We start from the raw sequence: 72,089 nt of genomic DNA, 5'->3' as shown, positions 1-72,089 counted from the left end.
TCCCCCTCTTTCATTCAGCGGGAGAAAGGTGACAAGTGGAAAGCCAGTAAAATTTAAGATATGAGGGAAACTGTTTCATGGTGTGTAATTCTCACAAAAACACATTTTGCTGCGTCACACAAGTCTCTAGGTGCTTACTGTGAAATGAAGCTTGTGGTGGAAGCTTTTCTTGTCTCCAAAACATTTTTTAACTATTACAGCAACGTGGTGAGGTGGTTTACTTCAATCCTGGTGAAATCAAGCACACAAATCAATGTTAGCACTATGTTAGCACTATGTTAGCACAATGTGAGCTCTCTCTGGAAATATTTCGAACTCTCACAACAACATGGCGGGGTGTCAAAATGCTGCTCATAACATGCCGATCCGATTCTATCACATGAAACCAAACTGAACATCTAGTAGGATCGTTCATAATCACCACAAGAGACCCAGAAAAGTGACATTTGTCCATAACAAGGACTCCAGATGCATGGGAGGGCTTAGTACTAGGTCATCTTCAGACAGACAGAGCTGACCCCTTGAAGTGAAGCCCAAATTAAAAACATGTGTTGAAAGGAAAAATAAGCACATCTTAATCCAGCTGCAGCCCCTCTCAGGTCTCAGGTTCTGTCCCAAATGGCTGCCTTTTGCCTATATAGTGCACTGAGTTTAACCAGAGCCCTATGGGGACCAGTCGAAAGTGGTACAGTATGTAGGGAATAGGGTGCCATTTAGGATGCAGACTCAGTCAGTGATCTGGGCCACTCTGGCTGAGTTACTGGCACTTGACTAAGCTGCAGGTTGACCTCAGTGTCCAACTCTCTGTGCTACAGAGGAATCACCAACCAGGCCTTTATCTCTATGGGGAGTCTGGCCATCATGCTTTGGTTGGGTACCAAACTGCGCCCTATACCCCATACTACTTTTGATAAAAATATCCCTATGATCCCAATGGACCCTGGTCAAAAGTAGTGCACTATAAAGGGACGAAGCCTTTGACTTTACCTTCCAGTGAGAGACCTGAGAACACAGGGGCATTGAGGTGAGCCAGCAGTGCAGCCATACATCATCTGAATGGTGGACACTTCTCTAGTGGATCACTTCCCCATCTCAAAGCCAGGTCAAGTCAAGTGTATTATAGTGCTGAAGTGCACAAAAGTATCATTTCCCAGCAGAAGTAACTTGTTTCAACTGAAGATAGTGAAACAGGGTCATACACTGTGAGGTAGGCCTATCTCTCTGGCTCTACTATCTACAGTATTTACTGTATGCTGAACAGTCAGAGGAGAAAGAGGGTGATTGTGCTGCATTACTTAGCATGCATTCTGCCTTCAGTTTCTCCCTGCTATCTGTAAAGGGAACTACGGTAACTCAACATCAGCTATACATACAGTGAGGGAAAAAACGTATTTGATCCCCTGCTGATTTTGTACGTTTGCCCACTGACAAAGAAGTGATCAGTCTATAATATTAATGGTAGGTTTGTTTGAACAGTGAGAGACAGAATACCAACAACAAAATCCAGAAATGTTATAAATTGATTTGCATTTTAATGAGGGAAATAAGTATTTGACCTCCTCTCAATCAGAAAGATTTCTGGCTCCCAGGTATCTTTTATACAGGTAACGAGCTGAGATTAGGAGCACACTCTTAAAGGGAGTGCTCCTAATCTCAGTTTGTTACCTGTATAAAAGACACCAGTCCACAAAAGCAATCAATCAATCAGATTCCAAACTCTCCACCATGGCCAAGACCAAAGAGCTCCCCAAGGATGTCAGGGACAAGACCTACACAAAGCTGGAATGGGCTACAAGACCATCGCCAAGCAGCTTGGTGAGAAGGTGGCAACAGTTGGTGCGATTATTCGCAAATGGAAGAAACACAAAAGAACTGCCAATCTCCCTCGGCCTGGGGCTCCATGCAAGATCTCACCTCGTGGAGTTGCAATGATCATGAGAACAGTAAGGAATCAGCCCAGAACTACACGGGAAGATCTTGTCAATGATCTCAAGGCAGCTGGGACCATAGTCACCAAGAAAACAATTGGTAACACACTACGCCATGAAGGACTGAAATCCTGCAGTGCCCGCAAGGTCCCCCTGCTCAAGAAAGCACATATACATGCCTGTCTGAAGTTTGCCAATGAACATCTGAATGATTCAGAGGACAACTGGGTGAAAGTGTTGTGGTCAGATGAGAACAAAATGAAGCTCTTTGGCATCAACTCAACTCGCCGTGTTTGGAGGAGGAGGAATGCTGCCTATGACCCCAAGAACACCATCCCCACCGTCAAACATGGAGGTGGAAACATTATGCTTTGGGGGTGTTTTTCTACTAAGGGGACAGGACAACTTCACCGCATCAAAGGGACGATGGACGGGGCCATGTACCGTCAAATCTTGGATGAGAACCTCCTTCCCTCAGCCAGGGCATTGAAAATGGGTCGTGGATGGGTATTCCAGCATGACAATGACCCAAAACACACGGCCAAGGCAACAAAGGAGTGACTCAAGAAGAAGCACATTTAGGTCCTGGAGTAGCCTAGCCAGTCTCCAGACCTTAATCCCATAGAAAATCTGTGGAGGGAGCTGAAGGTTCCAGTTGCCAAACGTCAGCCTCGAAACCTTAATGAATAGGAGAAGATCTGCAAAGAGGAGTGGGACAAAATCCCTCCTGAGATGTGTGCAAACCTGGTGGCCAACTACAAGAAACGTCTGACCTCTGTGATTGCCAACAAGGGTTTTGCACACATCATGTTTTGCTGAGGGGTCAAATACTTATTTCCCTCATTAAAATGCAAATGAATTTATAAATATTTTGACATGTGCTTTTCTGGATTTTTGTTGTTGTTATTCTGTCTCTCACTGTTCAAATAAACCTACCATTAAAACTATAGACAGATCATTTCTTTGTCAGTGGGCAAACGTACAAAATCAGCAGGGGATCAAATACCCCCTCACTGTAGCTATAGCTATAGATGTAGATATTGCTTGAGCATTCAGCACAGAGAATATTGCATCATACCATTTTCTGTGCCTTTCCATATATAGGCCTCAAGTCAAGTCATTGCAGCCAAACAACTGATGTCATCATGCGATCCTCCCTTTGAAGAACCAACCACAGAGACAGATATGTAGAACAATAGCTCACTTTGTCGATGTGTGTGTGTGTGTGTGTGTGTGTGGCTGGGTGTGGCACTAGCCTGTTTTCTGGCATTCCTACCTTCCCTACTCCCCACCTCTCTCTTCCTATCCAGTCACTACATGCCTGCAACTCAGTGTTCCTGACAACAATGTAAAACATCTGACGGACAGTTGAATTCTTCAAATATGGTGGATCAAATAGATAACATTTCTCAGGATATTGTATTCCTGTTTGTATATTGCATGCTTTGTTACCTAATAATAATAATAATAATAATAAAAATAATGACGATTGAAAAGGAAAACACAACGTGCTCAGTGTGATGGTTCTGCTTTCGGTAGATGAATCTCAACACAGTAGGTTAAAGCTCAACAGACTCAGACGGCGTCTTGTCAGTAGTAGTGCACTATAAAGGGAATAGGGTTTAATTTGGGACGTAGACGTGGAGTAAGACTGCCGCTGTACAAAACATCCAGAAGTGGGCCACAGCTGAGGTATACACGAACTGTGCTATTAACAAGCACTGTAAACATATGTACTGACTAGCCTACATTAAACCAACACAGTCAGCAGACTGGGAACAGACTCTCTGTCTTCTCACAACAATTGTGAAATGTGTTTGGCTATTCATTCAAACCATTTCATTCAAACCTTCAACCTTGATAAGGGCAGAGTTAATGTCTTCACTGGAATGAGAAACCTTTAAACAGAAAACATATTCAGACGACGCCCTCTCTAAAAACAGGACAGAACTTTACATTGTTGAGTCAGTCGAACCTACAAAACGAGTGGAATAGCCACAGCCTTTGACAAGCTGCTGCTTCTAAGTCCCTTCTTTTGTGTGCTGAGGTGTAACTTATGAGCTGCAGGGCTCCCTGTCATTGAAACACACACACACACACACACACACACACACACACACACACACACACATTCCTAAAAACATGCAGTGGTGTGGCATAGTGGGGTCTTCAAACAGATGTTACCCATCCCAGACTCCACTGGGGTCACTCTCTGACAGAGGTGTCAGAAGAGGAACGTGAACACTGCTGAACCAGACTGCACGGTTCAAACCCCACTTCATCAACACGGTGATAAACTCAATACTGCTTGTTATTGAGTTTTGCTCTGACAAACGTTTTATTTCAAACAGATGATCTCTATAATATGTTTTGAGGTGAGGGGATGTGGTGGTTACTCAAGTTTTTCCTATATTTCTATGCTAAACAACAGAAATGAGGAAGCAGCTATTTTCTCTCTACAGGAAAGAGTTGGTTTCCCTTTCTTCTTCCCACTGGCTCAGCTTGTCAGTGTTTGTGAGTGAGATGTGAGATCAAGGGGAGACGTTCTTCTCCCCTGGGTTCCAATGCCTTTTATTGCAGTGGGAGAATAGGCATGCTTCCCAAGTGGCACCCTATTCCCTATATAGTGCACTACTTTCTGCAGAAAGCCATGCACCCTGGTCAAAAATAATGCAATATGTTGGAAATAGGGTGCCATTTTAAGCATAATCTGAGTGAAATGTTCTTATCTATCTCCTCAGTCTACGATACCACATGCAATGCAGTATTATTCACACCTTTTGCAATCTATACAACCTTTCTTAGGGAGAGGAGAATCGTTGAGGCACACAAAGGAAAATCACATTTTCAATCTCATGTTTTGTCCATAAATTTGTCATGTATCAAGTAGACAAGTCAACTAATTTCTCCCTGCTGGCGACTCATTTCTGGCCTTGGTATCTCCGTCATGACTCACAACATCACAATAGAAAATGAAAAGCATTCCCCTATACTGCTGTCAGTGCTGGAACTCATTTCCTCTGTGCAGAGTACTGCGCATCTGAGGAAACAACACAAGGGTCACGTCCCAAATGGCACCCTATTCCTTATATAGTGCACTACTTTTGAACAGATCCCATATGGCTTTGGTCAAAAGTAGTGCACTATATAGCGAATAGGGTTCCATTTGGGACGCGAGCCAAATATTGGACCCGTTAGCTAGCTGTAATGATTCAGAAGGGCTGGTCCCTGCATCCGCCCCCACCCCCTCACCCCTCCCTCAGACAAATAGTGTACATTTCTGAAGGAATTCCCTCGGTGTGGGAGTGGACCTTGTGCAGATGTTGGAAGTTGGAATGCAGCCCTTTTCCTCTACAGAATATTCCCCTCTTTTTCTCTCGCTCACTATCCAAGTCCTGCCTTGTGCACGCAGACACAACCTCTGTACTCTGAGTGGCAGGTAGCCTAACGGTTAGAGCGTTGTGCCAGTAACTGAAAGGTCGCTGACTCGAATTCCAGAGCCGAGGTGAAAAAGGTGAAAAATCTGGATGCCCCCTTGAGTAAAGCACTTAACTCTAATTTGCAGAGGTGTAAAGTACTTAAGTAAAAATACTTTAAAGTACTACTTATGTCATTTTTGGGGGGTATCTGTACTTTACTTTACTCTTTATATGTTTGACAACTTTTACATTTACTCCACTACATTCCTAAAGAAAATAATGTACTTTTTACTCCATACAATTCCCCTGACACCCAAAAGTACATGTTACTTTTTGAATGCTTAGCAGGACAGGAAAATGGTCCAATTCACGCACTTAAAGAGAAAATCCCTGGTCATCCCTACTGCATCTGATCTGGCGGACTCACTAAACACAAATGCATTGTAAGTTATGTCTGAGTGTGTGCCCCTGGCTATCCATTCATTTGTAAGGAATTTGAAATGATTTATACTTTTACTTTTCATGTACTTTTGATATTATATTTAAAATCAAATACTTTTTAAAAACTTGTACTCAAGTAGGATTTTACTGGGTGACTTTCACTTTTACTTGAGTCATTTTCTATTAAGGTATCTTTACTTTTACTCAAGTATGACAATTGGGTACTTTTTCCACTACTGCTAATTTGCTCCAGGGGGCTGTACTACTATGGCTGACCCTGTAAAACAACACATTTCACTGCACCTCTCTGATGTATGTGACAATACATATTTTTGTGAGATTTTTTTCTAACATTTAGTTGTACTTGCTTGTTCATTCACGCAGCGAAGCCCACACCCGTTTAACACCCTCTTTTTCTCATCAGACACAAATCCACTCTCTTGTTCTCTGACTTACTCACATCAACACACACAACAGTTCCATATCCAAACTCCTGGTCCTAAGTTTTTTCATTACCAGTTGTGGAAGCGAATTTGTTTGCTGTTAAAAGTGGAGCACTCGGAGCATTCGGAGAGTTGACGCTCGTCCCTGTACAAGGGCATCTCCATTGTGGCTGCAGCACTCATACATCTCTCTCTGAATTGATAGCCCGGTGGACTGGAGCCAAGGACCTATGGGTGGGATCAGGGGTTATACAACACCGAGAGATGTCTTTTCCTACATTGAATGCTAGGATGGAAACACAACACCACACAACACAAGTCCAACCAATATCAGGTCAAACATGAAAAAGGGAGAGAGGGAGAACGCATTGATTGATTTTTTTTTGTGGACATAACAGAGGTTGACATTTTGATTGGCTCATTTCATTGGAACGTCTCCATAGCCATGCTTTATGGCGGAGGGGTGGAGGCAGCGGTCCAAGAGCAGCCTGTGTCTGTTTCTCTAATCCGCTCTCTCTCTCAGCTGGTGGGGGGCTACTGGGGAGCCCTGCTGCACCATCCTACCCACATATCCATCTACACATGGAGTAGCGGAAGGGATTTATCTCAATACCTCAACCCAGTGCTGTAACAAGCTCTTTTCAACAGTACTGTTTCTTTCTTTTTATTGGATACCTATTAGCGGACGACAGCTAGGCTTCCTGGGGTCCGTACACAACAAAACAGACAATGAAATGAAGTACACATGTGCTCCCCCCCAATGAACTAATTTACAATTCCAGAAATGATTGACCGTGGTTAGTATGATAAAAAATCTATTGTAGCACATTCCTTTGAGGCAACCGGTGATAATGTGTAAGATAAGACATTTGCAACCATTTAAACAGTTGTTTTATTCCAAATGTGTCACATCATTCCATCACATATAAAGTCTATTTCCATGTGGTGGTTTCATGGCATCTACCTCTGTCTTTCCAGAGACTGTGTATCCATGGTGATTTCATTTAATGACTAAGCGTGCCACATTGCAATCAGGAGCTGGCTCATTAGGACATATTTATAAACCAGAGCAGTGGCAGCTAGCCTAGCGCTAGCTATTCTGAGTCCCAAATGGCACCATGTTCTCTGTTTAATGCACTATTTTTTGACCAGTATAGGGTGCCATTTGGGATGCATCCTACAGTATGAAACCTAGCCTAGAACTTCATTCCTATGGCTAAAATGAAATGTGTGTGTGTGTGTGTGTGTGTGTGTGTGTGTGTGTGTGTGTGTGTGTGTGTGTGTGTGTGTGTGTGTGTGTGTGTGTGTGTGTGTGTGTGTGTGTGTGTACGTGTGCGTGCAGTTACAGCCAGGGGAATCAAAACCACTGTCTCATAATGAACACCAGATTGCCATAGCAACAAGGTCAATGCAATTACTACTTCATTGGACAAACAGCGGTAAGCCATGGCTTTCAAAGGGATGGATCTACACACACACACACACACACACACACACACACACACACACACACACACACACACACACACACACACACACACACACACATGAAAGAAGATATAATCCATCACAGAAGAAGCAGTTTGATGCAGTTTGATGTTTCCAAATGGAAACAATGCAGTGACTGTGTTGAGTACGGTAGACTTCTAGCATACTTCACACCAATCAAATTAAGAAGCCTTGCAGGACGGCCTAAAAAAGAAACCCAGTCCAAAATGGTTGTTTCTGACACCCCTTCATTTTGAAACACCATGATAATGGAACATTGTCAGAGGTTTGAAGAGAAGCAATTTCGTGTGTTCTACAGACCCCCGAACAATCAGCTGGCTAATGAAAATGATAATGATAATCTTTATGTCCCACCATGCCAGTAAAGTCATAGCGTCCTGCAGACAGTGTTTCTGTGTGTGTGTGTGTGTGTGTGTGTGTGTGTGTGTGTGTGTGTGTGTGTGTGTGTGTGTGTGTGTGTGTGTGTGTGTGTGTGTGTGTGTGTGTGTGTCACAGCGTCCTGCAGACAAGCAGGGAGATCTGATTTAATTAACTTGTTTTCCTCTTTTGCCTTTCTGTCTTTCATCAAGTCAGCCTATAAACTATTAATGGTCCTCTAAGGCAATTTAGCTTGATCACTCAGACTGCCTGGTTCGGTTCAGTCTCGTCTCAACTCAAAATGTTTGAAGAGATAAAAATAATAAATAAACCACCAGCGGGATTATTAATCTTGATCAAACGCACTCAGCATTCTATCATCATTTGACCACACAGCGCCTGGAAACGATGAAGGTTATTTTCTAGGCCGTACAGGACTGGGGAGTATATGTAGGGTGTTTTCTTTGCCATGGTTCACTAAAGGGTTAGTATGGCATAGTGTAAAATGAATGACCCATTTTTTTTGCTATGCAACTATTGAGTAGTATGCTTCCATGTTTAAATACGATTGATTCATTTCACCGGAGTCAAAGGATTTGAATCTTTGTCAGTGCGTGACCAAAACCGCATCACAATCACACTATTCTAGAATGTCCATGTCATTTATTGCATAACCATTGAGTAGTATGCATGCGTTTTGAAATATGACTAAGGGCCATAATTGATCTCCATGGAGACAAAGGAGTTGTTGAGTTTTTCCTGTGTAGCCTAAGTGGCAGAGACTGACCAAAACTGACTCACAGTCACAACATTCTAAATGTACATTAGTATGACTCATAGAGCGATATTAACCCTGTAATTATCTCTAGCGTATATCCTACAGTGCCAATATTCACAAACGGACGCACCAAATGGCACCCTATTTCCTATGTAGTGTACTACTTTAAGCACTACTTTATGACCAGGTTTGGTCAAAAGTAGTGCATTATATAGGGAACAGGGTGCCATTTGGGACACATCCATATACTATAACCCACAATCCCTCCCATCCAGCCCTGTGTAGGGCTGGGATATCCCACGTGGATTACTGGATGTCTGAGTCATACATTAACAATCACAAGGGACAGACTATTTCTTTCTAACCTATGCCAATCAGTGGTTGAAGGTGAGCTTAGGGCGCAAAAGGCGCGTCATGGGTAAGGGGGTGGTCAGTTCTTTCTGGTATGGGGGAAGGTTTTAGCGGGTGGGATAAGGGAGGACCATTGGAGGTCTACTCAGAGTCAGTTGCAGCAACAGTATGCTTAGCAGTGCATATACAGTTGAAGTCAGAAGTTTACATTCCTCCAACACTTAGGTTGAAGTCATTACAACTCGTTTTTCAGCCACTCCACAAATTTCTTATTAACAAACTATAGTTTTGGCAAGTCGGTTAGGACATCTACTTTGTGCATGACACAAGTAATTTTTCCAACAATTGCTTACAGATGGAATATTTCACTTATAATTCACTGTATCACAACTCCAGTGGGTCAGAAGTTTCCATACACTAAGTTGACTGTGCCTTTAAACAGCTTGGAGAAAAAGAAAAAAAAATGTCATGGCTTTAGAAGCTTCTGATTGGCTAATTGACATCATTTGAGTCAATTGGAGGTGTACCTGTGGATGTATTTCAAGGCCTACCTTCAAACTCAGTGCCTCTTTGCTTGACACCATGGGATAATCAAAAGAAATCGGCCAAGACCTCAGAAAAGAATTGTAGGTACCTGAAGGTACCACGTTCAAACAATAGAACACAAGTATAAACACCATGAGACCACGCAGCCGTCATACCTCTCAGGAAGAAGACGCGTTCTGTCTCCTAAAGATGAATGTACTTTGGTGCGAAAAGTGCAAATCAATCCCAGAACAACAGCAAAGGACCTTGTGAAGATGCTGGAGGAAACAGGTACAAAAGTATCTATATCCACAGTAAAACGAGTACAAAATGGACATAACCTGAAAGGCCGCTCAGCAAGGGAGAAGCCACTGCTCCAAAACCGCCATAAAAGCCAGACTACGGTTTGCAACTGCACATGGGAACAAAGTTTGTACTTTTTTCGAGAAATGTCCTCTGGTCTGATGAAACAAAAATAGAACTGTTTGGCCAAAATGACCATCTTTATGTTTGGAGGAAAAAAGGGGAGGCTTACAAGCCAAAGAACATCATCCCAACCTTGAAGCACGGGGGTGGCAGCATCATGTTGTGGAGGTGCTTTGCTGCAAGAGGGACTGGTGCACTTCGCAAGATAGATGGCATCATGAGGATGGAAAATTATGTGGATATATTGAAGCAACATCTCCAGACATCATTCAGGAAGTTAAAGCTTGGTCGTAAATAAAAGCTCAAATAAATTATTCTCTCTACGCTTATTCTGACATTTCACATTTTTAAAATAAAGTGGTGATCCTAACTGACCTAAGACAGAATTTTTACTAGGATTAAATGTCAGGAATTGTGAGCAAAGCTGTATGTAAACTTCCCGACTTCAACTGTATCATGGTACAACTATATGGATACTTGATGATTGTGATGCTTTTTAATAGTAAGTTTACAAACACATATTATGGTAAGTTTAACTGAAACTTGTGTCTCATTATGGTAAGTGGTGAAATAAGTATAGTTAATTATAATTGTAATGGCTTAGCACAGGTATTACCAAACTGGGGTACTCACAATTTTCCAACGGGGCTATACAGTTTTTTTCTCTCGCCTGATTAGCCTTGTTTCACTGCTAACAATAAAATGAAACCACACAGTGTCAAATACAGGTGGCCTAGTCAAATAACATCCAATTACATTTGGTAGCCAAATGTAGCTGCCACTCATGTTGGTATCTTTACTGATGGCGCAAAGCCATGACAGGGTGACATAGTGGGGTGGTAACGCTCGTGCAAGCAGTTGCTCCCGACTGCCTGACAGCTTGAAAGACATTTGACACTACAGTGAAAATGGTTAACTTTGTTAAAGCAAGGCCCCTGAACTCTCATGTATTTTCTGCACTATGCAATTATATGGGCAGGGACCATGTAACGCTTTTAAAACATACAGAAGTGCGCTGATTATCAAGGGGCACAGTATTGACATGTTTTTTTTAAATTGAGAGACGAGCTTAAAGTTTTCATTACTGACCTTCATTTTCACTTGTCACTCCAGTTTCTCACACAACTGGCCTATCTGGGTGATGTTTTTTCTAGCCTGAATGATCTGAATCTAGGGTTACAGGGACTCTCTGCAACTACATTCAATGTGCGGGACAAAATTGTGCGTAAGCTTGAGTTAATTTGCACACACAAAATCATACATTGATGGAAAGACCTGTGTTGTCCTTGTTAATGCAGGCAGAGAAGAGCTCCAACTTCTTAATCATAGCCTCAATGTCAAATGTGATATAGCACCTGAGTGAGTTGGGTGCGCAATTACGCAGGTACTTTCCCGAAACGGATGACACAAACAACTAAATTCTTTATCACTTTCATGCCCTGCCTCCAGTCCGCTTACTGATATCTGAACAAGATAGCCTCAACGAAATTGCAACAAGCAGTTCTGTGAAGAATGTATTTAATCAAAAGTCACTGCCAGATTTCTGGATTTGGCTGCGCTCAGAGGATCCTGCCTTGGCAAATCACGCTGTTAAGACACTGTTGCCCTTTGCCACCTATGTGAGAGTGGATTCTCGGCCCTCACTAGCATGAAAACTAAATACAGGCACAGACTGTGTGTGGAAAATGATTTAAGACTGAGACTCTCTCCAATACAACCCAATATTGCAGAGTGTTGTACATCCTTTCAAGCACACCCTTCTCATTAACCTGTGGTGAGTTATTCACAATTTTCGATGACCAAATAAGGTTTTATATGTAAGATGGTTAAATAAAGAGCAAAATTATTGATTATTATTATGTTATTATTTGTGCCCTGGTCCTATAAGAGCTCTTTGTTTACATCCCACAAGCGGGGTTGTGACAAAAACTCACACTCATTCTTATGTTTATTAAATGTATCATATAGTGTGTGTGTGTGTGTGTGTGTGTGTGTGTGTGTGTGTGTGTGTGTGTGTGTGTGTGTGTGTGTGTGTGTGTGTGTGTGTGTGTGTGTGTGGCAGGCTTACAATGATGGCAATAAACTACATTTGAGAGTGCGCTGACCCTGGTGCTAGAGGGGGTACGCAGCTGGAGGTTGAATGTTTGAATGGGTACGGGACTATAAAGAGTTTGGGAACCACAGTCTTAGCAGATCATACAAGAAGATGATTCATCTTTACCTGGCTAAAATAGAAAGAATATAATATTTATTGTTTACAGGAAACTCACTCTATGACTATAGATGATCTTATATGACAAAAAGCCAAATGTCTGACATGGGCAAAGTCATTCTAAAGGGGTGATGATAGAAATGAACATACATTCCTATCCGAATGTGCAAACTATCCAAACAGATCCACAAGGATCCTTTAAAATATGCAATTTTGGCTCATTCATCTGTACGGTCCAAATAATGATGATCCACACTTCTTCAAAAATATTTACAGCAATCAATCAATCTCAAAAGCAACATACGGTCCTATTATTATGGTGGGAGATGATAACGCGGTTTTAAGTACTTCAATGGACTAAAAAGGAAATCACACTGCAAACTATCAAACTGTCATGATCTTAAGAAGATGGTGGATATATGGAGGCTTAAAAACCCGGACCTAGTGAGATATACATGCAGGAGGCTTGATCAAGCTAGCTGTCTTGACTACTTTCTTGTGTCCTCACTGACACCAAAAGAGACAGAACCTTAGGTAGCATTCACATAACTCTTACAGAATGTCCACGTGGGAGGGGATACTGGACATTTTATCAAAGCCTACTGAATGTCAATGTCTTCCTAACCAAGACAAACTCATTTATTGCTGACTTTTTCCTGCATAACGTAGGTACTGCAGTTCCCCTTATCGTATGGGACAGTTTTAGATGCATCCCCAGAGGCCATGCAATTCAATATTCATCATTAAAACAAAAACTATTTAGGTCCAAAGAGATTAGACTAACAAAGGAAATATAGTTACTAACAGCACAGCTGGATAGCACAGCAAACTATACCATTGAGACACAGATTAAATTAGATAAAAGCAAAAAGAACTTGAGGAATTATTCAAGAACAATCAAGTGCAATATATGACACAAATAAAGCAAACTGGATGGAAAATTGTAAAAAAATAGAAATACTTTGGAGTCTTCAACATAGAAATGCTACAGATGTTGGAGTCATCCATGGCTCACCGACTGATATTTTGAGGAAGCAAAATACTTCAAATATATGTACTCGTTTCAGTTTCCTTCATCTACACTGAATGAAGTTAACTATAAGGATCCCCCCCCCCCCTAATAATAGTGTAACATGAACAACTGTATAGGAAGACTTATGTGAAGGCCAAATTAGAGAGGAGTAACTTGTTGACGCTAGTAAATCCTCACAGTCTGTGAAAACTCCCGGGCTTGATGGCATACCAGTTGAGTTAAAGTATATCAAACCTTTTTTGATGTACTCAAAGATCCACTTCTTGCATGTTTGAACAATTATGACAATTGTAAACTGTCAGATGCTCAGCAAGATGGTCTGATTTCACTATTACTGAAACAGGACACAGTTGTACATAGAAAGATCCAGTCCATTTATAATATTGGAGGCCCCTTACACTTAAGTTTGAGCTTATAAAACGAAGGAAATGCAGAATTTATATATATATATATATATATATATATATATATATATATATATATATATATATATTTTATATTTTATTTCTCTCACGTCACCCCGCTCCTCCGCTCTCTCCACTGGCTTCCAGTTGAAGCTCGCATCCGCTACAAGACCATGGTGCTTGCCTACGGAGCTGTGAGGGGAACGGCACCTCAGTACCTCCAGGCTCTGATCAGGCCCTACACCCAAACAAGGGCACTGCGTTCATCCACCTCTAGTCTGCTCGCCTCCCTACCACTGAGGAAGTACAGTTCCCGCTCAGCCCAGTCAAAACTGTTCGCTGCTCTGGCCCCCCAATGGTGGAACAAACTCCCTCACGACGCCAGGACAGCGGAGTCAATCACCACCTTCCGGAGACACCTGAAACCCCACCTCTTTAAGGAATACCTAGGATAGGATAAAGTAATCCTTCTCACCCCCCTTAAAAGATTTAGATGCACTATTGTAAAGTGGCTGTTCCACTGGATGTCATAAGGTGAATGCACCAATTTGTAAGTCGCTCTGGATAAGAGCGTCTGCTAAATGACTTAAATGTAATGTAAATGTAAATGTAAACAACTTAAAATAAATAATACATGGCATAAATAGAATACAGGGCACTTAAAACATTACAGGACATTTTTTCACGATGCTAAAATGTGATTGTTAAAAATAACATTTTGGGAAAGCATTTAAGAGCTAGAGTTGTCGTATAGTCTGACTGCAGTGGGTAGAGTGACGGTTCGTTCAGGCAGTGATACAGGACAGTCCATGGCTGTTTCTCAGGAGCCTGGTGCTGTTTTTGGGTGTCACCTCTTTTTGGGTGTCCTTCACCAGGTGAACTGCTGCCTGCTCTCGCCTGCTTTGCAGTGACGGGAGCTGTGGTTGGACTGCTCCACGTCTGGAGATGAGCCTCAGGCCCTCATCTGTACCCTGCCGAGTTGGGCCTGCTCCCCCAAAAATGCATAGGACATTTGTATTTGTATTTATTAAGGATCCCCATTATTTCCTGCTAAGGCAGCAGCTAGTCTTCCACATTTTGAGAAGGCCTTTGATAAAGTAGGACTTGAATTTATATATGACATTTTTGAAGATCCCTTATACAATGGGTAAAGGTATGTATAGTAACCCCAGGTTTAGGGCAGGGGGCGCGGGTATTTCTCCCCGCTCTGCTGTGTTTTGCTCCGCTCTGGTCATATATAAGTAATAAAGGCCTAGTGCACTAATTTTGCAACAAATAAATAATAAATCTACATTTTAACTTATAATTATTATTTATTTTTCAATTGTGATTTATCAGGGGGTGTTGCAGCACCCTCAGCACCCCTACTTCCAGCACCTATGGCCAGATGGCTCGTAACTATGACAACAAGCTGCCATGTGGGGAATCGTAGGTGGCTTGTTCCATCCAGTTGTATCTTTTTCTTGATACCATGTCTTGTTTTAAGGTGTTTTGACTGATGCAATATGGCTAAAATTAGCAAACTAACTACAACAATGTATTTGAGAGAAAACCAGTGCTCCTTGTTCACATTTATTTATATTTTCAATAAATATTGGAGACAAAATATAGTTTACATGTTGTCAACAATCTAAGCCAAGCCCGTTTGTTTTGCCCCAGTTGCGGACACGTCGGTTTTGTTGCTAAACAACCAACCCGTTTATAGTCTCCATCCCAAATGGCACCTTATTCCATAGTGTGCTACTTTTGACCAGAGCCCATAGGTTAGTAGTGCACTATACTGTATAGAGAAACGCAGTGGACTATTGGAATAGGGTGCAATTTAGGAAGCAGACAGTGACTTGGCATTATACTGTAGAAATAATAGTGTTACCAGCTCTATATCCTCCTGAGACCCAGCAAGAAAAAGGTTTAGGATTTTTGTTTGGGGTGAAAAAAACATGTTATAAAGAAAACATAAAAAATATATATGTTTATTTATTTCAAATCAAATGTCATTTTATTTGTCACATGCGTCCTAAACAACAGATGTAGACTAACAGCGAAATGCTTATTTACAATGCAGAGAGAGAATAATAACACAAGGAATAAAAACACAATGAGTGGCGCTAACCTGGCTGAATACATGGCGTAACAGTACCGAGTCTATGTACTGTATTGTATTGTATCGTACCGTATTGTATGTATAGCATGTGCACCATAGTGGCCATTAGGACTCGGTTGGTAGTAGATATGAAAATGTTCACATTACAGGAAATGGGGACAGTAGGTAAAAACATAGTTAGCACATCCTGATGTCCTCTACAGAGAACATTTATTACAGGCCCAATGCAGCTGTTTATCAAATAATTTCTTGGTAACAATTAAGTACCTTATAATATTTTTCAATTAAAATGGTCAGAAGAAAGAAAAATATATATTTTTGCAAAAAACTATTTCTCACGCAATAATTTTTCTAAGACTGTCTGGGAGTGGTCTGAGTAAGGGACCTAGTTGGAGGGGCCTAATGGGAGGGAAATGTAACTTGAAAACATGCTTTTATTGGCATAGAGGTTTGGAACGCTCTTTCCTATTAGTCTATTAACTTATACCGCCTGGTGATGTCACCAGGCAGGCTATATCTCCACTCATGCGAAACTTGCTGATTAGAAGATTGTAATTTCAACCAGCAACTATCAGGAAATAACATTAATAATTTTTGTTCACACTTTTACAGTGTTAGTTTCATCAGCTTTTGTACAAATATGACACAAAAACACAGGTTAACTGAATTTGGACTGCACTGGGCATTTAACTAGTTCTTATTTAGCTTTTATTTATTTTGAAAAAAGTATTGCACTGCTCTGAAAACACAACTATTCCTGAGATATTTACCTATTAGAAATAGTTTAAATATCAGACTCACAAAAATGATCATTTCACAATTACACACACTTACCATAAAATGTGCTAATTGTGATGGTAGCCATTTTGAAGAACCAGAATGAAAAAAATATCAAGGTGACACCCCCACACATGTGATATCATTGAAAAGTCCCGAATGCCCTCTCAAAGGTACAACAGGACCTAACACAGTGGCATGTATTGACTTAGAGATACGGACCAAAAAAACGAATGTCCATGAGAGAGGACAACCATTTTTTGCTGGGTCTCAGGAGGATATTACAGCTATTCAGTCGCTGTTTTTTCCCTCTTATGCCTCGCAGTGAAGGAGAGTAAAATCAATGCCGTTACATCAACAAACGTTTTTCATGAGGGCAGGTAAAGTGTCCAATTGAGGGGAAAAAAATGTCTCCTTCTTCCAACTTAAATTAGGCCTACCTGCCAAAGGGCATGAACATACAGTACAATGTAATAAATGACCCCAAAAGTCTGTAATCGACTCAGCTTGACATATTGTGGCAATACTTACGGTCACATACACGCATGATAGAGCATGTAAGTTGCCGCAGTCAATAAACGTGAAGAATGCCCATAGGAGCCGACTCTATTTACTGGTGTCTCTGGGATCTCCTGCATAGCCTCTGAATAAATTATGTTTTCCTATGGGCTAGCTATCACCCAAGGCAGTTTGTAAGCCATTCAATCAATAACATCAATTTAAATGTTTTATTCTATTCAATTCCATTTCGGTTTAATTCAGATATTCTAGCCTGAAACCAACCCCCCAAAAATCTATTTCTGTTTGAGTTAACGTTGGTAGGAGGCAGCTGCTATCCAACCTTTTACTTTGAATAGGCCGACATCCCTTGAACTCCTCAGTGGAATAGATAAAGCAAGTGACTGTACCTCTTTTCCTATTGCTTGAAAGATTGCAATATGAGTATAGTATGCAGGCACAACATTCTGATGGTGGATACTTTGCGCTACTCGCATCATGACCTCTACACCTGTGGATATAAAACCAAAACCAGTTGATGATGATACGACCTTTAATCTCAGACAAACACATGAATGACATTTCTCTGTCGGTGGTCTCCCTCCTAAACAGCAGGTAACCAATTAGCATCACAGGGAGTTAAATGAGATGTAAATATAAACATCTGGCTACAAGATTGGGCAGGGTGACAGTGGTGTCATCACAAACATTCAACGGCAATGTCAGACACTTTTCAGACCCGTGTCGATATGCTTTGAACAATATTTGCACGTAAACTGTTCCCTTGAGACCCTTGTGTATTGTTTTTGTAGACAATTGAACGCAACGGCATACACTAGCTAATATTTGTTTATTTTTATAACCTCTAATGAGAGTGGGAAACCTGAGCATGACCTAAATTACATGCACACAAACCATTTTGAGAGGAAACACAATTTAGGGTTTAAAAAAAAAAAAAGATGGAGGTTGTGTTGTTAACTTCTCCAACCAACGGAAAAACGCCTAAAGAAAAATCCCATGTTGAATGCAGGCCAAACAACCTGCCGGTTCAGAAGGGCAAGCAATGTCTCCTTATCCTCTGTTGATTGATGTTCCAACAGTGCCATTTATTCTGCGAGCAATATGAATCAGAAGGATCACGACAGGACTGACGGATGTCTCACCACATGCTACCTGACTATCCAGACACTATCCAGAGACAGCTATGGCTGATAGCAACTACACCATTCATCAGCTCCCGAACATTTACGTCAAATACTGAACACCGACAAGAAGCATGTTACGCCAAGAGAATGTCATTTACAAATTGAATGTGGTGTAAGACATTTAGGGGTGGTCACAGACCAAGCGTAGTCCTGACATGAACATAATTATCATGGAGGTTCTACATTGACTTTCCTTTTTAGTCCCAGGCTTAATCTGTGTCCGGGAATCTGTGTCCTTCGGAAAACGAATAAAGCGAGTAGCTAAATGCTAGATGTCAAAAACAGCTCTTTGAAATGGCAAGTTTTTCATTATTGAAGCAGCATCTATGGTGGCTACATATGTAGCGTATTGTCCTTGGCTTCTGTGTACTAAAGGAACGTATGGCGATCTTGTCACATCAAGACATTATTGTGCATCTTGCCCTTGCAAAATCCCTATGACACGTTTTCAATCTTGGGAAAGCTTCTGTTGCTTTCCGTTCATCTTTATGTCATCCTTAATGTGTGTCGGGTATTGTCCTTCCATCATCTTAAGGACACATGGACCCATATTCAGAAAATTCAATACCCCTCCACTCCATGTGATCACCACAGATTCCACCCACACTGTTGTGGATGCTAAAGCATTTTTATCTGCAAAGAAAAATGCATGGCCGTGTTAACTCAAAATGGATTGCTTATTACAAAATCCATGGTTAAACAAGGGCAATTTGTTTTAAACGATTGAGGTGATTATAACACCTTGATCACAGACACAGCATTATTACCCAAGGTGCTGTGGTCAACGGGCAATCCATCAACCTATGTGTTTTTACCAGATGATGTAGAATTGTTGTAACTTTCATATTGACGAGGAGAAAGGAATGACATGGGATTGTATGAATGTTACAATGGCTACCTTTTAAACAACAACTGAATCGGGTCTGGTGTCGTGTCTGATGTCATCCACACTATATGTCATTTGTATTCCTATTAACAACTGTGCTTTGGGATTGCTTATGTCTGTATAGAATATAAGACCAATGATATTAAAAGGTTTGTTATTATATTGCCACTTTCCCACTAAGCAATTTAATACCTACTAATATTAGTACAAAGCAATTACTTTTTATTCAGTGTAGACTACCCCGGGTGAGGTAATAATGATTTTATTATGTGAGCAATAGTGCAACTGCGTATTTCAACCTCACACTCACATCCTGAACCCTTAAGTGGTTAATTAATAGCGCTAGCTAGCTGAGAATTTACTGGTTTAGACTGCCATTACTATAGTTACCTCTGGCCTTCCTCTCTCTTCAACCCAGAGTCATTACTATAGTTACCTCTGGCCTTCCTCTCTCTTCAACCCAGAGTTCATTACTATAGTTACCTCTGGCCTTCCTCTCTCTTCAACCCAGAGTCATTACTATAGTTACCTCTGGCCTTCCTCTCTCTTCAACCCAGAGTCATTACTAGAGTTACCTCTGGCCCTCTCTCTTCAACCCAGAGCCATTACTATAGTTACGTCTGGGCTTCCTCTCTCTTCAACCCAGAGTCATTACTATAGTTACGTCTGGGCTTCCTCTCTCTTCAACCCAGAGTCATTACTATAGTTACCTCTGGCCTTCCTCTCTCTTCAACCCAGAGTCATTACTATAGTTACCTCTGGCCCTCTCTCTTCAACCCAGAGTCATTACTATAGTTACCTCTGGCCCTCTCTCTTCAACCCAGAGCCATTACTATAGTTACATCTGGGCTTCCTCTCTCTTCAACCCAGACTCATTACTATAGTTACCTCTGGCCTTCCTCTCTCTTCAACCCAGAGCCATTACTATAGTTACATCTGGGCTTCCTCTCTCTTCAACCCAGAGTCATTACTATAGTTACCTCTGGCCTTCCTCTCTCTTCAACCCAGAGTCATTACTATAGTTACCTCTGGCCTTCCTCTCTCTTCAACCCAGAGTCATTACTATAGTTACCGCTGGCCTTCCTCTCTCTTCAACCCAGAGCCATTACTATAGTTACATCTGGGCTTCCTCTCTCTTCAACCCAGAGTCATTACTATAGTTACCTTTGGCCTTCCTCTCTCTTCAACCCAGAGTCATTACTATAGTTACATCTGGCATTCCTCTCTCTTCAACCCAGAGTCATTACTATAGTTATCTCTGGGCTTCCTCTCTCTTCAACCCAGAGTCATTACTATAGTTACCTCTGGGCTTCCTCTCTCTTCAACCCAGAGTCATTACTATAGTTACGTCTGGCATTCCTCTCTCTTCAACCCAGAGTCATTACTATAGTTACCTCTGGGCTTCCTCTCTCTTCAACCCAGAGTCATTACTATAGTTATCTCTGGGCTTCCTCTCTCTTCAACCCAGAGTCATTACTATAGTTACCTCTGGGCTTCCTCTCTCTTCAACCCAGAGTCATTACTATAGTTACGTCTGGCATTCCTCTCTCTTCAACCCAGAGTCATTACTATAGTTACCTCTGGCCTTCCTCTCTCTTCAACCCAGAGTCATTACTATAGTTACCTCTGGGCTTCCTCTCTCTTCAACCCAGAGTCATTACTATAGTTACCTCTGGGCTTCCTCTCTCTTCAACCCAGAGTCATTACTATAGTTATCTCTGGCATTCCTCTCTCTTCAACCCAGAGCCATTACTATAGTTACCTCTGGCCTTCCTCTCTCTTCAACCCAGTCATTACTATAGTTACCTCTGGGCTTCCTCTCTCTTCAACCCAGAGTCATTACTATAGTTATCTCTGGCCTTCCTCTCTCTTCAACCCAGAGCCATTACTATAGTTACCTTTGGCCTTCCTCTCTCTTCAACCCAGAGTCATTAATATAATTACCTCTGGGCTTCCTCTCTCTTCAACCCAGAGTCATTACTATAGTTACCTCTGGCCTTCCTCTCTCTTCAACCCAGAGTCATTACTATAGTTACCTCTCGGCTTCCTCTCTCTTCAACCCAGAGTCATTACTATAGTTACCTCTGGCCTTCCTCTCTCTTCAACCCAGAGTCATTACTATAGTTACCTCTGGGCTTCCTCTCTCTTCAACCCAGAGTCATTACTATAGTTATCTCTGGCATTCCTCTCTCTTCAACCCAGAGCCATTACTATAGTTACCTCTGGCCTTCCTCTCTCTTCAACCCAGTCATTACTATAGTTACCTCTGGGCTTCCTCTCTCTTCAACCCAGAGTCATTACTATAGTTATCTCTGGCCTTCCTCTCTCTTCAACCCAGAGCCATTACTATAGTTACCTTTGGCCTTCCTCTCTCTTCAACCCAGAGTCATTACTATAGTTACCTCTGGCCTTCCTCTCTCTTCAACCCAGAGTCATTACTATAGTTACCTCTGGCCCTCTCTCTTAACCATAGATTGCCATTACAATGGTTCATTCTGAATTCCTTATCTCTTCACTCATTAATATAGTTCATTGTGGCCTTTCTCTCTCTTCACTCTAATGACAGCTGCTGCTTCCGCCATTAATTCTTAATCAATACGGCAAAAACCCAGCCTGAAGTGCACTCCATCCCTCCATCCTGTTGCTTTGTTCTCTCTCTCTCTCTCTCTCTCTCTCTCTCTCTCTCTCTCTCTCTCTCTCTCCCTCTCTCTCTCTCTGGGCTAATTAGTCGGGTTAATTGGTTTGCCATCACTTGGGAGTTTACAAGAGGAAATGCTGCTTTTATTTTCCTTTTGAGCTTTGAAGACTTTTAACAGGACAATTGGATTGGTCGGTTTTTATGAGGACTAGTGCCTTCATTAGCTCCCAGAGTCATAGGGTTGTTTTGTCAATGCAACCGATACAAAGGGTTTGTTTTGAAAGTCCTTTGTGTCCACTTAGATGTAGAGATGCACTTAGCTAACCGATGGGCTCTTTGGAAATGCAACACAAAATATATAGTGCTAACTTTCGAGGTCAATTGAGATCGGAAAATAGAATGAAAGAAAATGTTGAACCCATTAGCACCCGTCTCTGTAACTTTGGTGAGAGTTTGCATTAGTATGTAATGTTAGCATGGGGGACGTATAACAGATGCTTTCAGAGGACGTTCTGCCAGTAGGACGCTAGCTGTTGTCTTTCTGTGGTTGGAATGGATACGGGATGAGACATATTGCATTCAACATCTTCCTCTTACTGTTGGTAATCATCTTGGAGGTATTATCCTCAGTACCACCAGGAACACAGTGGACTAGGCTTCCAGTTATTCTCTACGTTAAAGTACTGTTTACACGCAAAGGAAAGGTTTTTGCTCTTCTAGGCTTCGCATTATGTGTTGCCACTATATTTGTCTTGTTGCAGTTCTGTCCACCATGCATATAACAGCAACTGGTACATCCCCCCCGATTCTGTTAAGTACACCCTGTTCTTGAATTAGCACTCCAGGTGTGTGATATGTTGTTGTAGTGTGAAGTTACCATTGAGTAACAGGGAAAACCAAACAAGCCGATGCTTGTCGGAGAAGAGGTATGTGGTGGGAGGGACGGAAAGTACTACACTGCGTTTTTCAAAATCCATTCACTCACATACACGGACGTGTGCAACGGTATACGGGTGTGTATGTGAGTGTGGAGTACAGTGACAGTGCGGGCAATGCTGTATCCATTCGTGTTATTCTAGCTAGACTAATAATCCATCTGTTCTCATGAGTCAAGTCATCATTGTGATGAGGTATTTCATGCCTGTCAAGCATGCCAAGTTAACTCACAGTAACTTGCGGTTTTGAGAATGTTATAGCCGGGCTGGAACAAATGCCAGCACACCCGCCAACCCTCCAGCACCGAAATTGCCCAACCGTAATCTATATGGACCTACCACCAGAACAAACGACTAGTGTATTGCCTGTACGTCCATGCATTCACCATAAATGACTAGTGTATAGTCCATACAAGGTGCGTCAAAAATGGCTCCCTATTCGCTAGCCCCAGTCACAATGCATGACTAATGAGCAGGCTACCGTTTATGAACACTCAGCATTATCAATGAGTAATGTGCTCCTTCCCTGTATGGGTGTGTCTGCGATCTAAATCAATGATATAATATGTTGTAATGACCTGCTGCAGCTGGCTGTGGGACTGTGTCCCAAATGGCACCCTATTCCCTATGTAGGGCTGTACTTTTGGCCAGAGCCCTGGTCAAAAGTAATGCACTACATAGGGAATAGGCTGCCATTTGGGGGGGTAGCCTGGGTCTCGGTTACATTTCCTGGTTTTAAAGTCTTTTTACATCCAATGAAAATCCTATGTCTGACACATCTCCTCCCCCTGCCCAGGGGATAGATGAGGGGAACACACATTCATCCATCATCATGCTTTCTATCTGCTCCCTGTCACATCCTAGGCTCAATATAGTGCACTACCCAGGGCCCTGTTCAAAAGTAATGCAGTGTATACAGGATAGGGTGTCATTTGGGACGCAAGCCCAGCTATCCCCACAAGGCAGATCAGTGAGGATGAAAATCAACACATGATGTGGAGGACTCAGGACTTCACTTGAAACTTCAGACTTTATCCTGCGTGTTTATACAGCATTAACCTAACGACGCAGGCGTCGTTCCTTTTGTTCTGGAAAAATAAACAGTCGGGGGAGTTTCTCTTCGGCACTGTTGAACCAATCCAGTAAATGTGGAGGAGGAGTTAAGATGGAGCGTCACCTTGTTAATGTCCAAAAGCGGAAGTCACAGGCTCTCATTCTGTTTCCCCTGAAAACCGGATGCATCCGGTTGCTGCCTGCCCGCAGAGCCTGATACAGCATTGACATACACTATATATACAAAAGTATGTGGACTAACCCCTTCAAATGAGTGGATTCAGCTTTACAATCGAGCACACAGCCATGCAATCCCAAGAGACAAACATTGGCAGTAGAATGGCCTTACTGAAGAGCTCATAGACTTTCAACATGGCACCGTCATTTACATTTACATTTAAGTCATTTAGCAGACGCTCTTATCCAGAGCGACTTACAAATAGGATGCCACCTTTCAAACAAGTCAGTTCGTCAAATTTCTGCCCTGCTAGTGCTGCTCCGGTCAAATGTAAGTGCTATTATTGTGAAGTGGAACCGACTTGGAGCAACAACGGCTCAGCCGCGAAGTGGTAGGCAACACAAGCTCACAGAATGGGACTGCCGAGTGCTGAAGCGCGCAGTGTGTAAAAATCAACACTCACTACCGAGTACCAAACAGCCTCTGGAAGCAACATCAGCACAAGAACTGTTCGTTGGGAGCTCCATTAAATGGTTTTCCATGGCCGAGCAGCCGCACACAAGCCTAAGATCACCGTGCACAATGCCAAACGTCGGCTGGAGTGGTGTAAAGCTTGCCGCTATTAGACTCTGGTGTGACCATCTGGTGGTCCGAAGGATGAATCTGGGTTTGGCGGATGCCAGGAGAACGCTTCCTGCCCGAATGCATAGTGCCAACAGTAAAGTTTGGTGGAGAAGGAATAATGGTCTGTGGCTGTTATTCATGGTTCAGCCTAGGCCCCATACTTCCAGTGAAGGGAAATCTTAATGCTACAGCATACAATGGCATTCTAGACGGTACTGTGCTTCCAACATTGTGGTAACAGTTTGGGGAAGCCCCTTTCCTGTTTCAGCATGACAATGTCCCCGTGCACAAAGAGAGATATCGGTGATATCGGTGTTGAAGAACTTGACTAGCCTGCACAGATTGTCAATTAATTAAGTCAATTAATCAGCTATTTTAAAACAGGTTTTGAGATCCTCAACTCCTTGTTGAAGTTTGTATAGCACAAATAAGAATGGAGTTATGAGGTTAGATTGCAATCCAGGTGTCAGAGAGATTGTAAATATAGTATTAACCTTCTACTGCAGTGAGCTAAATCAGGGTCACACAGAGTGATTCTTGGTAGCCTTAAGCAAATCTACTTTGAAACAAAAGTATACACCTCACACACATGGTTATGACTTTAAAAAAAGAAGACACCTCTACCATGTCAGATATACAGTAGAGTTTAAATGTATTACATTTTGAGTTTGCATCCCAATATTACACTTTATCTACATAACAGAAGACTGAAATATAACAAATCTGTTTGACATAGAAACACCATATTTTTATCATCTTTATTAATGATGAAATTATTATGATGAATTTATGAAAAACATTCCACCCATGGGGCCAAAGAGGGCGCTTTTGGTCATTGACTGCAGGAAAAGACCTTCCGAGGTAAAATGTTGGCTGCGGAGCTGTAAAACAGTGTTGTGGTTCAGTTATTTTTCCCATTAAAGAGTGACCCTTAAATCTACAGTATAGGCATTTTGTGCGTACCAAAATGGGCATGGAGAGTTGCAAACCACCTGTTCAAAACGGAAGGGCAGAATGAATGTACAATATTACTACAGCCACTCTCAGCATACTTTGCTTAGAGCGAAGAAGCATTTGCATCTTCTTAATTCGGCTAACATTGGTCAGTGTGGAACTCCATCATATCTAAGTGCTTCATAGTTTGATAACAACAATAATATTAGTCATTCAGCATCGTTTAACCTACTGTATACTTTTCGTATACATTTCTTGTTCAAATCTCAGGGAGCTTTCACATAATGAACACGTCTTGCTCAAATCCAAGGTAGCTTTCACAGATTATTGTATACACAGACTGATTGTGATTGATGACCACAAAGCAGAGAGTCTGACAGCCAATCAAAGGAAACCTACATGTACTCCAAACCACCCCTTTTATTACCATCAAACAAGCGCATCTGAACAGTTACTTTTACTGCTCATCTGCTACACTTTGTACCTCCTCTCCTCTGCTATGCCTCAGTGTTTGGCATTGTACAGGACCATGTAATTCAGCTACACAGCAGCTGAATCTTTTCATTCCATCAGAGTGTAACCTGCAGTCTTTTATATCAGTATGGCTGCAAAGCCAAAGAAAATTGCTGAAAATGAAGGGGAAAAAACGAAATAGGTGAGTTTTGTTTAAACCTTGAAGTGTGGGTGTGTGCCGTGTCACAGATAGAGTTAGACTGCACATTGACTGACTGCGCTCTGAGCACTGGTGTGGGACTCACTTCACTTTTTCCATACAACTTCTCTATTTTTACATGGAGAAGAATAGAATACATCCGCCTGCCTGTGAAGAAGATCCTATTAAGGAGTGTGAAGGAATCTGTGGGCCTAACAAAAAACAACCTGTGCAGAGATAGGCAGATTGATTATAGTGACAGCGTGTCGACTCCAGAGAGGGCTTATAAGCACTTGGCTTTGACTCCATGACTCCCTGACAATCACTCAGACCCTTAACCCTCCTGTGAAGTGATGTCCAATTACCTGGGCATGTCCTGGGCTCCTGTGAGAGGAGAGAGAGGCTGACTGGGCGGGGTCGGTAGGGATGTGTGATGGATCAAGCAATGGGTGGAGTGGCAAGATGACAGAGAGAAGGAAGCTGGGGATGATAGGAGAGAGAATATGGGCCGGCTGCTGTGGCCACGGTTCAGACGTGATTGTGTTATTAAGAGCAAGGTTCACCTGGTTCTCACAGGTTCTGCTATACAGTCATCATCTTCACTGACTAGAGTGCAGTCGGAAAGTATTCAGACCCATTGACTTTTTCCACATTTTGTTAGGTTACAGCATTCTTCTAAAATTAAGTAAATCATTTCACCCCCCATTATCAATCTACACACGATACCCCATAATGACAAAGCAGAAACAGGTTTTAAGAAATGTTTGCTAAGTTATAAACCCTTTACTCAGTACTTTGTTGAAGCACCTTTGGCAGTGATTATAGCCTCGAATCTTCTTGAGTATAATGCTACAAGCTTGGCACACTTGTATTTGTGAAGTTTCTCACATTCTTCTCTGCAGATTCTCTCAAGCTCTGTCAGGTTGGATGGGGAGTGTTGCTGCCAAGCTATTTTCAGGTCTCTCCAGAAATGTTTGATCGGGTTCAAGTCTGGGCTCTGGCTGGGCCACTCAAGAACATTCAGAGACTTGTCCCGAAGCCAGTTCTGCTTTGTCTTGGCTGTGTGCTTAGGGTCGTTGTCCTGTTGGAAGGTTGAACCTTCACCCAAGTCTGATGTCCTGAGCACTCTGGAGCAGGTTTTCATCAAGGATCTCTCTGTACTTTGCTCCTTTCATCATTCCCTCGATCCTGACTAATCTCCCAGACTAGTCTCCCCACATCCCTTAGCATTTAGGCCAAAGGAGTATCATCAGACCAGAAAATCATTTTCATGGTCCGAGAGTCTTTAGGTGCCTTTTGCCAAACTCCAAGCAGGCTGTCATGTGCCTTTTACTGAGTGGTTTGAGTTGCCAGATGGAGTAGTTTCCGTCTGGCAACTCTACCATAAGTCCTGATTGGTGAAGTACTGCAGAGATGGTTGGCCTTCTGGATGGTTCTCCCATCTCCACAGTGGAACTCCATTGCTTAGTTTGGCCGTGCGGCCAGCTCTAGGAAGAGTCTTGGTGGTTCCAAACTTCTTCTATTTGAATGATGGATGCCACTGTGTTCTTGGTGACCTTAAATGCTGCAGAAATGTTTTGGTACCCTTCCCCAGATTTGTGCCTCAAGACAATCCTGTCTCTGAGCTCTACGGACAATTCCTTCGACCTCATGGCTTGGTTTTGTGTGCCTTTCCAAGTCATGTCCAATCAATTGAATTTACCACAGGTGGACTCCAATCAAGGTGTAGAAACATCTCAAGGATGATCAATGGAAACAGGATGCACCTGAGCTCAATTTCGAGTCTCATATCAAAGGGTCTGAATACTTATGCATTTCTAAATACCTGTTTTCGCTTTGTCATTATGGGGTACTGTGTGTAGATGGCTGAGGATTTGTATTATATTTAATACATTTTAGAATAAGACTGTAACCTAACAAAATGTGGAACAGGTAAAGGGGTCTGAATGGTTGCTATCTTGCCAACAAGTTATGTAGTATGGTGAATGTCTAACAACCTCCCAAAGGAATAATTAATTTATGTGCAGGCGAAGGGGGCATATTGTGGTTTAATGACTGATTCGCAAACAGCATTAAATTATACTATCCCTCAAACATTACACGCTAAGTAACTAAGGTTGAAAATGCACTTATACCATTTGTGTTGATCCTTATACACTGAGTGTACTAAAGCTATTTCTATGACATAGACTGACCAGATGAATCCAGCTGAAAGCTATGATCCCTTATTGATGTTACCTGGTTAATTCACCGGTGAATTCAATCAGTGTAGATAAAGGTTAAAGAAGGTTGAAGAAGGATTTTTAAGCCTTGAGACAATTGAGACATGGGTTGTGTATTTGTGCCATTCAGAGGGTGAATGGGCAAGACAAAACCTTTCAGTGCCTTTCAACGGGTTGTGTTAAGAACTGCAACTCTGCTGGGTTTGTCACGCTCAACAGTTTCCCGTGTGTATCAAGAATGGTCCACCACCCAAAGGACATCCAGCCAACTTGACACAAATGTGAGAAGCACTGGAGTCAACATGGGCCAGCATCCCTCTGTAATGCTTTTGACACCTTGTAGAGTCCATGCCTCAAATAATTGAGGCAGTTCTGAGGGTGAAAGGGTGCAACTCAATATTAAGGTGTTCCTAAGGTTTTGTATACTCAGTGTATAGTAGCTACCATAAACTGCAAATACAAAGAAGAGCTGTAAAAAAGGAGAAGAAATACGTTGTCTGGGTGAGAAGGACCTCGACCAGTTAAACACCTTGTTTTGGGGGCCACCTTGTTTTACACATGTGGGGTTGTGCAGTTATAGCTAGCTGTAATACATGTCACATTGGGAAGTAAGTAATTCTTTATCCAAAACAGAGATATGAAATTACTATGCATACAACGGTCAAGGTCTGAGGTAAAATTTGTTTTATGTTGCATTTTACATTTATGTATTTTTCATGGAAAAAACATATTCAAATCAGCTACCGAATTGTAGATAAGATGAGTCAGTTCTTAGTTATTTTGTATGATCCATTTGAATGCCAACCCATTCTCAATCCTGAGCCAGGAAAATTCAAATACATCTGAGTGATGCATGTCTGTTATTTCTGAAGAATATCGTTCAATTTCCTTCACGGCAGAAACCAAGTTCCAAGCTAGTCTAATGTAATTTCCACGGTTCGGACCGATTGTTCCACTGCTTACATGGAGGAGGGAGGGACCCATGAAGGGGAGTAGGTAAGTACATAACTTCTCTGAGTGAATCCCAAATGGCACTCTATTCCCTATATACTGTAGTGCACTACTTTTGACCAGGGCCCATAGGAATATTATCAAAATGAGTGCACTATGTAGGGAATAGGGTGCCATTTTGGGAGGCTGGAGACATCTCTGTACTCTATCACAGGGGCTGGGTCTTATCAGATCACATCTGTTTCCCATCCACACATACGGAGAATGGGGGAGACATCATTCAAAAACAAAACACCACGTTCCTTCAATGCACTTCTCATGAACCGTGTGTTGATGTTGCACAGAACATCTAGAACTCCTAAATCTGAAACCTTTCACAAATGAAACATCAAATTTACATGAAAACATATTGCAAGCCGTTTCATTGAACAAAATAGACAAATGACCTAATGAAACTCATAATGGCTCAGCTAAGTGCTATAAAACTGGACACCGGATCACTAGTCCATATTTCTGTAAACAACATTGCTTCATACATAATCCAATGTACAGGAACCCCCAAGTGTGTCCAATCAGCTTGATTGTGCTCTTCAGCTCTCTGCCCTGCTGAGAAACCTCATTTTGAGCAAACAAGGGTCTCGGGTGACTGAGAAATGAACGCTAGCTGCTGCCATTATCCAGCGTGTTCCACCGAGATCTGTCTTGACCGGATGGATGCTGCCATCTCAGCTCAGCAGGCTGCTTTTCTGAAAACTCTGTCCCAAAAGGCACCCTATTATCTATATAGGGCTCTGGCCAAAAGTAGTGCAAGATATAGGGAATAAGGTGCCATTTTGGATGCAGCTCTGTGGTTCCCTGGTGCTGAGGCAGGCAATGCAGGTCAAGTGGAGAGAGCTGCCTGTGAGGTAGTAGACCCAGCTGCGGAGGGATATCTCCAGCCTCATCACCATCCCACAGCGAGGGACAACTGCCAACCCAACACGGAATACCCTTACTGTGACCTGGTAAAGATCCACTCTTGGATCAAAACGTTGTGTGTGCCGGTCCTACTTCATTTCTAGATGTAGTTATACTGTACATCTGGTGATGTGAGACCCTTTACATAAGCAGAGTTGGCACTAACACAGTTGACAGAGATGCACTATCTCGATCAAGAAAGCTAAATCAAGCTGCTTTTCAAGCACAATCTCGGATTCTGCTGGTGATCCTTCTAAATGTTGGAAAACAGTAAATGCACTGAAGCGTATAAATTCCTCTTCTTCCCTGCCTAAGTTCGTTTTGTCTGACTCTAGCATCATAACTGAGAAGAATCGGATGAGTGATGCTTTTAATCATCATTTTATCTCAGCTGGCTTTTTATTTGAGAGAAACATGGGTGCAGTTGTCCCTGGTCAGTCAATCGACTGCTCTTCCCTCTGCCAGCCTGTAGCTGAACTTCTAGTGAATCTTTGTTTTCATTTAAACATTTTACTATCTGTGACGTGCTAGATGCCTTGCTTAAGATTGATGTAAAAAAAAATCCACTGGGACTGATATGCTTGATCCATTTTTGCTGCAGATCTCTGCCCCCATGATTGCTGAATCATAACCCATATTTTTAACCTGACTATTATATCTGATATTATCCCCAAGGTTTGGAAGGCGGCCCATGTACTCCCCTTCACAAAGGTGGTGAATAATTAATCGGCCTTTCTTGCCTAGCTAAAATAGAATCCTTGATTCATTCTCAGCTAAGATCTTTCTTATCTTTGAAATGTACATCAGTCAAGTTTTAGACCAGGTCATAGCACTATCTCTGCTGCATCTAGTTATAAATGATGTGGTTAACTGTATGGATAAAAGGCAACATTGTGTTGCCCTCTTCATTGACCTGTCAACTGCTTTCGATACTGTTGATCACTCACTGCTTTCCTCAATTGTCCTAGACCAGGCTGCATATACAGTGGGGAGAACCAGTATTTGATACACTGCCGATTTTGCAGGTTTTCCTACTTACAAAGCATGTAGAGGTCTGTCATTTTTATCATATGTACACTTAAAACTAAATGATCTATATGTTGTTCTCTAGAGCGCATAAAAATAGTCTGATGATTTAAGCATATGTACTTTGGTGTCCATATTGATTGTGTCCGTGCTTACAAATATCTGGACATCAAGACAGATGAAAAGCTGTATTTTAGAATGCATTTTGATTAGTTAGTTAAGAATCTGAGAATAAAAATTGGCTTCTTCTATAGAACTAAGTTCTGCCTCTCGCTAAATAGTAGAAAGCAGATCATTCAGTCGACGTTCCTATCGGTCCTAGACTATGGAGACATCCTCTATACGAACACAGCTGTCACTTCATTAAAGCCGCTACATGCAGTTTATCATAGCGCACTGCGCTTTATTACGGGTGACAGTTTTAGTGCTTATCACTGCATTACCTACCAGAGAGTTGGTTGGCCCTCTTTGATGTCACGTAGGTTGATACATTGCTACGATTTCATTTATAAAGCCCTTTTACAAAAACTCCCACTGTACCCAACATCATTACTAACCTCTGGAAATATGAGTTCCCACAGCCGGTCTCAGAGATGGCTAACTCTGGAGATTCCTTTGGTCTCTACTGAGTTAGGTAAATCACCTTTTAGTTTTCTTGCACCTCATTTGTGGATCTTCAAAATGTTCTTCCATTTGATGTTTTGGTGACTTTAGGCAATTCAGTACCTTATTACTGATGAATGTGTTTGTTTTTTATGACCGTGTTTTCTTTCTGTTTGCATTTTGTATTTATATTTTCAGCTGTATTTTGTGTAATGTATGTAATTCAGGGCTCATCTGTAAAAGAGACCTTGGTCTCAGTATGACTCCCTGATAAAATAAAGGTTAAATAAATCAATCAAATCCCCCAACTGGACCACTTAGGCCTGTGTTCTGCATTGTGAATTTGTTGTATGACTGGAGATGACTGAGTGGAGTTTAAGAACATATTCACAATGACACTCAACAGGGGTTCAGATCTGGCTGAGTCCATGTTTTTGGTTCCCCAACTGTGTGTTGTTGTTCCGCTTTCATTGAAAACGTCCTTAATTATTGTGGCGCCTTTAAACGGTCTGACAGTCAGGGGAATTTTCACTCCTTTCAGTTAGGAGAGTGAAGTTCAAGTTTGTCTCAGGTTATGCTGACTAAATTGATATAAGATGTGTCTGTTGTATAGAGATGAAATATAACACGATTTCAATGTAAATTCAACATAAATTCATATTTATGTATACCGTTCAAAGGTTTGGGGTCACTTAAAAATGTCCTTGTTTTTGTCCATTAAAATAACATCAAATTGATCAGAAGTACAGTGTAGTCATTGTTAAAATTGTAAATGATTTTTGTTACTGGAAAAGGCAGATTCTTTATGGAATATCTACATAGGCGTACAGAGGCCCATTATCAACAAACATTACTCCTGTGTTCCAATGGCACGTTGTGTTAACTAATCCAAGTTTATCATTTTAAAAGGCTAATTGATCATTAGAAAACCCTTTTGCAATTATGTTAGCACAGCTGAAAACTGTTGTTCTGATTAAAGAAGCAATAAAACTGACCTTTTTTTAGACTAGTTGAGTATCTGGAGCATCAGCATTTGTGGGTTCGATTACAGGTTCAAAATGGCCAGAAACAAAGACTTTCTTCTGAAACTCGTCAGTCTATTCTTGTTCTGAGAAATGAAGGCTATGCCAAGAATCTGAAGATTTCGTACAACACTGTGTAGTACTCCCTTCATAGAACAGCGCAAACTGTCTCTAACCAGAATAGAAAGAGGAGTGGGAGGCCCTAGTGTCTAGTTTGATAAACAGATGCCTCACAAGTCCTCAACTGGCAGCTTCATTAAATAGTACCCACAAAACACCAGTCTCAACATCAGCAGTGAAGCTGCGACTCCGGGATGCTGGACAATGACCCCAAGCGTACTTCCAATGTTGTGGCAAAATGGCTTAAGGACAACAAAGTCAAGGTATTGGAGTGGCCATCACAAAACCCTGACCTCAAATACTATAGAAAATATGTGGACAGAACTGAAAAAGCGTGTGTGAGCAAGGAGGCCTACAAACCTGACTCAGTTACACCAGCTCTGTCAGGAAGAATGGGCCAAAATTCACCCAACTTATTTGTGTATGTAAACTTCTGACCCACTGGGAATGTGATGAAAGAAATAAAATCTGAAATAAACCATTCTCTCTACTATTATTCTGACATTTCACATTCTTAAAATAAAGTGGTGATCCTAACTGACCTAAGACAGGGAATTTTTACTAGGATTAAATATCAGGAATTGTGAAAAACAGAGTTTAAATGTATTTGGCTAAGTGTATGTAAACGTCTGACTTCAACTGTATATGTATATGTCATGACACCATATCAGATCCTGACGTAGCTTATAAGATAGCACATTGTGTCAATCTATGAGTCAGCGTAGCCATTGATGGGAGTTCTTTATAGACAAGTATTGAGTCATTCAGATGTGAGTCAGTCAGATGTTCCATTGGTTAAGGAGAGACAGTATGTCCTAGCACTGTGCTCCTAATGAGAGCATCTGTAGATCAGTGTGGGCCCAGATCAAATCACAGAGGAAATGGGACCTGTGAATGCCCAGTACTTTCCACCATTCGCAAATCAGCCTTATGCTCTTCACAGTCTCACATCGATTAGCCCACCGAAGTCCAACGTTGTGTCCCGAATGGCACCTTATTCCCTACTGTATAGTATATGTATATACTGTATATATTGCCCTGCTTTTGACCAGAGCCCTATGGGCCATAAAGAGATCATTATAGAGCCTTATCAGCCCTGGTCAAAAGTAGTGCACTACAAATGGAATAAGGTGCTATTTGGGACGCAGTACAGGAGATAGAGATGGAACAAATGGTCCAATCTCCCGTACTGAAACCTTCAATGGTCTCACACTACTACTCATTCATCAAAGGTCTTGTCGAAAACCTTATTCAACTTTGCTATGATGTGTGTGATTTGCGTTCAAACCCATGTTAAACGCAAATAATACATTGTCTGTGCAGATATTACAGTGGAATGAAAAGGCCTATTATCTATTCACTTGCCTGCATGTAATCAACCTGGGCACAAATTGCCTATTCACAGAGACCTTCCAAGTTAATTCATGTGATTATTAAGCACTCACACTTCAAAGATGCATTCGAGCTGGTTGTTGATTGACTCACCGACCATTATTCGGGGCAACTAAGCCCATGCCATGTCCTATAATGAGATCCACTAAATGAGAGTCCCACAGTTCTGAAGCCCTTGGAGATTCCTTCATCCCTCATCAGCCCTCACATGAAATATATACATTTTAAAGATACATTCCAAATCCTGCATCACAAGCCTTCAGGACCCTCTGACATGGAAGAGACCATGAGGCCGTGCTTGTCAACAGCAGCCTAGCATGTAGAACAGTTGTGGAGAGAGAGAGAGAGAGAGAGAGAGAGAGAGAGAGAGGAGAGGGGAGCTGCTTTCAGGCAGTCAGTCAGCAACGGCTCTGAAACAGAAAACAGTGGAGAGGGAAAAGAACCATTCAGAACAGAAGCCTTCTCACCCTGAGATGACTGTGTTTGTGGCTGGCTTCACATGTTCTGCTTCAGCCAGATCAGTGAGGAGGAGGAGGAGGAGTTTGGGGAGACGGAGACTCAGATGTCCTTTATGACAAAGAGCTTAGCATCCATCTGTTAAGACTCTTCAGCTAGAGATGGAAGCCCAACCCGCCTGGACCAACTGAGCAGCGTAGAAAGTAGTGTGTGTGTGCCCACAGTTGAGATGATTTACATTGTGATACATGGGCCAGAGAGCACTCCCGACGCCAGAGAACAGAGTATTTCCTGCTATTTCCTGTTAGAGAAGGCTATGTACTGATCGCTGGCTTTATATTGTGCAGCAGAAGCTTGGCAGCCTGGCCACAGCTGTGTTCTTATGGTTCGGTCATGTCCCTTTGTCTGATAGGCCCACTTCAGAACTACTTGTCAGACGAGGTCAGCTTTTTAGAGGCACATTCAGCACCTCTCTGTCTCTGTGTCAGAGACCCTTGTCTCCCCCGTGCCTCCCTCCAACCGTCCCCTTATCTTGTCCTCGAGCTGCTTCTCTACCTTTTCCATTATATACACACATTAGGATAGTCAACAAGCTGGCAACTCTGTTAAATACCAATACATTAACATTCTGCAATATCAGATTTTATTTCTGACAATGCCATGGGTTTTTAAAGTGAAAGATTGCATGGGGCATGGAGTCAAAACAACAGAAAAAGTAGCCAATCTTCAAAGCTTTACACTACTGGCCACTTTTACCCAACACATGTTTTGAAAAATGCACTTGTTCAGATACCCATGATCTATAGATGCTGTCATTAGGAGCACAGTGCTAGGACATAATGTCTCTCCTTAACCACTGGAACATCTGACTCCCAGCTTGTTGACAATCCTCTTATAGTGTCAACAGGCAGCAGTAGAATGTGACCCTAGATCGACCACAATAGACAGTCATTACTGGCCAGGGTAAAGACAAGCTTTGGGAAGGTCTTTGTCACTGCTACAGTGTAGCAACATACTGCTTGCGTCCCATATGGCACCCTATTACCTATGTAGTGCACTACTTTTGACCAAAGCCCTATGAGTGATGGATGATGGACATTCTGTCTGTAAGTAGGTCAAATTATGTCAATCTGGCTTTAAAATGTTGCTTGAGTTGAGTAGGAATGAAGCGTGACAACGTAGCCTTGCCACCTGCATCCTGAGGCGTGTCTGCCAATAAGGACGTCTAATTTTATTGACCCCACCTCATGTCTGACCTCTGGCCTTAGAGTCTGAGGCAGTTTCAAGACCAAGAGACTTTAAATTAAATGTGTTTGTTGTTTGTTGATTTTTGTTTAGCTGCCATTCTCTCAGACTTTTAATTTTACTGTCAAATGTTTCGAGATTTCTATGAAATATGACCTATGATTAACTACAATATGCGTGAAATAGTTTTCCTTCCAAAAAATGGTAATTGTGTATGTTAAAAAACTGTTTTTCTGTGTTGGAATGGTGTGGGCGTACCCCAACAACAGAATGGTGTGGGCGTATACCGGTCATTAAAAATATTCATGTGAGTAGAACGCTGACTGGCCAGCTCAACCGATGAGCCAACATGACATCATGTTCTATCAGGAAATTGCAAGCATTTTTTAAAACGGTCTTTTTGGGATACAAGTTTGAGGTGAGGCTTTTGAAGTGTTTTTATGAGTATAGGATGGGTCAACAACATTATTTAGCTATTTGTTAACCGATTATGAACTTCTAAAAGTGAGATTTCACTGGACAGTTATTTTAATCTCGACCTCAATTAGAAATTACATTTGTATTTCATAGCAAGTCGATAATAGGCCTTTAGAATAATTCCATAGCCACTGGTTTCAAGGAAAGCTGTACCAACTATTCAAAACATACTGTATCATCAACTTGGTAACAATTATACATATACATGCTTTCTTTACTTTCAGGGATAACATAATGAAATCAGAAAGTAATGAATAATATTTGATAAATGCCAATGTTGCATTGTCCTTTTATGCACAAAGATTAGGATTTGATTAGACATTGACAAAAGATGTTTCAAATGACAGAGATGCAGTAGTGTTTGGGGCGGTTCCTGGCAATCAAATGTAATGTAGCGTTTTATATATCTCTTCCTGAATGTCATGAACAGGAACAAATAACCCGATGGTCATATAATGGGATTAAAGAGCACATATTATAGATCCTGAAGATCAGGAGAGAAGACAACAGCCCTAAATGACTTTGTTGTTGTTTCGTCTCCTCACATTACCGTTGAAGTATTCATTTTGTTCAAAAGAAAATGATGACAAAACGGGAGAGATTACCGTATCAGAGCCATTATATAGATTTGTTGACAGATGCACTTTACTGGGTGAGCGTACGAGACAGAGCTGAAAAACATCTACAAAATGACTTGAATTCAGAGCTGTATGCTGATTTTGTTTTGTTCTCGTCAGGTTTTTCCCAAACGTTCTCACGCATTCAGTTTTGTAATGTGCAAATAAATTAATTATCAAATTTACAACAGCCATTTAGACATTATCCAGAAACATTTTACATGTGGTGCGCTGTGATGTTTTTTCCACACAGCCACATCTGATTGTTTCAGCATGTTAAGTCAAGCGAGTGCCATTTTGATTTAATTCTAAGTCAAGTCAAATAAACTACCCACCCAAGTATAATATGCAGCGCCACAGGAGCTAAATGATTCCCATAAAACCCGAAATAAAACTGTGACAATTCTTCTACCCTGAAACTGTAGGCTAAAGATGTCAAAAGTAAATAGAATTAACTCAAAGACCTTCTAATTGTATTCTGTTGTCCAATCATCTCAAGATGGCTTTGAGAGAAAATGGTTATTGGAGAAATTCAAACAGTTTTTCAAAATTATTTTGGGCCATCTTGCTTTACTGTTTTAATGAGCACATTATTAGTTAATTGGAATATTAGCCCATGATGTGCCTCTGGGCCAGAGCCAGAGTTGTCGTCCCACTGTGTGATCTGGCATTCAAAGACAAAGCACAGCCACAGCCAGTCATGCTCCTCTGTTTCGCTCTGAAAAGATTCTAAGCCCATTTCAGCTGCATGGAAAACATCTTGTGTCAATGCTATGCATTAACAGCCTAATCATTTCAATGTGCTCTGCATCTCAACTTCAGATACAGCCATTTATCTCAGTACATAAAATCGATTGGTTGGGAGGACAGTGTCATAGGAGTAGGTTCATTGGCTCATCTTACTGGCTGACATTGTTATTTTTACTAGTCCATGCTGATCCATCAGTAGGCCATGTGTGAAAGGCTCACTTTTCAAGAAGTATCTTTCGGAAAGTCTTTAAAAATCATCTCAAATGTGTTAATTTCACCAATCCAATGCAACAGTGTATGCACCTCTTATGTTGCATACAGTAAATAGCAAATGACAGAATTCAACAGTTTGATCTCTCTTTGTAAGCTTGATGAAGAGCTTTGGTTCAAAACACTGCACAATAAACTGTGGGAGCGTTCATCAGTGTGATCAGTGTGGATCTTTATTTCATAACCTCTCTTTGTAATCTCAGTCTTTCTAAATGCCTGCTCTGTTTGTTGGCCAGGCCTGCTGCACCTCTAATAGATGTGAAGTAAGTTCGTGTTACAGTGAGTCTATATTTACCTTCCATGTCATAGAAATATCCATCTGCTTCTGCATATCGCTGTTCGTTTTCAGTTGCCGACCAACCCAGTAGGAGATTATTCTTGATTCCATTGATCCAGACTATTTTTAGAGGTTTAATACAGTCAACCGCATATATCAGTGGCTGCGGCCCAAATAGTACCCTATTCCCTATATAGTACACTAATCTGTGTTAATTTCCTGGGGTTTTTCCACTTTAAGGGCTTAAGAGTCGGTGATTCTTGCGCTGTTGCACTGAATGACTTTTAAATGCTACCCGTTTCTCGCAGGTTTTGAACACAACCAGGTGTTTGGAAAAATTCAAATACATTACTTTTCCTCAGTGAGAAACAATGGGGCTTTTTCACACACCATTCTGGCAACATTTTACATTTCGAAGATACGCTACCATTCATTCTTCACACGGGATTAAACATTATTCTCTTTAACCATGGTTTGTTCGGTGTCACAATGAATAGCCTAATGGAATATTCATGCATTTCATTCATTTCTATACACCTTATCATTATCCCATGCCATTTCCTCTTTTCTTTAAATGGTTCTCTATCATTTATGTATTGTAGGTATCCACGGAATGAGATGCTCGTGTTCTCCAGAATGCTTTTATGGGTTCTCAGAAACAGAATAGTTAAAAATACTTTAGAAAATGATTCAAAAAGTGGAACTGAAGTACTGTTGCACACATGCACACCATTCTTTCTGATTTTAAACCGTGTAATTCGAGCTTTTAGCCAGCCTGGGGAGCAGACTACAGTTGTGTTTCATTACATACAGTCTCTTGGTGGACTGACTCTATGATGTTGGTTCCTATAGTACATCAAGGCCCATACGCTGATGTTGCACTTTTGAATTATTTTTCTGAGCACAGAACTGCTATATACAGAATCAGAGAAAGAGTAGTAAGCATATGTTGTCTCATAAGCCAAATTCCACCCCTACGGTATATATTTTTCAGAATATAGTTGTGAATTGTTCATTCAGTTGTTGATATTCTCACTGTTCTGTAAATTCCTGAATCATTAAATATTGGAAACCATCCCCTGATGCATTTCCCACTCTGTGAAGTACAAAGACTGGTTTGAAAAAGACTTGTGTCTGTTCCTGAGAGAGTTAGACAAATGCCCTGCAGTGGAAGACAATCTGTGGTAATAGCAAAGCCAGGAACTGACTAAGGATGATCAAGGAGTAGTGAAAAGGAAAAGATGACACACATTCCACTGCAACTCCAAAACATACAAAGGCCCCAAAACATACAAATCTAATGCCCCAAAACATAAAACTCTAAGGCCCCCAAAACATACAACACTAAAGCCCCCTAAACATACAACACTAAGGCCCCCAAAACAGACAACTCTAGGGCCCCCAAAACATACAACACTAAGACCCCCAAAACATACAACTCTAAGGCCCCAAAACATACAACTCTAAGGCCCCAAAACATACAACTCTAAGTTGCCTAAATATAGAACACTGAGACCCCCTAAACATACAGCTCTAAGGCCCCAAAACATACAACTCTAAGGCCCCAAAACATACAACTCTAAGGCCCCTAAACATACAACTCTAAGGCCCAAAAACATACAACACTAAGGCCCCCAAAACATACAGCTCTAAGGTCCCCAAAACATACCACAGAAATGGCCCCAAAATATAAAACAGCAATGGCCCCAAAACAAACAACTCTAGGGCCCCCAAAACATACCACAGCAATGGCCCCAAAACATTCCACAGCAACGGCCCCAAAACATACAACAGAAACGGCCCCAAAACATACAACAGAGACACAGACAATCAAGAATTGAGTGCTACATATTTCTCCCCCCCCAAAAATGAATGTGCTTGTGGAAATTATGACAGACCAGGACATAAGGGCTCAGTGGGAACACAGTTGGTATTTGGGCCCGTCTCCAGACCCTAAGGTGAACATGGTGTTTTTCTCTTTGAAGCAATCGAGCACACACCTAGGGCAATCGAGCACACACCTACCTGCTCTCTCTTCCTGGTCTGGCTGAGAACCCAGGTGGCAGTTAGACATTTAGCCCGCAGAACACTTGAAACAGATTGATTATCTTTCTTCAACTGGAACAATGTTTTGCAAGGTGATGTCTTCTGGATGATCTTAGCCGGGTTTTAATGGTATGTCTCTATCTCTCGCTCTCGCTCTCGCTCTCTCTTTCTCTTTCAATTCAATTCAATTCAATTCAAGGGCTTTATTGGCATGGGAAACATGTGTTAACATTGCCAAAGCAAGTGAGGTAGACAACATACAAAGTGAATATATAAAGTGAAAAAAAAAAAAAAATGAACAGTAAACATTACACATACAGAAGTTTCAAAACAGTGAAGACATTACAAATGTCATATTATATATATATATACAATGTACAAATAGTTAAAGGACACAAGATAAAATGAATAAGCATAAATATGGGTTGTATTTACAATGGTGTTTGTTCTTCACTGGTTGCCCTTTTCTCGTGGCAACAGGTCACAAATATTGCTGCTGTGATGGCACACTGTGGAATTTCACCCAAAAGATATGGGAGTTTTTCAAAATTGGATTTGTTTTCGAATTCTTTGTGGATCTGTGTAATCTGGGGGAAATATGTCTCTCTAATATGGTCATACATTGGGCAGGAGGTTAGGAAGTGCAGCTCAGTTTCCACCTCATTTTGTGGGCAGTGAGCACATAGCCTGTCTTCTCTTGAGAGCCATGTCTGCCTACGGCGGCCTTTCTCAATAGCAAGGCTATGCTCACTGAGTCTGTACATAGTCAAAGCTTTCCTTAATTTTGGGTCAGTCACAGTGGTCAGGTATTCTGCCGCTGTGTACTCTGTGTAGGGCCAAATAGCATTCTAGTTTGCTCTGTTTTTTTGTTAATTCTTTCCAATGTGTTAAGTAATTATCTTTTTGTTTTCTCATGATTTGGTTGGGTCTAATTGTGCTGTTGTCCTGGGGCTCTGTAGGGTGTGTTTGTGTTTGTGAACAGAGCCCCAGGACCAGCTTGCTTAGGGACTCTTCTCCAGGTTCATCTCTCTGTAGGTGATGGCTTTGTTATGGAAGGTTTGTGAATCGCTTCCTTTTAGGTGGTTGTAGAATTTAACGGCTCTTTTCTGGATTTTGATAATTAGTGGGTATCGGCCTAATTCTGCTCTGCATGCATTATTTGGTGTTTTACGTTGTACACGGAGGATATTTTTGCAGAATTCTGCGTGCAGAGTCTCAATTTGGTGTTTGTCCCATTTTGTGAAGTCTTGGTTGGTGAGCGGACCCCAGACCTCACAACCATAAAGGGCAATGGGCTCTATGACTGATTCAAGTATTTTTAGCCAAATCCTAATTGGTATGTTGAAATTTATGTTTCTTTTGATGGTATAGAATGCCCTTCTTGCCTTGTCTCTCAGATCGTTCACAGCTTTGTGGAAGTTACCTGTGGCGCTGATGTTTAGGCCAAGGTATGTATAGTTTTTTGTGTGCTCTAGGGCAACAGTGTCTAGATGGAATTTGTATTTGTGGTCCTGGTGACTGGACCTTTTTTGGAACACCATTATTTTGGTCTTACTGAGATTTACTGTCAGGGCCCAGGTCTGACAGAATCTGTGCATAAGATCTAGGTGCTGCTGTAGGCCCTCCTTGGTTGGTGACAGAAGCACCAGATCATCAGCAAACAGCAGACATTTGACTTCGGATTCTAGCAGGGGAGGCCGGGTGCTGCAGACTTTTCTAGTGCCCGCGCCATTCGTTGATATATATGTTGAAGAGGGTGGGGCTTAAGCTGCATCCCTGTCTAACCCCACGACCCTGTGTGAAGAAATGTGTGTTTTTTGCCAATTTTAACCGCACACTTGTTGTTTGTGTACATGGATTTTATAATGTCGTATGTTTTACCCCCAACACCACTTTCCATCAGTTTGTATAGCAGACCCTCATGCCAGATTGAGTCGAAGGCTTTTTGAAATCAACAAAGCATGAGAAGACTTTGCCTTTGTTTTGGTTTGTTTGGTTGTCAATTAGGTGTGCAGGGTGAATACATGGTCTGTTGTACGGTAATTTGGTAAAAAGCCAATTTGACATTTGCTCAGTACATTGTTTTCATTGAGGAAATGTACGAGTCTGCTGTTAATAATAATGCAGAGGATTTTCCCAAGGTTACTGTTGACACATATTCCACGATAGTTATTGGGGTCAAATTTGTCTCCACTTTTGTGGATTGGGGTGATCAGTCCTTGGTTCCAAATATTGGGGAAGATGCCAGAGCTAAGTATGATGTTAAAGAGTTTTAGTATAGCCAATTGGAATTTGTTGTCTGTATATTTGATCATTTCATTGAGGATACCATCGACACCACAGGCCTTTTTGGGTTGAAGGGTTTTATTTTGTCCTGTAACTCATTCAATGTAATTGGAGAATCCAGTGGGTTCTGGTAGTCTTTAATAGTTGATTCTAAGATCTGTATTTGATCATGTATATGTTTTTGCTCTTTGTTCTTTGTTATAGAACCAAAAGATTGGAGAAGTGGTTTACCCATACATCTCCATTTTGGATAGATAATTCTTTGTGTTGTTGTTTGTTTAGTGTTTTCCAATTTTCCCAGAAGTGGTTAGAGTCTATCGATTCTTCAATTGCATTGAGCTGATTTCTGACATGCTGTTCCTTCTTTTTCCGTAGTGTATTTCTGTATTGTTTTAGTGATTCACCATAGTGAAGGCGTAGACTCAGGTTTTCCGGGTCTCTATGTTTTTGGTTGGACAGGTTTCTCAATTTCTTTCTTAGATTTTTGCATTCTTCATCAAACCATTTGTCATTATTGTTAATTTTCTTCGGTTTTCTATTTGAGATTTTTAGATTTGATAGGGAAGCTGAGAGGTCAAATATACTGTTAAGATTTTCTACTGCCAGGTTTACACCTTCACTATTACAGTGGAACGTTTTACCCAGGAAATTGTCTAAAAGGGATTGAATTTGTTGTTGCCTAATTGTTTTTTGGTAGGTCTTTCTCTTTCTCTTTCTCTCTGAATCACAACAGGCATCTTCACAACTGTTAGGGCTAGATTCTATCGCATCCGGCTCCTTGCGGTATCTTACCGCGGACACTGCTAATGGATGCAACGAAACCACACCGACCTTATATCTGACAAATCCCATTTACATTGTGACATTTGAAATTACGCCATATGTGGTCTTCATGCAATCTCGTTCTGCTACTGGACAGAGAGCATAGGGTTTCATAACGCAAGACAAGATTGAGGTAGCCTAGTCTCTCGTCAGAGATCACACTTATTTGAGGACATTGCAAAATATGACCTTTTAATTTAAGACAGGAGAAACATATTGTTTTAGGTGATAATAAAACATGTTTTGTTGAGTAACTTTTTCCTCAACTTATTTTCTAACTTTATAGCTAGTTGAAGATACCACTGTAGCTATCCCATAAAGCCATCACCGAAAACCACATATTTTCATCTTCTTCTGTGGTTTTGGTAACTTCCTGTTCTTTGACAGACTCTGGCTGGACTGAGACGACGTGAAGTTTGCGGCGTCCATCTCGCAACGGAGCCTTCAACCGCAAGGGGACGTTGCGGTTCCACTCCTTTTTGGACGTCCCCATTGAAATAAACGACATCTGGTGTAACATACAGCAACGGAATGCTTACGGTTAACGCGAACGAGGCGTCAGAAGTTCATGCAGCCGCATTACAGCCGCGTGATGTTCTATTGTCTACACCTCAGTTAGACTGATAGACGATCCCCATCCAAATGGACATGAACATGCATAAGCCTGTAGTTCGTTCTAGCATCGATAGAGCCTAGACTTTCTATCACCGTTTTGAACTTATAATGCTGCAGGGTTAATAGGACGGGAGTGTTTTTGTGAAATACGAGAGCAGCCCTCACGATTTGTTTGCTCATACCACAGTTACAACTCCGACACAGGCAAAACATCCGCTATGCAGATGTCGGCCAACACGGGTTAACGCCCTCGATCTGATCGAATCGAGGCCTTTAAATGGTTCCCCCGGCGTGGACCAACAACAATTCACCATGTTTCCGGATATTATGCAACGCAATATCGTGCTACTTTCACACAATCACAGATGTTGAGGTGTGATTTTTTCGTTGTTGACATTATCTGCTATTATTTATTCTCTGACAATCCTCATTCCAGACAATATCACCAGGCTTTTTCTGCAGCCAGACAGAAAAGGGTTCCACAGCATCATTGTCAGCAGCCAGACAGGTCCTGGAGTCTTGGAGAGTACATCCGTTCAAACTTAGTCAGCTGAAATTTGCCATGTGGATGTGTATCCTGAAATGTGTCGTACATTCCTGTAGTTGTGTCTAGAGGAACATTTTAGTGAACCTCTGCTGTTCTAATGAGAGTGAACTGAATTATAAACAGTAGCAATCTATGGCTGCGACATAAATGGCAACCTATTCCCTATATAGTGCAACGAGCCTCATAGGGCTCCGGTCAAATGTAGTGCACTATGTAGGGAATAGGGATACAGCCATAAGCAGTGAGCAGCAAGCGCAGAGTGCCCTGTACAACCTAAATTGGCAGGGTGTCATTCCAAACATCTGAAGGGGCAACTTTTAATCTAATTTCCTCTCATATAAAGGCATTATAACTAATCAGATTACCCAGCAGCGTTCTCCACTTCCCTCCACTCCCCTTTATGGGCGGTGATGTGCATTACTGACAGTGAGAAATGACCTGCTGAAATTGAACCCACCACTTACTGTATAAAGAGATCGAGAGAGAGATCGAGAGAGAGAGAGAGAGAGAGTGGGTTCAAGGCAGGGCATCCATCTGCAATTTTAAGATATGTGTTTGATTTTTTTCCTTTTTCTTCTGCTGCACTATGTATACTCTGATGAAACCTTATCTCCTCACCTGAAGACAAGTGTGATATTTGAAGCAAAGCTTTGAGAAATAAAGCCAAACGAGACCTCTGGTCTTCCAACTGTGTTGGGTCCCTGTCCCCCAGAGTCAGACTGCTGGCCCGAGGTGAGGTCACTGTGCCGGGGCCAATGGGCCAGGGCCCATAGGGATCTGGTCAGTAGTAGTGCATTATATTGGGAATAGGGTAACATTTGGGACTCAGGCTTCCTTCCCCCCTTGCTCCACAGAGGCTCCTTCCTCAATCCTCCCCAGTCATTCCTCTACATCTGTGTTCATGCCTGAACCTGGATCACTATGTCCTGATAACCAACGTAATTCACTTTCACACCATACATATTCATTAGCCTATATGCATGTTGTCATTTAATTCCAAATGAATCCAATGAATTAGCATAATCAAACATTATCTATGACAATTCCCCAACCTAGCACCCCCTTGAGAATTCACAGGCATGTTCTAATGTGTGTTTGTGTCTGGAAAAGCATGACGGATAACATAATCATGCTTGAGACAATCACATTTGTGCGTTATTAATGGGGGTTGTTAATGGTACCCTCACACATAAACAAGCCTGTCCACACGAGCCATCATGGGAACTCATATCGTATATAGCGTAACCCATAACTAGGAACAGGAGTTTTAACTGAAAAACTCCTCTCTGCTCTCCTCCTTCTCAAAACACGTTGGAGAAAAAAAAGTCTGAGGGTAGGGACCTTGGACCTTCTCCTCCCATATGGTAGAGAAAGCCGCAATGAGACAGGATGCGAGTAATCGAGGAACGACTAATTGAGATAGAGCCTCTGTGTGAACCAGGGGAGTGTCTTTGGAACACACCCTAAAGAAGGAGTAACCAGGGCAACTATAGAGGGAGGGAGCATACAGTGAGTCATAAGGGTGTGTTCCCATGTTCCCACAATACACACCACAAAAAGAGGTCCAACACGGCCCGAACCCATTCATCCCTCTGACAATACATAGTTACAGTCCGATTCTTTCTGACAAGCGTAAAGCATTCTGCTGCACGTGATGTGTCTTTTATGCCCGTGTCTTGTGAGTGAGGTATGAGTGGTGTGGAGTCTGGTGCAGAGAGAGGACGTGGAGACACTCTTCTGTGTACCAAATGGCACCCTATTCCCTATGTTGTGCACAACTTTTGATCAGGGCCAATAGGGTTCTGGTCTAAGGTAGTGCACTATATCGAGAATAGGGTGCCATTTGGGACGTTGACTCTGTCTTCAGACAAGGAAGAATCAGGGAAATTACTCTAATAACCGCCTGGAGGTACGAATGGATCCTTATGTAATTGTTCTCTGTGTGTCAATCAATAGTCTCTGTCTGCGAACGGTGCCCAGTATTACGTTTTGAGTCAGTTATTTGGCACCTGATGTGAATGTTGAATGTTAAAAGGAAATCTCAGCACAATGAGATTTGTTTTTTTAACCCTACCATCCCTCCCCTAATTAGAGTAAACTAACAGACAACAATACTTCTACTTCTACTTGCAGCTATTTTCGCTCACATCTACGGTAAATGTAGTTAAATAATTATTCTGACATTTGTAATTTCCTCTTTCTGCAAGTGCTGCAATTTTACCAACAGCGGCCAATCCACCATTCATTCTGATCTGAACTCCAACCCTCCGAGGTCCACAGATGAACCCATCTTTCCCAGTATAATGCCATTTTGTTATCTCCTTTCGCAATACATCCCTCCCTATTTGTAACATTTCTACTGATTTTGCCCTTAAAATAAATACTTTATCCAAGAGTATAATGATATTTCCCATTGACTGATCGTGGTTGTTAAGATTGCTTAACAATACAGTTTACAGGTCCATCTGAACCCTGATATTATGACATAACAAACATTCCTGGACCTGACTCCAAAAGCAAGCCACCAATGGACAGTACCAGAAATTATGCACAAGGCTGACTGTTCAATGACACATTTTTTTGTAGCGAGTATTTTATATACAGTATCTCTAATGGAATGCCATCGAGGCCAGGGGTTTTCCCTATCTGAAAGGAATCAATTGCCAGCCATAGTTCGCCCTGTGTAGTTAGGCCTTCACAAGATTTGTTTTGTGTTGCAGATAGTTTTAACATGATTTTGGGGGAAAGGGATATCACAAAAGTCACCATCAAGAGGTTAAAGGAACTTGACATGAGAACATTTGTTTAAAATATTTGACTTCCTCTTTCAAAATCTCCTTGAAAATATTTTTGGGTGGGTTATTTTTGATCACATGAGAAGAGTCTTCGTTGTGAGAAGAGCAATGAGAAGAGTCGTCGTTGTCAGGTTGTAGGGCAGTTGGGCTGTAGGACTGTAGGGTTGTAGGATTGTAGGACTGTAGGGCAGTTGGGCTGTAGGACTGTAGAACTTTAGGGTTGTAGGGCTGTAGGACTGTAGAGCTGTAGGGCTGTAGGGCTGTAGAGCTGTACGACTGTAGGGCTGTAGGACTGTAGAGCTGTAGGACTGTAGGGCAGTTGGGCTGTAGAACTTTAGGGTTGTAGGGCTGTAGGGCTGTAGAGCTGTAGGACTGTAGGGCTGTAGAGCTGTAGGACTGTAGGGCTGTAGAGCTGTAGGGCTGTAGAGCTGTAGGACTGTAGAGCTGTAGGACTGTAAGAGCTGTAGGGCTGTAGAGCTGTAAGGACTGTAGAGCTGTAGGGATGTAGCGCTGTAGGACTGTAGAGCTGTAGGGCTGTAGAGCTGTAGGACTGTAGGGCTGTAGGACTGTAGGGCTGTAAGGACTGTAGAGCTGTAGGGCTGTAGAGCTGTAGAGCTGTAGGGCTGTAGGACTGTAGAGCTGTAGGGCTGTAGAGTTGTAGAGCTGTAGGGCTGTAGGACTGTAGAGCTGTAGGGCTGTAGGGCTGTAGAGCTGTATTGGCTGTAGAGCTGTAGGGCTGTAGGTCTGTAGGGCTGTAGGGCTATAGGACTGTAGGGCTGTAGGGCTGTAGAGCTGTACGACTGTAGGGCTGTAGAGCTGTAGGACTGTAGGGCTGTAGAGCTCTAGGACTGTAGATCTGTAGGGCTGTAGAGCTGTAGGGCTGTAGAGCTGTATGACTGTAGGTCTGTAGCGCTGTAGGACTGTAGGGCTGTAGGACTGTAGGGCTGTAGGGCGACTGTAGAGCTGTAGGACTGTAGGGCTGTAGGGCTGTAGAGCTGTAGGACTGTAGAGCTGTAGAGTTGTAGGAGGACTGTAGGGCTGTAGAGCTGTAGGGTTAGGCAATAAAGCAAAGCAGAGGTCTGGTCAAGCACACTTTTGAATACTTTTCTTGAACTTTCTTTGACTAGATGAGTGATGAAGAGATATTAAGCCACTCTTGAAGGACAATGGAAGCTCATTTAATTATTAAAACCAACGCATTTCTGAGTGATGCCTTCATCAGGAATTTCGATAAGTGATGGACTTACTCCTTCACTCGAACATGCTACATCCTTCCTGCAATGTGTTTCTTTTGCCAACAGTGTAGTGGCTATAGGTCATTGTTACACAATTGTTCAACTTCAAGGTGTGTCATAAAAGCTAGAAACAGCTTAAAGGTGATGTGTTAAGAAACAGGTTGAAAAGGTTGTTGCCACAAGGCTCGCCGTAATGACAGTCATCAGTTTGAGACGACATCCCTCAATGTCATGTTCTGTTGCAAAAGAAAGGTCAAATGTACTTTGCACTGTCTGTCAATCTCCTACATGTCCTCAGCCAAAGGTTTGCTACACCAAGAATACATTTATATTCGTTATGTAGCCTTCAAGCACCTTAACAGTTGTACTAAAGTTCAATATCGTACACTCTTTGTTGGGAGAGTGTGTGACCCTCTAATAACTACAGTACATTTTCCAATTACTTGAGTCACCGTGTGGCAATAATACTATCTTACCTTAATGATACCATAATGATTGACTATCTAACACGCACACGATGAGAACGGGAATCACTACGAAGTACTGGTAAGGATTTTGTCCGACCTCCAGTAGTATCAAACCTCTCAGACACTTTGGTGTTTTGTAATGTAGCCGTACAGTGTACGAGATGGACACAAGCTCATCAGTAAAGAAGCTAGGCTCAGTTCATTGGAAAAACATGACATAAAAATCTATTTGTTTTGAATGTTGAAAAGAATCCACGGCAGAACCCTAATCCAACCCTCTCTGTGAAATGAAAACTTGAATTTACAATGAATAACTGAATGCGTGGGTCTATTAGAATACTTTTTTACCCATCATATAGGAACCCAGAGAGTAGTATTGGGGAAGGTGCTCTGAATATATAGTTTACCGAGCTGCTAATTACTTCACACTGGAAGACGTTCAGCTACGCTAAAGCTATCCTTAAAAAATATAGAATGTACTTAACTAAAGTTATTTTGAAAAAGTACACAACATTCATTAGCTGGCCTCCGCCCAGTACCCTGCACTGAACCTTAGTCACTGTCACTGGCCGGCTAGAGTACAGTACAGTTGAAGTCGGAAGATTACATACATTTAGGTTGGAGTCATTAAAACTTGTTTTTCAACCACTCCACAAATTTCCTATTAGCAAACTATAGTTTTGGCAAGTCGGTTAGGACATCTACTTTGTGCATGACACAAGACATTTTTCCAACAATTGTTTACAGACAGATTATTTCACTTGTAATTCCCTGTATCACAATTCCAGTGGGTCAGAAGTTTACATACACTAAGTTGACTGTGCCTTTAAACAGCTTGGAAAATGTTTAAAAAGAAACATGTCATGGCTTTAGAAGCTTCTGATAGGCTAATTGACATCATTTGAGTCAATTGGAGGTGTACCTGTGGATGTATTTCAAGACCTACCTTCAAACTCAGTGCCTCTTTGCTTGACACCATGGGATAATCAAAAGAAATCGGCCAAGACCTCAGAAAATAATTGTAGGTACCTGAAGGTACCACGTTCAAACAATGGAACACAAGTATAAACATCATAGGACCACACAGCCGTCATACCGCTCAGGAAGGAGACGCGTTCTGTCTCCTAGAGATGAACTTACTTTGGTGCGAAAAGTGCAAATCAATCCCAGAACAACAGCAAAGGACCTTGTGAAGATGCTGGAGGAAACAGGTACAAAAGTATCTATATCCACAGTCCTATATGAGTCCTATATCGACATAACCTGAATGGCCGCTCAGCAAGGAAGAAGACACTGCTCCAAAACCACCATAAACAAAGCCTGACTACGGTTTGCAACTGCACATGGGGACAAAGATCGTACTTTTTGGAGAAATGTCCTTTGGTCTGATGAAAACAAAATTTAACTGTTTGGCCATAATGACCATCGTTATGTTAGGAGGAAAAAGGGGGAGGCTTGCAAGCCGAAGAACACCATGAAGCACAGGGGTGGCAGCATCATGTTGTGGGGGTGCTTTGCTGCTTGAGGGACTGGTGCACTTCACAAAATAGATTGCATCATGAGGTGGAAAATTATGTGGATATATTGAAGCAACATCTCAAGACATCAGTCAGGAAGTTAAAGCTTGATCGCAAATGGGTCTTCCAAATGGACAATGACTCCAAGCGTACTTCCAATGTTGTGGCAAAATGGCTTAAGGACAACAAAGTGAAGGTATTGGAGTGGCCATCACAAAGCCCTGACCTCAGTCCCATTTAAAACTTGTGGACAAAACTGAAAAAGCGTGTGTGAGCAAGGAGGCCTACAAACCTGACTCAGTTACACCAGCTCTGTCAGGAGGAATGGGCCAAAATTCACCCAAATTATTGTGGGAAGCTTGTGGAAGGCTACCTGAAACGTTTGACCCAAGTTAAACAATTTAAAGGCAATGCTACCAAATACTAATTGAGTGTATGTAACCTTCTGACCTACTGGGAATGTGATGAAAGAAATAAAAGCTGAAATAAATCATTCTCTCTAATATTATTCTGACATTTCACGTTCTTAAAATGAAATGGTGATCCTAACTGACCTAAGACAGAGAATTTTTACTAGGATTAAATGGCAGGAATTGTGAAAAACTAAGTTGAAATTGTATGTAAACTTCAGACTTCAACTGTATATGTATATGACATGACACCATATCAGATCCTGACGTAGCTTATAAGATAGCTCATTGTGTCAATCTATGAGTCAGCGTAGCCATTGATGGCAGTTCAGTTTCTTTATAGACAAGTATTGAGTCATTCAGATGTGAGTCAGTCAGATGTTCCATTGGTTAAGGAGAGACAGTATGTCCTTGTGCTGTTTAAATGTATTTGGCTAAGGTGTATGTAAACTTATGACTTCAACTGTATGTACATAGTCGTTGAACACTGGTCACTTGGATCCTGTTTACATACTGTTTTACCCATTTCATGTCTACAGTGCATTTGGAAAGTATTCAGACCCCTTCACTTTTTACACATTTTGTTACATTACAGCCTTATTCTAAAAAGGATTAAATAGTTTTTTCCCCCCCTCCACACAATACCCTGGAGCAGGTTTTCATCAAGGATCTCTCTGAACTTTGCTCTGTTCATCATCAAATCACATGTATTTATATAGCCCTTTGTACATCAGCTGATATCTCAAAGTGCTGTACAGAAACCCAGCCTAAATCCTCAAACAGCAAGCAATGCAGGTGTTGAAGCACGTTGACTAGGAAAAACTCCCTAGAAAGGCCAAAACCTAGGAAGAAACCAAGAGAGGAACCAGGGGTGGCCAGTCCTCTTCTGGCTGTGCCGGGTGGAGATTATAACAGAACATGGCCAAGATATTCAAATGTTCATAAATGACCAGCATGGTCAAATAATAGGTCTGGGACAGGTAGCACGTCTGGTGAACAGGTCAGGATTCCATAGCCGCAGGCAGAACAGTTGAAACTGGAGCAGCAGCATGGCCAGGTGGACTGGGGACAGCAAAAATCATGACCGGTAGTCCTGAGGCATGGTCCTAGGGCTCAGGTCCTCCGAGAGAGAGAAAGAAATAGAGAAAGAGAGAATTAGAGAGAGCATACTTAAATTCACACAGGACACCGGATAAGATAGGAGAAGTACTCCAGATATAACAAACTGGAAGGATATAGCCCAACGACACATAAACTACTGCAGCATAAATACTGGAGGCTGAGACAGAAGGGGTCAGGAGACACTGTGGCCCCATCCGATGAGACCCCCGGACAGGGCCAAACCGGAAGGATATCCACCTCTGGCCTGCTCGCCTCCCTACCACTGAGGAAGTACAGTTCCCGCTCAGCCCAGTCAAAACTGTTCGCTGCTCTGGCCCCCCAATGGTGGAACAAACTCCCTCACGACGCCAGGACAGCGGAGTCAATCACCACCTTCCGGAGACACCTGAAACCCCACCTCTTTCAGGAATACCTAGGATAGGATAAAGTAATCCTTCTCACCCCCCTTGAAAGATTTAGATGCACTATTGTAAAGTGGCTGTTCCACTGGATGTCTTAAGGTGAACGCACCAATTTGTAAGTCGCTCTGGATAAGAGCGTCTGCTAAATGACTTAAATGTAAATGTAAATGTAAATGAGTCAGATGTCAACAGAATGTGTTGTTAAGCCTATTAAACACAGAAACACATTTTCTTTCAGTGAGAATTAAGCAGGTCTGATGCCCCAAAAGAAAGGACATTCTTGCCTACTTTAAGCATATTTTTTGCAAAACAAGTAGTTTTATTATTCCTTTATTTAACTAGGCAAGTCAGTTAAAAACTAATTATTATTTAAAATGACGGCCTAGGAACAGTGGGTTAACTGCCTTGTTCAGGGGCGGAACGAAAGATTTTTACGTTGTCAGCTCGGGAATTCGATCTAGCAACCTTTCGGTCACTGGTCCAATGCCAGTAACCAAGGCTACTAACCACTAGGCCACTAGGCTACTAACCACTAGGCCACTAGGCTACGAACCACTAGGCCACTAGGCTACTAACCACTAGGCCACTAGGCTACTAACCACTAGGCCACTAGGCTACGAACCACTAGGCCACTAGGCTACGAACCACTAGGCCACTAGGCTACTAACCACTAGGCCACTAGGCTACTAACCACTAGGCCACTAGGCTACGAACCACTAGGCCACTAGGCTACGAACCACTAGGCCACTAGGCTACTAACCACTAGGCCACTAGGCTACTAACCACTAGGCCACTAGGCTACTAACCACTAGGCCACTAGGCTACGAACCACTATGCCACTAGGCTACTAACCACTAGGCCACTAGGCTACGAACCACTAGGCCACTAGGCTAGTAACCACTAGGCCACTAGGCCACTAGGCTACGAACCACTAGGCCACTAGGCTACTAACCACTAGGCCACTAGGCTACTAACCACTAGGCCACTAGGCTACGAACCACCAGGCCACTAGGCTAAAACACTACCAAGATTTGAATTTAGTTTAACTACCACAAATCTACAGCAGAATGTAATTATGTAGTTGAACTACATGTTGTTCACTGCTCCCCAATACTGCCAGAGAGTCAAAGGAGTATTTGGATACTTCCCAAATGGCACCATATTCCCTATATAGTGCACTACTTTTGATCAGAGCTCTATGGGTCCTGGTCAAAAGTAGTGCACTACATGCGTATGGAATAGGGTACCATTTAGGATGCAAACTATAATTAACACCTACCAGACTGCCTCAATTACTGTTAGTGCTGCTATTAAATTGTATTAAACCAGGAGCCTAGTGGAAATCATGGTGTTAGTTATGGAAAATGCAATTCAAATATTTCCATCACTTAGATTGCCATTTTATGGAGTTGTAAAATACCTTGCCTTTGGATGAGGGTTTCAGCAGGAGTGACTAGTGTGGTAGTCAGTAATGGTTTTCTGCCCTCTTTCTCTCTTTCTTTTGATGCAGTCATTATTCTAACACTGTACAGAGTGGGGTTAACAAACCGGCCTGGATCCCAAATGGCACCCTATTCCCTATAAAGTGCGCTACTTTTGACCAGAATCTATGGGCTCTGGTCAGAAGTAATACACTATGTAAGGAATAGGGTGCCATTTGGGATGTATTCATAGCCTTTTTTGGAAATTTTATGGAGGTCAATTTTCTCTGGTACATTGATGCAAATGAATGTCTTTATGAAGAGTTTAGAACATATTTTAGAGAATAATGGTTATGCCCAGGACATGGTGTACAGACAGAAATTAGTGTTGATGTGCTTTAGTCATTACCAGATGGAAAAACAAGAATTGCCCCATTTTAAATGTGATGTCTCACTGCTACCTGGCTTTTAATAGGCATTGAAAACCTCTGCTTGTACAGCAGTGCCCTCTGCTGGTTGAGTATATAGCTATCATCTCTTGTGACATCGCATCCAGCATCAAGGAGGGTCTGGCTGGAAATAGCTTTAGCAGAGTTGCCAACAACAGGATGTTCCGGTTTACAGGGATACAGGTATTTTCAACCTAGCTTCCTTTTCCCTTGAAAACCGGATGTGTGAACTCAGGTTTCTCTTTTGCCTGCTACGTTAGGTAAGAACGGAACCTAACCTAACGTACAGCCTCAATCCATATCCTCAGAACAGCCTCAATTCATTGGGACATGGACTCTACAAGGTGTCAAAAGCTTTCCGCAGGGATGCTCGCCCATGTTGACTCGAATGCTTCCCACAGTTGTGTCACGTTGGCTAGATGTCCTTTGGGTGATGGACAATTCTTAATACAAATGGGATACTGTTGAGTGTGAAAAACACAGCAGCGTTGCAATTCTTGACACAAACCGATGCGCTTGGCCCCTACTACCATACCCTGTTCAAAGGCACTTAAATATTTTGTCTTTCCCATTCACCCTCTGAATAACATACATGCACAATCCATGTCTCAATTGTCTCAAGGCTTAAACATCCTTATTTAACAGGTCTCCTCCCCTTCATCTACAATGACTGAAGTGGAATAAACAAGTGACATCAATAAGGGATCATAGCTTTCACCTGGATTAACCTGGTCAGTCTATGTCATGGAAAGAGCAGGTGTTCTTAATGTTTTGTACACTCAGTGTACACTCAGTGTATATATGTGGAAGAACAAATAACAAACTGAATGGCTTCATCTGTTCATGTAAGTACAGAGTTTACTGTGCATTTTTCAGACATCGGAAATGTAAAATACATTCTTCATATCAATCCTCATACAGTGGGAAAAGTCACTTGAACATTTAGTCACTTGGATGGGTAAACTGTTATTATATTTGACCTATATGTTGCTGTATCAAAATCAATGTAGCCCGCTGACCTTTTCAGGTTATGTCCTAGCCTCTGTATGTAAATTGCTGTCTGGGACATTATATCAGATATTTGATTAGAAGAAAAGGTCATAGGCCTACATGGCAGACATACTGTCAGACAAACGAAGGTGAACAACAAAAGAGGATGTATTCTTTGGTTCATTTGACCCCCACACTCAGTTGGTTGAATTATATATATGGATAATGCTTACATTTATTATCCACGTTTGTGACTCTTGACAACGCATTAGCCACAACTGAACAACAGATGGCGCAACCAAACCACTGCGGTCATAGGCAGATGGAGGAATTCATACCACTCCAGTTCAAGTCCAAATACCATCACTGATGAGCTTTTAAAAATAACCAAAGTCATCTCCTTTTAAATGTTCTACTGTCTTCCCCCTGTCTTCCTCTATCTAACTATCCCAGCAGCAGTACTTAGGATACATCCCAAATGGCACCCTATTCCCTTTATACCTACTCTGGTCAAAGGTAGTACCCTATATATAGGGAATAATAGGGTGCCGTTATGGACGAAGCCTATCCCTGAAAGCCTGACAGGCCGATCATTCAGGGCTCATTAGTCTGCCTCAGAGGCCCAGGCAGCTGCCTGGTAGTGCCACAGCCTGAGTCTCCTTCCTCTCGCTGTCAGCCAGGTCAGCTACCTGTCAGCCCTCAGACAGCCCTGAGACGAGGTCCTGCGTCCCAAATGTCACCCTATCAAAGGAGTATTTGGTTACTTCCCAAATGGCACCATATTCCCTACATAGTGCCCTACTTTTGACCAGAGGCCGTAGTGCAGTAAAGGGAATAGGGTGGGACACAGAGGCCTTGGAACTGAGTCCCAAATGGCACCCTATCCCATGTATCAAATCAAAGTTTATTTGTCACATGCGCCGAATACAACAGGTGTAGACCTTACAGTGTAATGCTTACTTACAAGCCCTTAACCAACAATGCAGTTTTAAGAAAAATAAGTGTTAAGAAAAAATTAACAGAAGTAAAAAAAAAAAATATTACAAAAAAAAAAAAATAATAATAATTTAAGAGCAACAATAAAATAACAGTAGCGAGGCTATATACAGGGGTACCGGTACAGAGTCAATGTGCGGGGAACCAGTTAGTCGAAGTAATTGAGGTAATATGTACAGTACATGTGTGTAGAGGTAAAGTGACTATGCATAGATAATAAACAGAGAGTGGCAGCAGCGTCAAAATGAAGAGGACCATGCAAATAGTACAGGAGGGGACTGAGCAAGAAAGAAAGGACTCCTGTATAGTTGGGGACGGTTGCAGAGGTAACAGGAGTGCGGTCAGTTGTTGGTCCCCGCAGGATACAGCAACACCCAGAGCCCAGAAGACGGTATCCTGGAGAGGGTCTCATGGGGGAGACCTATTCTTTTCTTCTGAACTATTATTTTAATAAACACCTTTGAAACTGAGCTAATCCTTCTCTGTCCGTGTCTGATCTGTGTAAACGTTTTGACCCAACCCCCTGGTCTGCCACAGCTATCAGAAGAATCCTGGAACATATTCCAGTCTGTGCTAGCAAATAATTCCTGTAGGTTAGCATCTGCTTCATCTGACCACTTCTTTATTGAGTGAGTCACTGGTACTTCCTGCGTTAGTTTTTGCTTGTAAGCAGGAATCAGGAGGATAGAGTTATGGTAAGATTTTCCAAATGGAGAGCGAAGGAGAGCTTTGTACGAGTCTCTGTATGTGGAGTAAAGGTGGTCTAGAGTTTTTTTTCCTCGGGTTGCACATGTGACATGCTGGAAGAAATTAGTTAAAACACATTTAAGTTTCCCCGCATTAATGTCCCTGGCCAGTAGGAGCGCCGCTTCTGGATGTGCATATATATATATATATATATATATATATATATATATATATATATATATATATATATATATATATAGTGTACTTCTTTTGATCAGCGCCCATAGGAAATAGGGTACCATTTGGGACGTAATCAAGGCCAGGGAAAGGAGAGGGGCACTAAATCACAGTAACAAAGAGACACCATCTCCATCTCTACTGCCTAATGAACTCCAGGCCAACGGGAATACGACGAATGGCAGGGAGGGAGGCCAGAAATGGGAAATCCAGTGTCGTCATCTCTGGGTTGTGTCCCACCCTATTCCCTATATAGTGCACTACTTTTGACTAGATCCCTGTCAAAAGTAGTACACTTTGTAGGCAATACAGTGTCATCTAGAACTCATTCAGGGCTCATAATATTCTATAGATCTTCAATCCACATTCTGTTTAAAAGGTTTGTTTCTGTGCTGCCGGGTTATCGATTCGTCTGGCCACGTCACCATACAAGAACTGCTGAGAGAAATGTAGTGCTAAAAGAGAAGTCATTGCACTTGATTTCACGGGATCGGATATATTCTTTACTGGAAGTATACCTTTTATTTCCCCAAGTGGTGGTTCATTTTTTTGTCGTCCCAGTGACAAATGAATGCATATATCCTTCCAAGGGAGCAAATCTAAAAATAACACACTGTATATGACACAGAGAATATAAAGACAATGAATGATCTGTGATATGGTTCTGGGAAAGAATGTAGAGGACTAAATACAAATAAGGTGTTCATCCAGAGTAAGATGTTTTGAAACCATGATGCACTATATGCTGCTGTGTTTTTTAACGGAAATATTATCCCTCTGTTAAAAGCTTACACATGACTTTATCTCAGTTCTGGCTGCGTCGACAGATTACAAGGCAACAGAACTCTGGCCTGCTATTCTTTGGAGACACAAAGAGACGGGGATAGAGTGAGGCAGAGAAAGAAAGAGGGGATGAAAGAGATGGCGAGAATAGAGCGCAAAGGAGAGAGAGGGAGAGAGGAAGAAAGAGAGAGAGAGAGAGAGAGAGAGAGAGAGAGAGAGAAGGAGAGAGGGAGAGCGAGAGAGGGAGAAAGGGGAGAAAAAGTGCAGGAGGGGGAAAAAGAGAGAGAGGCGACTTCTGTTTGAAAGCATGATCGATGGCCCTCGTAAATGTGTTTAATTTATGAGCAGGGGTGGGCTATATGTTAACAATACTCTGGCAGAGTGAGCACTGCCTGAAAAGAATGTGCCTGTCTCACTGGGTACCCGACAAGCTCATTCATCACAGTGGCTCTGCTATGCTCTCATTGACAAACAGTCTGGCTGGCCGCCACCCTCCCTCCCTCCCTCCCTTCCTCCCCACAGTAAATCCACCAGATGCTTAAGACATCCACCAAGACAGGCCTAAGGTGCACCACTTTGAGAGTGTGTGTGTGTGTGTGTGTGTGTGTGTGTGTGTGTGTGTGTGTGTGTGTGTGTGTGTGTGTGTGTGTGTGTGTGTGTGTGTGTGTTTGTGTGTGTGTGTGTGTGTGTGTGTACAACACGTGGGGATGATGGTCCAGAAGACGAGAGGAGAACTGTTGACATAACAGTGAGAGGTCATCCTAGGTCTGGGATGTGGATCAGTGGTGTGTCAGCTCCGTGAGGGGCTCTCCCGGACCCAGGCTAGTGTCTCCCTCTCTCCTTGCTGGAGATCCCTGGCAGCCTATTCCATTAATAGTGCATTACTTTTGACCAGAGCTCTTTGGGCCCTGGTCAAAAGTAGTGCACTATATGGGATATAGGGTGCCATTTGGCATGCGAATCCCTGGCTACTGCAGCCAGAGCATAGCCACTGTGGCTAATGAGAAAACGCAACAAGGGCTCTCAGGTTTCCAGCTGGGTTTACATCAGCATGGCCTCAACAGACAGCAGCACCTTGGCATGACAGACAGTCTGCTGGCATCTGTAGAAGATCTGCAGGACTCTTATAGAATAGTTGTATGCCTATGTGTTGATTGTAATAATTTCAAAAATAATTTTAAATAGTTTCTCAGCTTCAAAAAGAGCGTACAGTTCTACTGTATATTGGGAAATGCTCTTGGAGAGCACACCTGTTTCTGAATGTATCTTTCCCAATGGGCATGTCTGGTCAACAATAGGAGCTAGTGTAATAATGCACCTGGAAATAGCATGACAAGCATATGATGTGAAGATGAGTGAAATTGTGCAAGAGAAGAAGATTCAAATAGAATTGAACAGTAGTCTATCTGCAAACTTTAAAGTTGCCCAAGGAAGCGACTTGTAAAAGAAAACAAAGACTGACGTTGCATTAGGGTGAATGTTTCCTCTAGGTGTCCACCCAAAGCCATAACATTTAGCTTGATTTTGTTGAGACGTTAGTTCAACATGTTGCCTTCTCCATTTCACAACATGTTTACTTTGTTGTCTAGGTGGTTTCGTAACAGACTAAAATCGGTTGTCTCTCGGCCAACCAAAGCAAACTATCTTTAACCAGTCTAAAATCTCTGGGATCTGATGTGGTTTTTGGTCCAATGGGAGGCTCACCACCGGCACATGTACTGTAGCAGGGCACACTATAGATACATCCCAAATGGCACCCTATTCCGTATGTACTGCACTGCTTTTGACCAGGGTTCATACGGTTCTGGTCAAAAGTAGTGCTCTATATAAGGAATAGGGTGCCATTTGGGACACAAACTGTTTATGCACAGCGAAGGAGCCTGTCTCTGACTGAGTGTACTTATAATTAGAGTATCCACCCCATGCAAGCAAGTACAAGGCCCAGGCCCACCACGGTACCTTTATTAAAGGCTTCCTTTGTTTGGTTCTGGCCCAACTGGGAGCCATGTGGAGCTGTCTGCTTTCTCTGGTGCTTTGCACCACTGCCGGCTGTCAAGGAGACAGGGCTCCCATCAAAACATCCATCCGAGGATTGACTTGCATCAGCTAGCTGGATGAGCCTGCCGCAGGTACTTACATACACACGTAAACACACTTACACATACATACACACACGCACGCACGCACGCACGCACACACACACGCACGCACGCACGCACGCACGCACGCACGCACGCACACACACACACACACACACACACACACACACACACACGTTGCAACATCATTGTGAGGCAAAACTTGTATGAATGATGAAGATACATGTATATTCTTGCTTATTTGTGACATCTCCATTTAATACTGTAGTTTTGGTTACACTTTACTGTAGGCGCCCTTATGAATGCATTCATAGAGCCTTTATAAAGGCAACACAGTGTGTTACAAGAACAGCTATAGACGGTTATGAGCAATACCATCTTTTTTTCTTAATTAGCAGGGATCAGGAAGGTTTTTCCTTTCATCCCGGGGAGGAAAACCACCGGCTCCTGAAACAAATCGTCTGGGACATGATGTGTCTCCACATATTTACTAGTGGAGCACTCCACATTTCCAAAATAGCTTTGTATTCTTTGTTTACGTATTTTCCATCCATGGCCTTCAAAAATCACCATGTAATCATGTCAAAAAAGAATCATAGAGGTTTGCATTGACCTTGTCAGAGAGGGTGGGACCTTCTATTCAGGAGGTCATGTCAGAAAGCTCAGTGTTCTACTAAGAGTTCTACCCAGCTGTGTCAGGCAAGGACAAGGCCACAGTATTCAGAGCATTCTAGAACTTGGCTTGCTAGTCCAGTCCATATTGTTTCTAACTTCTGTGTCTGACGGCTCAATTCATACTCCAGTGTACTGACATTTACGTCCCCTATGTGGTTGTCAACAGGCATGGCTACAACGAACTGAGGTGATGATATAGAAACACGGTCTGTGAAATGAATCATTGTAAAGGGCTTTGGGCCGGAGAGAAAGAGACTGGATCCCATCATCATTTTTCTCTCCACAAAATCTTAATGTGTTAACCAGATCACTCTGCCCGTCTTTCATTAACTTATACGTACATGTTCAAAGTCGTTTTTAGGGGGTATTTATACTTTACTTGACTATATATATATATATATTTTTTTTTTACAACTTTTAATTTGTACTCCATACATTTTACTCCAAAAAGACAGGAAAATTGTCTAATTCACACACTTATCAAGAGAACATCCCTGGTCATCCCTACTGCCTCTGATCTGGTGGACTCACTAAACACAAATTATGCTGGAGTGTTGGAGTGTGCCCCTGGGTATCTGTAAAGGATTACGGTTAGGGTACAAGAAAATCGTGCCATCTGGTTTGCTTAATATTGTCATGACTTCTACCGAAGTCGTTGCCTCTCCTTGTTCGGGCGGTGCTCGGCGTTTGACGTCACCGGTCTTCTAGCCATCATTGATCCATTTTTCATTTTCCATTGGTTTTGTCTTGTCTTCCCACACACCTGTTTTCAATTATTATTCATCTCATATGCATATGTATATACTGTACTCTAGATCATCGACTGCATTCTTATGTCACTAGCCACTTTAACTATGCCACTTTGTTTACTTTGTCTACATACTCATCTCATATGTATATACTGTACTCGATACCATCTACTGTATGCTGCTCTGTACCATCACTCATTCATATATCCTTATGTACATATTCCTTATCCCCTTACACTGTGTATAAGACAGTAGTTTTGGAATTGTTAGTTAGATTACTTGTTGGTTATCACTGCATTGTCGGAACTAGAAGCACAAGCATTTCGCTACACTCGCATTAACATCTGCTAACCATGTGTATGTGACAAATAAAATTTGATTTGATTTGATTTGAATCCCATTCATTACCTGTTGTGTATTTAACCCTCTGTTTCCCCTCATGTCTTTGTCAGAGATTGTTTTATTGTCAGTGTTGTTTATTTGTTGTGTTGGTGTGTGACGGGTCCTCGTACCCATGTTTGTTCATGTCTGTACTTTTAGTATTATGGAGCATGTTCCGTGGACATTTATTAAAATTTTACACTCCATTTTGACTCTCCTGCGCCTGACTTCCCTGCCACCTATACACACGGCGCTGACAAACATAAGGAATTTTAAATGATTTTTAGCATTTACTTTTGATACCTGCATGTTCATCATAAAAGACATAAACACTTTGGTCCAAAGCAACTTGAGTGCATACATTTTCATTTTTTTTCTGATACTGGTCCTCTGTTGGAATTGAACCCATAACCCTGACATTGCAAGTGCCATGCTCTACCAACTGAGCCAGAAAATAACACGCTCTCTACACTGTATGGATGTTTGACAGGGAAAATATATTTTATTGAATGATGCATACGGGGCGGGGCGGCAGTAACCGAAAGGTTGCTGGATTGAATCCCTGAGCTGACAAGGTAGAAATCTGTCGTTCTGCCCCTGAACAAGGCAGTTAACCCACTGTTCCTAGGCTGTCATTGTAAGTAAGAATTTGTTCGTAACTAAATTGCCTAGTTAAACAAAGGTTCAATTAAAAACATATATTTATTTTCTGCTGCATAGAAAGATGAAATGACTCAAATAATAATTGGATATTATAATCTTCTTGCCTGTGACCTCTGTCAATTATCTACTGCAATATCTAAGTTCGGCAGTGAAGTACGAGAGTTATCAGTATTTCACATCAAACAAATGCTTTTCTGGACGCTAGAGGGAGCTGTGAGATAGCATCATGATCAACAACCAGGGTATTGTCCTCATTCATAAAGTGTCTCATGGTAGAAGTGCTGATCTAGAATCAGGTCCTGTCTGTCTATGTAATAAGTATTCATTATAATCTAAAAGACTGATCCTGGATCAGAGCCTGAACCCGGATCTGTAGTGGCACAGCTATCACTGTGATGCAGTGCCTTAGACCACTGCACTACTCTGGAGGCCTAATCCAACTAAAGTATTTGAATTCATTTGAAATAGTACTTGAACCCAGGTCTGGTCTGCAGCACATGCTCGTTCTATTGGTGACTGAGGTACTGTAGTTGTTAGGGAGGACCAGGGTTCAGATTGTTTTCCCTGACTGAACATGTCTGCTCCCCAAATCTTCTCACTGATTTAGGCCCCTTCTTTCCCAACCTGCACAGTCAGGATCCATGTGGCTGTGAGTCTGACTCATTAGGATGTGAGGAAAGCAAGTTGGAGCTATTCTGGTCTGGGAGAATAGGAGCAATATTTGGGCTATGTGCTCATGTCTGACATGTCTGACTGATATAGCGTACCGTGTTGCAATATCTTCAGTCTTTACCATTGAAAATCATTCATCAATCTTTTAAATTGGACAAAACACTATTCTACCAATCGGTAATGTGGCATTTCTCTAATGTGCTGTTTGTGTTTTGGGTTTGTAAGGCGTGGCAGGTTTAAAAAAAAAAAGTATTTCCCCAATACTGAATTCCTCTTAGGAATCCTCATTAGTCCAATAACCAGACAGATGGACAGACAGTGACAATGCCCCCCCCCCTTCCTCTTCTCTCATCTCCTCCTCATCCTCACCTTCTCATTCCCTCCCCACCTCCATCCTTTCTCCTCTCGTCCTCTCCTCCCCACTGGCCTACCTGGGTCTTATTTTCATTACAGTTAACAGCCAGTGGGCCTTGTTTCCAGTAACTGCTAACTGCTGTGATAACATGGAGAGAGCGGTCTAACTACATGTGTCCAGCTTCAGCTCCAGCCTCCCTCGGTCTGGGTCTGCCTGTGTCTCCTTCCAGAGGAAAAGGCTCAGCTGCACATGCCACCCGGCCTGGCCAACACAAACATATGGGGCCGCAGTAAAAGTGAGTCTAGAGGGGCCACCCTCATATCTCTCTCTTTCTCTCTCTCTCTCTCTCTCTCTCTCTCTCTCTCTCTCTCTCTTTCTCTCTCTCTCTCTCTCTCTTTCTCTCTCTTCTCCATATCTCTCTTTCTCTCTCTCTCTCTCTCTCTTCCTCCTCTCTTTCTCCCCCCTCCACCCCCTAATCTATAAATCAGAGCAGGGGAGACATGGGAGATCATCAAAAAAGTAAATTAGTTCATTAAAGCCTTAATGCACTGGGGAGATGTTTCTATATGGCGTCCGGTGTGGAGCACTGAGACAGGGGATTCTCCGTGGACCTGCGCCCAAGAACCGCCTATGAGGGACAAACCAATCAGCCAAAAGCCACAGGTAATTTCCTGTTGAGTGGAAGCCGTGGATGGAGAGCTGGGCTGTTTCCCAAATTGAACACTGTTCCCTATTTAATGCACTACTACTCGGGAATAGGGTGCCATTTGGGGTGTAGACCTGGATCTATAGGAGTCATATGCAGCCTCAACTGCTGTGTGGACGAGGACCTTTGTAGAGGCTGAGATTGATTTGGGGAGGATTTTGTCACATAAAATCAAATTATAATGTGCTTGTGTTATACAGTACTGTATACATTGAGTATACAAAACATTAAAAACACCTGCTCTTTCCATGACATAGACTGACCAGGTGAATCCAGGTGAAAGCTATAATCCCTTATTGATGTCACTTGTTAAATCCATTTCAATCAGTGTAGATGAAGGGGAGGAGACAGGTTAAAGAAGGATTTTTAAGCCTAGAGACAATTCAGACATGGATTGTGTGTGTGTGCCATTCAGAGGGTGACTGGGCAAGACAAAACATTTCAGTGCCATTGAACAGGGTATGGTAGTAGGTGCCAGGCGCACCGGTTTGTGTCATATCTGCAACGCTGCTGGGGTGTTCACTCTGTGTATCAAGAATGGTCCACCACCCAAAGGATATCCAGCCAACTTGACACAAGTGTGGGAAGCACTGGAGTCAACTCTGTAATGCTTTGACACCTTGTAGAGTCCATGCCTCAAAGAATTGAAGCAGTTCTGGGGTGAAAGGGGTGCAACTCAATATTAAGGTGTTCCTAAGGTTTTGTATACTCAGTGTATAGTAGCTACCATAAACTGCAAATACAAAGAAGGGCAGTAAAAAAGGAGAAGAAATACGTTGTCTGGGTGAGAAGGACCTCGACCAGTTAAACACCTTGTTTTGGGGGCCATAAAATCCAATGACCTGTTGGCTCAGTGCCAGTGTTTTACACATGTGGGGTTGTACAGTTATAGCTAGCTGTAATACATGCCACATTGGGAAGTAAGTAATTCTTCATCTAAAACAGATCAACCAACTTGACACAGCTGTGCAACTCAATATTAAGAAGGTGTTTCTAACATTTGGTATACTCAGTGTGTTTTTTTGTTGCACTGGGTGCTGTACTGCAACCATAATTATTTAACTACTATATCATTCTGTCAGTTTGATGCCCTAATGCCTTTTTATTTAACCTTTATTTAACTAGGCAAGAATAAATTCTTATTTACCCCAGACAGTACTGGGCCAAATGGGCGCTGCCCTATGGATCTCTAAATCACAGCCAGATGTGATACAGTGACACCTCTTGGCACAGAGATGCAGTGCCTTAGACCGCTGCACCACTCAGGAGCCCAAGCTTTTACAGTATGCTTGTATCTAAATAATGTACTGGAATACATCTACTAATGAATTTATCCTATTTCTCAGTGGAAAAACACCTGCAGTGCCTCCTGTAAAGGGTTAGTTTCACAAGGGTTAGCTACACAAGGGTTAGCTCCACAAGGGTTAGCTATACAAGGGTTAGCTACACAAGGGTTAGCTCCACAAGGGTTAGCTATGCAAGGGTTAGCTCCACAAGGGTTAGCTACACAAGGGTTAGCTCCACAAGGGTTAGCTACACAAGGGTTAGCTACACAAGGGTTAGCTATGCAAGGGTTAGCTATGCAAGGGTTAGCTACACAAGGGTTAGCTATGCAAGGGTTAGCTCCACAAGGGTTAGCTACACAAGGGTTAGCTACACAAGGCAGCAGGTGCAATAAGTCAGACAGCTGAATGAAATCCATCCCTCTTTGAAAAAAACATCAATTGTTGTTTAATGACCATGTTCTGCTGCATGTATTATACTATCACTTATCCAGGTAGTTCCACTGAGAGGTTGTGTCCCAAATGGCACCGTGTTCCCTATATAGTGCAGTACCATTAGGGCTCTGGTCAAAAGTAGTGCTCTGTACAGGGAATAGGGTGCCATTTGGGATGTACACAGAGATTACACTTGGAGGTTAAAATACCCAGCAATTACACCAGACTCATCTGTCCAGTTACTACACAGGCTTTACAATGTATAGCCTACTGCTTCTGCTCCCCACAATGAGTTGGCTGCTCACAAACAGGTCCAACTTTAGAGAAGGCCTATATTGAAACGTATTTATTTCCACATTCCTACAGTTAGGTAGCAAAATTAATTCAGCCTAGGTCTAACCTCATTCCTTTATTTCATATGCCCACATATTTACATTACAATTCAGTATATTTGAAAGAACAATAAGAATTGTCTGTCCTGTATTTCGTCTGCTACTTGGCATGCTGCAGAGTGTACAGTGTCCAGCGGTACAGTGTGTGAAGGGGTAAGCAGCCCAGCCAGCCCAACAGGGAAGCAGCTTGCGTCCCAAATGGCACCCTATTCCTTGTAGTGAATGGACTACTTTTGACAAAGGCCCTTAGGGCACTGGTCAAAAGTAGTGCATTACATATGGAATAGTGTGCCATTTGGGACGCAGACTCCGTCCATGCCACGGCGCCACACTAAGATTGATCTATGTGTCATGCTCCATTTGTTGGCTGAGTGCTATGATTTGGCAGCGAGACAGAACAACGTGCAGGCCACTGGCAGTCTGGCACCACTTGCTCAGTCAGGCTCATTCAGTCGGCTCTGTGACCAGACCAGACCACAGCCAGTTAGCCAGCCAGTCAGTCAGTTAGTCAGTCAGTCAGTCAGTTAGCCAGCCAGTCAGCCAGTCAGTCAGTTAGCCTACCAGTCAGTCAGTCTGTCATTTCCCTGGCATCACTGTGTGGATGCCAACAGGCAACAGGTTACTGTACAGTTCTGTACCGACATACATTTCTGGACAGTAAAGTTATGTTGGTATGCTACAGACAGAATATTATGTCAAATGATTATAAAATGTAATATTCACATAAAATAAAAAAAGAAGAAGAAAAATAAACTCAAGTTAGGATGTGGCCTGTTCTGAGAACCTGACTCTTCAACTGTAATGTTTGGGTGAGTTAACAAATGTGTGTTAGGTGGGCAGGAGACAGTTGAGATAAACTGTACCAGTAATTCCTCTGCCAGGGACTATGTATACAGGAAGTGGACTGGTTTACGTCTCTCTAAATGAGCCCACGTGGGTAACGTCCTAAATGGTACCCTGTTCCATGTATATACAGTAGTGCACTACTTGAGCCGGTATGCAGGGAATAAGGGGCGATTTGAGACGCACAAAAATCGTGGGGGTGGCAGGCAGCAACGGAACGAACCTGTACACACTGTTGTGACTAATAGCTTTGAAAACGTTGTGTTCAAATTAGCTACACGGGTGGGTTCTTACAACTTCTAATCAGGCTAATGGAAAGTAGAAAATAAATTCCCTTGATAAAGAAAAGGATACAGGCATTTAATCGAAATGATAAAAGAAGATTTGCTGTAACTATATGAACAATTACATATAAATTGACAGCTTTAAAAAGGTTGTGGTCAAATGAGTAAGTCGGACGGGGTCCAGCGGTTTACAATAATATAGCTGCAATTGAAGCTCTTTGTTCTTATGTAAAGAAAACAGATGCTTCCCTGATGTCGAGATTTAGGTCGTTTCAATCCAAAATGACAAATACTGTAGATACTGCATTCATATGACCTGCTTTGTCATATGGAGCTAAATAAGATGCAGATCATCCCAAAAGAGTGACCATACAAAGACATCTGTACATTTCCATGTCATACAGTATATCTACATTCCATCTCTGTTAGTTGATATCGTGGCCATCAGAAGAAGTGAGAGTAGCAGATATGGATGAACGATATAAACTGGACAAGGCGCACGACTTTTGTCCGAAAGAAGTGGACTATATAGGGAAAAGAGTTCCATTTGGGACGTGACAAGACAAGAAGGTGTGTATAATTCTATTACACAATACGTAGCACATGGCAGGTGTGATAGCCAAAGGGAGAAAAACATGTTGAAAGCCAAATGTGTAAGGATGAAAACATGTGCAGACTAAGGACTTTACGATCTATTTTGTGCATTAACAATTATCTAAGTGCCTAAGTAGCACTTCATCAAGCCAAATTTGCGGATAGATTTAAGATGTGCAGGTTGTTAAAATCTATTCCAACAGTACAGTTCAGCTGAAATCAACAGCACAGCTGCTCTTTCATAAATATGTGTTATTTCTGGTTTCAATACACACAACACCAAGAAGCTCAAACTCAACACACCATGCAGTTTCTTATGTCAGACAGACACACACACATACAGACACACACACGTGCACACACACACACACACACATACAGACAGACACAGACACACACAGACACACACACACACACAGACAGATAAACAGACACAGACACATACAGACAGACAGACAGACACACACACACAGACAGACAGACACACACACACACACACACACACAGACAGACAGACAGACAGACAGACAGACAGACAGACAGACAGACAGACACACACACACACACACACACACACACACACACACACACACACACACACACACACACACACACACACACACACACACACACACACACAGTATAGTGTAGGAATGCCAGTGGACAAAAGCTTGGTTTGACCCCAGCTCATTATAAAATAGTATGTTAGCTTATTCTGTGATTAAGTCAATGTAGGACATTTATGCATTCCAAATTGCACCCTACTATGGGCTCTGGTCTAAAGTAGTGCACTATATAGGGAATAGGGTGCCATTTTGGACACACCCACCATCTGTGAACCACTATGCTACAATATTGTATATTACAGTTTTTTTTTTACAATTGCTAACAAGCGTTTACCTATACTTAAGATACTTTTCTAAACTCAACACAGCAACACACTTACATCACACAATTAGCCAAATGGTTACAGTTTTTTACAATCACTTTGACACTAATTTCGGAACCTTAATGTCATTTTTCAAAACTCTCGACACAAAACTCACAACCAATGATCAAAATGCAATTTTTTCAAAACTCTTAACACTTTTTCCAATTGCTTGGATACAATACACATAAAGCTAAGATCATTTGTTCATTGAACTAAAATCACCTGTTCAAAATGATACAACTTAACATCAAAGTATTACCATTTCAAAATGCAATCACACATTACATCTGAGATGACTGTCTGTTCATTTCATTACAATGATCTAACTATCAATTGATACAACTGCTCAAAATGATAAGTAACTGTTGCATTAGTCTTAATGCATAGTTTTATGGAAACTGACAAACAATATTCCATGTTTAGATCATGAAAGTTTCAGTATAACGAGATCCATTGACACCGATTACTGTGGAACATGAACCAATTGGACTACATTATCTATGGATGTAAGATTTCATCATCATTCTTTGTCAGACACTGTTTCTATGGTCCCATGTACCACTTTTCCAGATTTGACATTACTGTACACTCACCGGCCACTTTATTATGTACACCTATCTAGTACTGGGTAGGACCCCCTTTTGCCTCCACAACAGCCTGAATTATTCACGGTGTTGTACGTTAAGAGATGCCCTTCTGCACACCACTGTTTTAAACAGCTGTTATTTGAGCATTTGTGGCCTTTCTGTTAGCTTGAATAAGTCTGGACATTCTCCTCTGACCTCACTCATTAACAAGGTGTTTTTGCCCACAGAACTGCCGCTCACTGAATGTGTTTTGTTTATCGCACCATTCTCTGTAAACTCTAGAGACTGTAGTGTGTAAAAATCCCAGGAAGGCAGCTGTTTCTGAGATGCTGGAATCCCCAATGTGTGGCATCAACAATCATACCACGGTCAAACTGGCTTAGATTACTCATCTTGCCTGTTCTAATGTTTGGTCGAACAACATCTAAAGCTCTCTACTCTATATACTCTATATATAGTGTTGCAGGCAGCCACATGATTCGCTGTTTGAATGTAACCCTCCTTGATGAGCTAAATCAGGTCTGTAGAGCTGATGGCGTGACCTATGTCATTGTGTGTGATAATGTCAGGTTCCACCATGCTCAAATGGTGCAAGCAAGGTTTCAGGCCCATCCACAATTTACCACCCTGTACTTACCCCCATAGTCTCCTTTCCTTAACCCACTTTGAGGATTTTTTCTCCACATGATAGGCGCCCTCACAAACAAGCCACCCTTCTCCAGGCCATGGATGACGCATGCAATGACATCAAGGCAGACCAGTGTCAGGCCTGGATTCGCCACGCCCGAAGATTCTTCCCAAGATGTTTGGCTAATGAAAACATCCATTGTGATGTGGATGAGAACCTGTGGCCAAATCCACAAGACAGGGTTGATGGAAATATAGAAGTACAGTAATCAATCTTTTGTTTAGCTTTTTACAGTAAACCAGGTGAGGAACACTGCAGTTGACCTTTAACTATTTTTTATTTTTTGTAGCTAATTATTTTTGCTTTGATTCAAAGAAACCTATGTTGTGATTTTATTGTATTTCATCAATAAATGTAATATTTTGTTCAATGATTCCACTGTGTCTGTAGTATTCTCTCTACTAGTCCTTTTACAGTGATGTATTTACGTGTAGTAGCATAATGAAACATGTATCACATATTTTGTACTACAATATTTAATGATTGTACGAACAACTACACAGTGAAACTATCGGTGTCTTGTGTGTGGGTGATCTAAATGAATGTTCCGATGGTATTTCATGATAAATGAGTTATTTGAACCAATGATTCTGCAAGTGCCAGGTTTCTTTAAAGATATTAATGCACAATGCAATGTTTTGAACATTGGACAGCCTGTGTTACAAGTGATTTTTTAAAAGTTTTTTTAGTTTTGTGTCTAGAGTTTTGAAAAATGACCACAAGGTTCTGAAATTAGTGCCAAAGTGATTGTTAAAAACTGTAATTGTCTGCTCAAAACCACATTTTGTTCATTAAATACCAACTCTACATTTCAAAATGCAAAAAAACTTTCTCTACATTTTTTATTTTTTTATTTCACCTTTATTTAACCAGATAGGCAAGTTGAGAACTAGTTCTCATTTACAATTGCGACCTGGCCAAGATAAATCAAAGCAGTTTGACACATACAACAACACAGAGTTTCACATGGAATAAAACAAACATACAGTCAATAATACAGAACGAAAATAAGTCTATATACAATGTGAGCAAATGAGGTGAGATAAGGGAGGTAAAGGCAAAAAAAAGGCAGTGGTGGCAAAGTAAATACAATATAGCAAGTAAAACACTGGAATGGTAGATTTGCAGTGGAAGAATGTGCAAAGTAGAGATAGAAATAATGGGGTGCAAAGGAGCAAAATAAATAAATAAATACAGTAGGGGGAGAGGTA

The sequence above is a fragment of the Oncorhynchus nerka genome, linkage group LG9b, assembly GCF_034236695.1.
Source record: "Oncorhynchus nerka isolate Pitt River linkage group LG9b, Oner_Uvic_2.0, whole genome shotgun sequence".
NCBI classification, from domain to species: domain Eukaryota; kingdom Metazoa; phylum Chordata; class Actinopteri; order Salmoniformes; family Salmonidae; genus Oncorhynchus; species Oncorhynchus nerka.
Note: the sequence above shows the minus strand (reverse complement) of the source record.